The sequence below is a fragment of the Psammomys obesus genome, unplaced genomic scaffold (assembly GCF_907164565.1).
Source record: "Psammomys obesus unplaced genomic scaffold, mPsaObe1.curated_primary_1811, whole genome shotgun sequence".
Lineage (NCBI taxonomy): Eukaryota > Metazoa > Chordata > Mammalia > Rodentia > Muridae > Psammomys > Psammomys obesus.
This window is the reverse complement of record NW_026595470.1, coordinates 1-64,138: the sequence shown is the minus strand read 5'-3', so window position 1 is coordinate 64,138 and position 64,138 is coordinate 1. Positions and strand designations below refer to the sequence as shown.

The following is a 64,138-nucleotide window of genomic DNA, read 5'->3' as shown; positions in this document are numbered from 1 at the left end:
TGACTAAGCCAGGGCAAAAAAAGTGGCTTATGGAATTTTTTTTTTTTGAATCCTAAGAAAGAAACCTTTTTTAATGAGCTTGATAGCTATCAGTATGCTGTTGAAATGCTCTGTCTAGCACAAAGCCCACCCACAAAGAGGTCCTGTCCTGTTAGAGCCAGGCTTCTTGCCTTGTTTATGCTCCTGTGAGCTGGAGAACATTGATTTGTTTTCTCAGACAACTGTCCTGAGTCCAGATACCTACGTTATATGTAAGGAGACCATGAACTCATTTTGTCATGGTATGCTTCTGACCATATGACCCCCCCCCATCACGCTTGAGATTTGTAGAGAGTGTACTAAATGTGATAGTGGTCATTGAACATTAAAAGCCAAAATGTAAGCTAGGATGAGGATCATTAAGTCCCTTCTTAAAGGATATTATGGTTCTGATATTGTTGTTTCTATAGGCTCCAGGTGCTTGAGAGGTAGACACATTAGGAGGAAGGACTTAGTTGGAAGATTAAGTCATCTGGGACCTGAAGCATGTATCGAGACCCTGGCCTGTTCTCTCTATTCCTCTCAATTCCTGGCCCCATAAAATAAACCGTTTGCCTCCTACATGCTCCCCATCATGTTTCTTTCTTGCTAGAGTCCCAAAGTGGTGGTCCAAGCAGCCATGGTCTGAAACCAGTAAAGCTGTAAACTAATAGCATTTTTTTTCATTATAAGTTCATGTCTCTGGTATTTTGCCATAGCAACAGAAAACTAAACCAAGTGGTGGCGACCCATTAATGCTGCTCTGACCTTACACACTAAAGAAAAGCATGCATGGCCTGTATTCTATCTAGGATACTGTCTGACCCCTTCAGAGAGGAAGCAGTAGTTCAAAGCTTTCCTGACAGTCCTTCAGTGCTCACAGTGCATAACTTAGCAAAATACTTTTAAATGTCCAATGTTATTTACTTTGAAATGAACATCTTCAGTTCCATTCCCTCCTCAATCAGTTGGTAATCAGGAGAAAAAGAAGTTAGTTGAGAAAGCAGCCTCCAGTCCTTGCTGTCCAGTTGGAAGCGCACATTTTGTGAGCACGTTTTTCCAGGTAACTGTGATATAGGTTAGTATGTCTCATCTCATAATCCTGGAGCTAGCCCTGTGAGGTGCTGGCTATGTCACCTAGCATTCTGTACATGCCTGCTGCATGCCAGGCACTGTTTCCAGTGCTCAAAGATGCTCATTTTGCCCTTCCTTGCTATGATGAGGGTTCCATAATTACAAACCAGCAGACAAGGAACTTCAAATCATAGCCATCCAGCATAGAGACTGTTCACTTAACCGCTGTATAATATAGTGCTGTTAGAGCAGACAAAGGCCACAGCATAAAGACAAATGACCCGCCTGCTTCCAAACGTGTTCTGGGTTGGCGCCCTCACCAGTGAAGGCGGAAACTGAAATCAGCGTCTTTTGCTTTCGACACTACTCTAAAAAACGCTGTAGCTGTTTTTCACTCCCCACAAAGCAAGGAGACCTCCTGAACCTCCCGCACAACAGGGTTTCAGAAATGGAAGCCGCCCGGGGATACGCAATTAGGAAACCTAACCCTCGGATTGTGTGCGTGGCTTCTGGGATGAATTTGGGGCTGTGTTTAATCAGAGCAGACCACAGAGGAAAGGGGTTGAGAGCTAAATCAGCCGCGCGCTGGGTTCCCAGAAGCCCTCATCATTGTTTACAGACCCCCCCTACTTGTTTCAGGAGGGTAGGAAAAGGGGCTGGAAAGCCCGCTTTGGGTATGGTCTAGCGTTGAGGGAGGTTTTGTTTGTTTGTTTCTCCTCCAAAGAAGCCTCAGTGGCAGACAGTGATGTGTACTTCACACAGTACCCAGGCTTTCGTGCTGGGTTCAGTCATGTCCCCAAAGGACATGTTAGCTTATAGTAAGGTTCTGTGTTTTATTCAGTAAGACAAGAGCCTTTCTATCTGAATCAAACAGGACACAAGAATTGGAGGTACTAGAGAAATGGCTTGGTGGGTCACTTGCTGCTCCTCAAGAGGACCGAGGTTTGACTCCAGACATCTATACCCAGTGATTCACTACCGCCTATTATAACTCCAACTCCAGGGGATCTGACACCCTCTGGCCCCTGGATGTGGGGCACATAAACTTACTCAGGTATATTATACAAACAAATAAAAATAATATAAACAATAAAAAAAAAACACAGAGAATGGTAAGCGTGTGTGTTTTCCCTAGTTTGTGTGGTCTAGGTGTGTCAAGCCTGCAGGCCTCATGTAGCCCAATCTAAGATCATAAACTTAATTAAAACATGAGATTTAAATATATATATATATATATATATGTGTGTGTGTATATATATATATATATATATATATATATATATATATATATATATATATCTTGATTTTCTGTTTCTTGATCAGGAATATTACAGATGATGAAATCATGTTGCCATGTCAGAAGGTTGGGCACACTTGGAAGCCAAAGTAGCTACACCTTTCTAGTCTGGTGGTGATCTCTACAAACCCCAGAATATGTGGGCGGGACAGTCACCGGCACTTCTACACTTTCCTTTGAACAAGTCATTTCAAAGCTGTTACAGCCTCATGACTTACAGCAGCACCTTGCTTAGAATTCACTTCCTGGTTGAATCTCCAGCTTTCCTGAGGTCAACTTTGTTTTCTATTAGTTTCTTTAAAATAAAATTCAATTTATCTTTTAAACATCTTTAAAAAAGTGTGTGTATGAAAACCATGTGCATTCCTAGTGCCCATAGAGGCCAGAAAACTTATCATTTCCCCTGAAACTAGAGTTTTAAATGGTATGGTATTTTGGTTGTTTTTTTTTTTTTTTTTGTGATTCCTGTACTCTTTTATATCATAGAAGATCCTTCAGAATTTTTACAGTCCAAGAGTCTTCTGTTGTATGTATATGCCATCATTTTTCTAGCTGTTCGCCCACTGCTGCGTGTACTTGGGTTGACCCCATACCCTGGCTTTGTGAATAAAGTATCAGCAACCCCAGGGACCCACCTGCTCCTTCGATACCTTGATTGCATTTCCTTTTGGTATACACCCAGTAGTTACACCTGGTGTTTGAACTGTTTGATCGTGATCAAGTTGTAGCTTGAATTCTTGTAAGAAGTTTCATGCTGATCTATGACGGCTCTGCCACCTTTCATGCCCACCAGCGGTGGACAAGGGCTCCCTGTACTGTGCATATTCACCAATACCTGTCCTCCTTTTTTCAAGTATGCATAGTAGCTGCCCTAACAGGTGTGTGGTGACTGCTCAAGTGTGGTTTTGATTTTCATGTAGATTCTAATTAGCAAGGTTGAGCTTTCTTTCATATATCCATTGGGCATTTGTATATCTTCTTTTGAGAAATGTATTTCCAGCTCCCAATTATTTTTGAGTCGAGTTCCTTATATACTGTTTCTATACAGTGAGATATATCTCACTGTATAGATATCTAATACAGTAAATCTAGTGTGTTTGGTTGTTTCTTTTGCTATACATAAGCTGTTTAGTTTGGTAAAATTCCCATGAGGGAATTTGAAACTGTGAACTGTCCCAGGCACATGACAGACAGAGACCAATAGAAGAGCAGGAGTGGAAATTCAGTGATCATTAAGACTGATACGCTTTGCAGAGTTCAATGCAGAAAATGTTGGTCTCAAGGGCCATGATGCTGACCATCACTAACTTGCCATATGCCCAGTGGAGAAATGGTGGAAGGAAGATTACAAAGTTTCAAATACTCCCAGCTACTGACATTTCCTTCAGAATTAATGGAAAAAAAAATAGCATCCTCCTTTACTCTTGCATAACTTTGTTGGGTTATGCTTGTGAGTAATAGAGTCTTCCTACAGAGGTCAAGGTGAAATGAGAAGCCATGGAGGAACTGGAATCTGAGCTACAAGATACCACTGTGTGATGTGATGGATGCATTCCCCTTACCTCCCCCCCCCCAAAAAAAAATACCTCCACATTGTAAATCTTGATCTAGACCTGCTTTACGTCAACATTCTGATACAAATCCACTCTAGCTATTCCTCCATTTCTCTAGCCATGATTCCCAGGGCTCCTCTTGCTCCCTTTACCTCCCTTTCCCTTCCCACGCCCATTTCCCCTTACATATATGTAGACATGCCTTTCAAGCTCACCTCCATTAAACCCCAGTCTTTCTTTGTTCTAGTGTCTGAGGTCAGTCTGCAGGAGCCTGATGATTTGGCGCCCTCCGGGGGCACCTTGTCAGCCCCATCCTGCTCAGTGGTTAAAGGGAAATAAATACTCTCCTTGAAAAGGCTTTCCAATGTGACCTTAGATGGTATTTATTTCTTTTTCTTCAGTTGTTTTCTTCCCTTTCCTCCCTCCAGATCCCCTGTCCGGTCCCCCTCATACTACTCTCAAGTTGATAACCTCTTCTTTGATAATTACTGTTACATACACTTATGTGTATACACAGATACACTTAAAAATGACCCACTGAATCTGTTTTTGTTGCTTGTGTATGTATGATTTCAGGACTGACCATTCTTCATTGAACAATAAATTAGGCCACTCGTCCCTAGGAGAGGATAACTCTTGTTTGCCCAGTAGTCATTAGTTGCCTGTAGTTCTTTGTCTAGGGGTGGACCTCATGAAATTTCCCCTTCCCATGTTATTATGTTCGATAATATTGTCTTGTTCATGAGCCATTTCTAGGAGAGACTGTTTCTCAGAAGACTTCTTTGTACTCTGCCTCTTACAAACTTCCCACCTCCTCTTTTGCATAGTTCCCCGAGCATAGATATAGGAGCTGTGTCTCAGTTAGGTTTTCCATCACTGTGAAGAAACACAGCAATGACCATGGCTACTCTTAAAGAAGGAAGGCATTTAACTGGGGATAGCTTACCATTCACGGAGTTAGCCCATTATCATCACAGTGGGAAGCATAGTGGCGTACAGGCAAACATGCTGCTAGAGAGGTAGCAGAGAGTTCTACATCCGGATTGGCAGGCAGCAGGGCCTGGCTGGAGCATCTGAAACCTCAAAGCCCACTCCCAGTGACACACTTCCTCCAACAAGGACACACCTCCTAATAGAGCCACTCCTTATGGGTCTATGGGGTGGGGGAGCATTTTTATTCAAACCATTTCAAGCTTCAATGTGGATGTATCCATTGGGGATAAGTTTCACAAAATCTGTTTATCTTCGCATTACATCCAAATGTGGTTTTCTGTAATAGTTTCCATTTTCTATAAAGAGGGGCTTCTTTGATGAGGGCTGGTGCCTGGACTTACTTGTGCTGCTTTCTTATCATCATAAAGGGCCTGGGGAAGGAAAGGTGAGGCCACTGGTAGCTCATGGTATAACTGACAACATGAGGCTTGGACTCCTGAGATATGAGTAAAATCTAATTCTGTCTTTCCATAATTTTTTTTATATCAGAGAAGGGGCTTAGTTTTTTTTCCCACCTGAAAAAATTAGGTTGATAATCTATAATTTGAACACTTGCTATAGAATGAAACTGGATAATGATTCAGAGATTACTGTCAAAATGGTTCAGAGGAATTCATATTCTTAGTTCCCAAACCTTGAGGGTCAGTGCCTTTCGGAGGTACATGTGCTTGCTATTTTGGGAAGTGAGGAGAGTGAAGAAGAAGACATTCCCACTCCTAGGAAGTCATTCCTTATCTTGAGAGTTGAAGCTGATCCAGACAGATTGGTATGCCTCAGCACAGGGAGAATGTAGATGCCTGGGGCTGTCTGGAGGTCTGTGTATGAAGCTGGGGACCTCTGTGGTCTAGTGGTCCCCAGTGCAAGATGCAGACTGGCCAGCTTGTTCTCTAGAGAGAAGATCATTTTTCTTGTTCCTTCAGCCTGTATGGTCCAGTCAGATAAGGATGAAAGGCTCTTGCTTGACTTTTCCCTGTGGCTTTAATCATTACAAAGTCACTGCCTTGGCAAAACCCTTAGACTTTATCACTGTTCTATTCCTGCAAATAAGGTCATCTTGTTTCCAAAGACAGTTTCCTAAATGGAGAGGTTCGTGGAGGGAAAGTTTCCCAAGTTTCCAGCGTTCTTACAGTGACGTTATCAGTCGTCCATATCAGCAGTCCTAGAGAACGGTTTGTCAGCCTCCCACTCTGGCTATTTGTAGTGTGTCTTGTGGAAGAGCATGGAGGGCTGAGCTAGAACTGACCTGTGTAATGAAGAGCCCAAACAGAGCTTCAGAGCTGTTAAGCCTCCTTGGGAGAAATTAAATCATCACCAGGACTTGAGCCATCTGCAGAAAGATGAGCTGTCTGCTCTTAGGCATTGGTGTTTTCCATCACAAAAATTGCAGACTATTAGAGCTAAAAGGAAACCCAGGGCCTTTGTCAGCCCAGCCCCTTCACATGACACAGGTGAAAACTCAGTACCTGACAAGTAGTGAGTTTCTGGTCATCACGAGGAATTGAAAGCATTAGAACTTGAGGAATTGAAAGCATTAGAACTTGAACCCGTGACCTCTGACTCCCATGCACAAAACTGTTGTCTGTTTAGCTTTATGGGATGAAGACAGAACAATGGCCCCACCCATATTTGCATGCACACAGAGGGCCTGAGCTAGGAAAGGTGAGGAGGAGATGAGGTGGGGGGGGGAGTGGAGGTCCCTTTACCATCCAGGAAAGGTATTTTAGTCCTCCAGGAAACCTTTCTGAGGTTGGGGTGTCCTGGGAGGAATAGAAAAGACTGGCTCTGGAACAAGTATGGGCATGTGTAGGTGAGTGAGCATAAGCCATGAAAGTGTGTGTGTGTGTGTGTGTGTGTGTGTGTGTGTGTGTGTGTGTGTAAGAGTGTTAGGGGTGAGCGTTTGTCCCCTTCGCTCCTGTGGCCTCAGTGCCAGGCACACTTATTCATGTCCACATGATGGTGTCCTACAGTATTAGAAGGGGATGTGCTGCATTTTGGGGAGAAACTTCCTGTTCTGTTTCACGTGTGTAGAAGGGATCTCTCTGTTTTGTAACTGCCAGGCTGGCCTCTCTCTTCTGCTCCCATGCCTTCCCTGTCACAGCAGACTGGATCTCCTCTGGGACTGCAAGAGAACTCCTTCTCCTCTGAGTTGCTTATGGTCCCAGTGTTTTGTCACATTACCAGAAGAGTAACTAATACAGAGTGAAGTACTCACTGGCATCTCAGGGAGGAAGGAAGTTCTGTGTGGAGAGGGACCATAGCAAGTGAGAAACCAGAGCAATGTGGGTCAGAAAAGATCTTAGTGACTAAGAGACACGGTAGATGAGCAAAAGCAGTAGAAGTGGGCAGAACATAACTTCAGGAGTTGGCCCTGGCAATCGTGGCTAGCCACTGCAATGCTTTCAGTACGGCAACAGACCTTGCCTTCAAGATGATCTTTCTCGCTTCCGTCTGGGAGATGAATTAGGGTTGAGGGTGTAAGGTGAAAGTCAGAGTAGGGGAGAACTATTAAGAGGCTCGTGGATTATAGATTAGGGTATTGGGAGCTAAGAAGGTAAAATGATTTCAAGGGAAGAAAACCAAGAAGTAAATAGTAATATTTTAGGATTTAGTGCTGGAGCACGAAGGAGAGAAAGAAAGACTCGTGTTGATCCCTGGCAAGGATGACGTGGAGCTGACATGAACAGATGTGTATCACGTGTGGTTGTTGAAATTGGTGAGGGTCCCTGGCCTATGCTGCTCTATCCCCTTGGGTATCAATAACTTCTCTGTGGTTGTCATCAAATGCCTTAGAGAAATGTTAGGGGAGGATTGTTTATTTTGGCTCCTGGTTTCAGAGGTGTCAGTCCATCTTCAAAGGATGGAGTGGCAGAGAAAAACAGCTGTTCATGGTGGCTAGGAAGTAGAGAAAGAGAATGCAAGGAGAAGCCTGGGCAAGATATCACTTCCGAGGACACAGCCCAGTGATCTGCTCCTACTGCAGGCCCTCCCCTCCAGGAATGGCAGAATACCATGAATCCATCAAGGAATTAAACATTTGACAAGGTGGAACCCCGGCGACCTAATCTTCACTGGAGCCATCACCCCAGACATACCCAGAGGTATGTGTTATTATCCTGGTCGTTTCTCTTCTAAACAGGTTGACAGCCAAGACTAACTCCCATATGAAAGAATGCTTTCAATCTGGGAACATAGTTCCTAAATTTATTTAACAACTCATCCTAACTTCTTTAGGGAATTGCTTTCAGTCTGGATAATTCTGTCAGACAGATCAATAGGTAGAGTTTTTAGTAAGAGCCTAAACTCATATTAAATTAGAATACAAGGTTTCAGAGCAAACTGTTTTATTTCTTTTTCTGTCAGATGCTCTTAACGCTCACATTTATATCATGAACAAAACACTGCGGCTAATGGAATTCTTGGAAGGAGATGAGTATGTAAAGTGAACTTTTCTGAGGTTTCACTGGGAAAAGAATGTTGGAAAAAGGTAAAATGGGGGACCACAAGCCAGTAAGGATGTGGAGAAAGGATTGTGATGAGGGCAAACGGCCTAGTGTAGTGGCTGAGGGGTGTGGCTGGTGTAACCTCAATGTCCCCAACTTCTGCAGCACTTGGGGATTCTGCTTCCCTTTACATGCCCAATTGCCTGAATCTGGAGCCTCCTCTTACCCTTGACTTCTTATATAAAGTATTTCTGGAACATACTTCATTCTACTTGTACAATATGTCCTACCCACCTAGCATCTCGAAGCCTGTGTCCCCTTTCAGGGTTGATGCTCCAAGTTCATATTCACAGGCCTAACAGCTGCCAACCCTGCTTCAATATGTGAGGACAGTGGTCACTGCTGGAGTATAAGCAACCCACAGCTGTGGCTATATGCAGCCCCCATCCTCCTAGACCTAGATACTGGCTCAATCTGAGAAGAGTGAATTGTACAATATTAAAAAAAAAAAATTAGTGGCAGCTTAGAAATAGTAGTGAAATCACAAGTATAAAGAGCTACTTGAAATTAGATACAGGATGCACTGTGTCCCAGATCTCACCATAGGACTAAGCTTCTGCCTACCTAGAGCTGGGCAGACTGCCATGCAGAGGCTACCCCACATCCTCTCAAGAATAGACCCATCCTTACACCTCTTCCAAGCAGGGTCCAAGCCTTTGAGATCGGCAGGGAGGAGTGCCAACAAAAAAAAGGGATTTCCAGCTTCTCATCTAGCATATAAGGAACTCGTAAGATACCACTCTGTGCTAACCACAAGCAAAAAGTTGAGCAAACAAATAACAACTCTTCTTATATCTGCCTTAGAGGTGAGGACTGCTTCCTTTAGAACGGAAAAGAAAAGCCAAGAGGAAAGGACAGAGAGTCACAAAATAAAGGTTGAAGGGCAATGAGCAGAGACCCTCATGGGAACCAGGGTTGAGACAGGAAAACCTAAAGGAAAATTCACCAGAGTCAAAGGCTCAGGGTAGACAAAGCAAGTTTTAAGGTCCCCAGGGGTACCCAGTCATAATGAGAGTCAGACTAGTTTTATGAGTTTTACCCCAGCTGCTCACTCACAGTGAGTATCAGATAAAACCCTCTCATTCAGGAGAAAAAAAAAATTTAAATATGCTACAGCAATCGATGATTCTTAAAAAGACCAGATCAAAAAACAAAGGGGTTCTAGAGTGTAAAATGCTATTTTAGAACTTACCAGACCTACGAGAGAGAGAGAAATAAAACAATCAAACAATAACAATTCCAGCCCAAAACAGCCACCTCGACTGATCTCCAAAGAGAAAGGAGACAAACCCTGCTAAAGTTCACTTGGAGGTGAAAGTTCAAGGACAGAATCAGGCCCACTCACAGACCATCAATGCTACAAGATAGTTCCACTCCCACACCTTACCACCACGCCACTAATGGCCTTTTGGCCATGGTCCACTTCACCCAGTACATATCTATCTGTTAGGAAAAAATTACAAGGCATATTAATAAGCAAAAGGAAAAAAAAAACAGTTCTATCAGAGAAAGTGTCAGGGTTAGGGATGTGGAAATGTTGGGACTGTCAGACTTGGAGGTGAGAACAACTGTGTTTAATCTGTGAAGGATTCTAATGGAGAATCAAAGGAAGGATTCAAAGAAGGATTCAAAGGAGACAGTGGGTGGAAACAGATGGACATGTAAACAGCCGGAAACTATGAATTGAAAGGAAATGCTAGAAATAAAAAGCACGCACAGAGATGAGGACTGTCTTTGACCAGCAGGGTGTGGCTGGGGCTTTGCAGCATAGAGATAGCTCAGTAGACACTGGCAAAGCTGAAACAGGAGGGGAAAACAACAGAAAAACAGATATCCACGACGTTCAAGAACTGTAAAGCAGTAACAAGCAAACTTTCACAGTTGGGAATATCAGAAGGAAATGAAAGAGGGAAAGGACAGAAGCAGTTAGGGGAGCCCACAGTGACAGAAGCCCGAAATATAACATCAGACACCAGAGTCCCTCCCGAACACGTATTAGCTTCAAAAGGTACACATTAAAATTTTCAAACCTTAAAAAGAGCCCAAGGACAAAGAGGCCCCATACAGGAACAAAGATAAAAACTATATACAGCTTCTCCTCCGAAACCGTGTAAACAAAGAGAGGTAGGGTACCAACTGAAAATTCTGAACAAGTTGCTATGGCTTATATTGATTCGTTATGGGCTTCCATGAGTTCCTGTGCTGGAGATGCGGTCTTTCGTGTGACAAGGCTAAGGGACAGTGGGATGAAATAGGAAGTCTGTAGGTCACTGGAGACACTGTCCTGTAATGATTGAAACTGTTCTCAAGAAATGCTGAGTTCACTCAGAAGAGCCAGGGAGCCCCAGCCACTCTGGCTTCCATGGTCCTTCCCTCTCCTGCACACTCTTAGTTTCAGTGTCATAGGCCATGAGATCCAAGACACTACTACAGCCATGGCCTCTGAAGCTAAGAACTGTGAGCAAAACGAGCCTCTTCTATTTGTAAAGTAGTCATTCTTGGTATTTCATTGTAAAACAAAACAAACATATAAAACAGGACAGGCTAACAAAATAATGTATCTGTTAAATTAACCTTCAAAAAGACTTCCTCAAATGAACGAAAATCAAAAATTTGTTCCTGGCATACCTATCTTATAAGAAATGGTGTGGGTTTGTTTTGCTGTTGTTGTCTTGCTTTGTTTTGTTTCTTAAAGTCCCTTGAGAGAAGAAAAATTAAATAAGGCAGATACTCAGGTCTACATTAAGAGGAGGATGCTAGGATTATGTCTGTGCACCTCTCTGAGCTTTTTTTTTTTTCTTTTTCTTAGTACTAGGGTTTGAACCTAGGACCTTACACATGTAGGAAAGTATTCTACCACTGAGCTATATCTTGAGCCCTCTTTTTTTTTTATTGTTTTCATATACAAAACTTTGTTTAAAATTATAACAGCAACGTACTCTATTGTTTATGAGTATACTTATGCATCTATGGATACTCTTGTATGTGCCTGCAGAACTTAATGATGATGACACAGAAACAAAAGGTAAAGTTGCAGTATTTGATCCTTACAAGCCACACTACCTATGAAGTGGAATAGTATTATCTGAATGTGATACTGAACTTAATAGCCATGCATGTGTTGCAGCCTCGAGGACAAAAACCCAAAAAACCTAAAAAATATATAAAATTTAAAGTGAAGAAATAATACAGTAAGACAAGAGGAAAACAGCTGTTTAAATGCTTAGTGATAACTACCAGAAAGGGAAAAAAAGTGGAAGATAAGAACCTAGAGCAAGTCAGTTGATAGAAAACATTATCAAATATATACATAACCATCAAACTCTACCAGTAAAAGTCGTTAGTGGCGAAGGTCTAGTTATAATAATTAAAAGAAATTCTTGCATGAGATCAAAAATTAATACCCAATTATATTTTGTCTAAAAGAAATCCCCTTAGAGAGGAAGCTGAGGATGGATCAGGCACCAATGAGCAGAGATCGATTTGGCTATCCTCGCGATAAAAGGCAAAGCAGACTTCAGAGAAAGAAGCTTTATCAGAGACAAGGATGGACAGCATGTCAAGATGGAAAGGTCCATTTTTCAAGAAAATATAATCTATCATGGATGCACATGTAATAAGACAGTCAAATTATACAAAGCAAGAGCTGATTAGACAGATAGATCTACCCATGCTGTCAGGAATTTCAATGCTCTATATCAGGAGAGGATGCACCCATGTGGCAGAAAATCAGTAAGGCCAGAGCTGAGTTCTACAACACCATCCATCAACTACTGAAACACTTCTTCCAACACAACAGAGAACATATTACTTCAACTTCTTAAGGAGCAGTCATCCAGACAGACCATATTCTGGGCCATCAAACACATTTTAGCAAATTTGAAAGACACTTAATCCTCATTCAGAAGGGCAAACATTATAGACATCAGAAGCAGGAGAAGACAGGGAACAGGGCAGGAACCTACCATGGAGAGCCTCTGAAAGAATTTACCCAGCAGGGTATCAAAGCAGATGCTGAGACTAATAGCCAAACCTTGAGCAGAGTGTAGGAAACTCTATGCAAGAAGGGGGAGATAGAAAGACCTGGAGCAGATAGGAGCTCCACAAGGAGACCAACAGAACCAAAAAATCTGGACCCAGGGGGTCCTGCAGAGACTGATGCTCCAACCAAGGACTATGCATGGAGAGGACTTAGACCCCCTGCTCAGATGTAGCCCATGGGCAGCTTAGTCTCAATGTGCATTTCCTAGTAAGGGGATGAGGGGCAGTCTCTGACTTGGACTCAGTGGCTGGCTCTCTGATCACCAATCCCTGGGGTGGGGGGGCAGCCTTGCCAAGCCACAGAGAAAGACAATGCAGACAGTCTTGATGAGACCTGATAGGCTAGGGTCAGATAGTAGGGGAGGAGGTCCTCCCCTATCAGTGGACTTGGAGAGGGGCATGGGAGGAGATGAGGGAGGGAGGGTGAGACTGGGAGGAGATGAGGGAGGGGGCTACAGCCAGAATACAAAGTGAATTCATTGTAATAAATAATAAATAAAAAGAAAAAAAAAGAAGAAAAAAGGCTAACCATACAGTGTTTCCTCTCAGACCTCAGTGCAATTAAACCAGAAACCAATCAGCAAAAACAAGGGAAGAGAATATCATGATATTTGGACACTAAACCTAGTTTTAAATGACCTAAACATGAAAGACTTTATCTCAAGATAAATTTAAAAAATTTGAAACTAACAGGAAATAAAAACATAATTTATTAAAATTGGCCCAATGCACTGAAAACAGTGTATAGTTTTGAACATGTTTATTAGAAAATGAGAGAGTTAGAATTTGTAGTCAACCTCTGCTGTGGGCAGCTAGAAAAGATGAGCAAATTACATCCAAAACAAGTGTGGGAAAATAAAAATCCATAAAACAAGTGTGGGAAAATAGGAAATCCGTAAAAAAAAAAAAAAGCAAAATTATTTGAAAAAAAAATCAGTGAAATCAGATGGTGGTTGATCTTGATTATCAAGTTGATTGGCTTAAGAGATTACCTGGAGAGATAGCTTACTTCTGGTTGTGTCTATAAAGGAGTTTTTGGAAATTATTAATTAAGAAAGGGTAAAGAATTATTTTAGAAATGATCAGTAGAGGAAAAAAGAAGAGAGCCTGTAAGAATGTTTTTTTTTTTCTGTTTCTTTCTGTCTCTCTGTTTCTCTGTCTCTGTCTGTCTCTGTCTCTCTCTCCTTCCCTCTCTGCTTCCCGGCTACCATGATATGAAATGCTTGGCTCCAACATATTCTCTTTGCTATGGTGCACCAAACCCTCTGAAACCATGAATCAAAATAAATATTTATTAAAGCAAAGAAAAATTAGACAACTTTGAAAAGATCGCTGAGAAATATGCTGAATAAGTGATAAACTAAAAGAAATCAGCCAATTCCCTAAAAGACCCAATCAACTACCCCTCTCCTACAGGAAGATATGAATGACTTGGGAAAAAAAAAAAAAAAAAAAAGAACTTTCCAAACCAGAAAAAAAAAAATTATGCTCAGTATGGCTCACTAGTAAACTCTCCCACAGACTGAAGGAAAAAAAAAATCAATTCTATACAATTTCTTTCAAAAGAGAGAAGGGAAGGCAATGCTTCCTGAATAATTCCATGGAATAGCATATTCTGAATCCCTGTACTAAGGATAAATAAAGGTTGAACATCCCTGATCCAAAAATCCCAAATGTTCTGAAATCAGAAATATTTTTGAGCACTGACATTCCCCTCAAAAAGTGTGAAATTGTGGATTATTCTTAATTTGGGAGTTTGGGTTAAGAATGTTTTAATTAAATCCATGTAAATATTCTACAATGTGGCATACTCCACAAGCCAAAAACCTAATTGTTCAAAGCATTTATGACAAAGAACAGCCAGTCTATATTGCAAAAGAGAATGACCTCAGAGGTCTTCCAAAACAAATGCAAGCGGCGCCACATAAATGTATGTGGTGACTGACAGCTTTATGCCAGAGTTTAACATTTGAAACTCAGTGCCACACAATCATACAAATGCACACAGAAGAAAGTGAAAACATCTGACACTAATTCATGATGTTTTCAAACTTGGTGTATTAGGAATATAGGGGGAACATTTTCAACATAAAAAAGGAAATTTTTAAAAACCAGAAACAGATCCATAGCAAACATCATATTAATAGTTACACCCTCAAAGCTTCCTCACTAAGACAACAGAAAGACAATATAAGGCAAGTATGTCCTCCCCTTCTCCAACTGTCAGGAAGACCTAAATAATACAGTGAAAGAAATGGAAGAATCCAGACCAGAAAGGAAGAAAGGAAACTGTGCTCATAGTTGATGTGATTGTCTATATAGAAAACCTGAAATGACAAAAATATCCTGGCAAGTGATGGGACCACCTGAGTAGGGTATATGATTAATAGCAAAAGCTGCCATTCTCATACATAGCAAAAATAAACAAACAGAATTTGAGAGCAACAGAAAATACTATTTACATTGACACTCCTCAAAGTGTACTATCAAGGAGTAAATCTAAGAAAATATGTACACAATCTACATGCAGAAAATTCAAAACTCACAATACTAAAGGCCAAAACAAACGGAGAGAAAAGAATCTCTTTTCTTTTAAGGGATAAGACCTGAAATTAATTTATGCTCAGTTCTTCACTTGTTCAATATAGTGTATTCCCAATCAAGAGCGAGCAAATTCTTCTGTAGCTATAAATACAAATTATGTCATTTTTATACAGAGAAGAAAAGACTCAGGAGAGACAAGACAGAAGAACAAAGCTAGAAAACAGATACTATATAATGTCAAGACTTAGTATATAGCTGATGTAATGAAGGCTGTGTGGTACTAGGGAAGAAAAGGGAAATCAATTGATGGAACAGAACAGAAAGGTCAGAAATGCTCCCCATAGATACCATTTGCTGCAAAGAAGCAAAAGCAATATAATGCAGACTCATCCCCATAAAGTTACTGGGACAACTGCACAGCTACACCCACAATACCACATACCACAAACACACATGGCAATGATGCACAGACACACCACACACAAATATAACACATGTACTCCAACTATACATCACAAACACACACAAGTATGTAAGTACACACCACCACATATAAAACCATACAAACACACATTACATACATAGACATAATACACAAATATACACAACAAACAATATGCAAACCCACACACCATACACCACATCTTACACACAAACAAACACTACTTGAATAGATATGACATACGGAAACCCACACAACAAACAATATACAGACACACCACATACAAGGCATACCCATATACATGCAAACACATACACACATCACGTATAGATATAACACACAAACATACACGACATACTCAACTACACAAGTGTGGGCCCTGATAACCATACAATTTGGTGAGCTGGCCTGGACCAAGAGTGAGGTCATAGCGTGTCCAAACCCCAAAAATCTCATCTTGAGACTGGCAGGAGTGGTACTGTTCCCTCCCAGCCTTGCACCTCATGTCTCAGTGTACATAGCCTTAAAGCCCCCCATCTCTGTCTTCCTTGAGGTGGTCACTAGCCTGGCAGCCAGGTTACAGGTTAAACGTCCTCTCTCCTTATAAGGTCATGTCCAGCAAGCACCTGGAATCCCCCTTTATGCAAATAAGACATTCCCAGCACCTTGGCCCCGGCCAGTGATGTACACTCACCCAGAAAGCCTCTACCCACTCCCCAAATGTTTAAATAGCCTTTGTTACCCCCATTAAATGAGCTTTCTCACTGAAGCTGTCTCCCGAGAAGAATTCTGTTTCTTGCACACTCCCCTCTGCCTGAGCTCTCAATCACCTGGCTGTTCCTGTCTCCCTCCCCCTCTCAGGATCCACCAGTTGTGATCACACTGTTAAGGGTGGGGAAGCTGGACATGAAAGGCACACAAACACAAAAGGTACTATATACATAGACACACAGCACGCACAGACACACCACATACACAGAAACAAGCACCACCAAACAAATGACATAAAACATACATCACACACTCACACCACACACAAACACAGATATACGCCATACACACAAACAGACACATGCTATCCACATACACACACTAGAGGGAAGAACCTAGGAAAAAGATCCTCCACTCTTCACCAAATGTGAGGAGTAAAAAATACATACCTGTCCCCAAAGAAATATCTGCATAAGCCTCAGTAACCTTGGGTCTAGTAGTGATTTTCTAGATGCAACCACGGCACAGTTCTCAAAAGAAATAACAGTAAAGGTAGCTTTCACTAAAGGAAAATATCTGCTCTGTAAAAGATACTGTCAAGTGGGAGAGAAGACATCATCGACAGAGGAAATATTTGTGAAGATATGTCTGGAAAGGACTGCTGAAAAACAAAACAAACAAACAAACAAACAAAAACAACACACAGAAAAACCAAGTGCAATAGTAAGAAAACAATCTAGTTTAAAAATGGATCAAAGACTTGAAAGGGATAAATCAGACCACGCAGAGATGGCACATAAGGAAAATACTCTCTATCTGCTAGGACCAGGAAAATGTACATTGAAACGGAGCTGCTACTACTCTTGGCCCAGTCCAGAACACTGCCACCAACAGCTGGGGAGGGCCTGCGGAAGCAGGAAGCCTCCTCCTTTGTGGGTGGACATGAGAAAGGGTGTGGCTGCTTTAAAAGACAGCGTGCAAACACCGGGGAGTCCAGCAAGGGTGCTGCTGGCTCCTTACCAGGGGAGCTGTAAACATGTCAGCCAGGCATGACGGCCCTTGCTTAGCACTTCAGAACATCTTAGTTTGATTTCTATTTTGCAAGAAAAACTCTGATCAAAACCAAATTTGGGTAGAAAGTTTGATTTGACTTTCATTCCCCTCTCATATTCTTTCACGGAGGGAAATCAGGGCAGGAACCTGGAAGCAGAAACTGAAGCAGAGATCATGGAAGAATGTTACTTTCTGGCTTGCTTTTCGTGGTGTGCTCAGCTACTTTTCTTATGGGACCTAGGACTAGTTGTCCAGAGCGACAGTAGTGCCATACAATGAGATGGACCCTTTCACACCAATGAGGAAAATGCCAATCTGATGGAGGTATTTTCTCAAAGTAGGTTTCCTCTTTCCAGAAGAAAAGTTGTGCCAAGTTGATAAAAACAAACAAACAAACAACAACAAAAATTAGCACATTAAGTTTGAGGCCAGTCTCAACTCTGAGGAAAAAAGGATAAGGAAGGAGAGAAGGAAGGAAGGAGAAAGACCTACATACAGAAGCCTGCATGTGGATTTTACAGAAGCTTTATTTATAACTTCCAAAACTTAGAAGGAGCCAACCAAGATGTCCTTTTGCAGATAAATAGAAAAACTATAGTACTGACAATGGAATATTACTCAGTGCCGAAAAAGGAACAGTTGAGCCATAGGCAGACATGGAGGAAAACAAATGCGTATTACTATGGAAGAGAAGCTAGTCTGAAAAGGCTGTAGCCTGTCACTCACTGGACATTCAGGGAAAGACCTAAGTATGGCAGGAATAGAACACCAGGAGAGAAGGAGCACTTTCAGGGTAGTGAAATTATTCTGCGAGTTACTGTAATAGTAGATGCAGGTATATTGGTTAGAATGAAAAGCTGTACACAATGAAGAATGAGCCTGAATGCAAACTGTAGGTTTGGGGTAACAATGAAATAGTGGGATGTAGGCTAATAATTTGGAACAGACACGCCCTCCGGGGGGGCTGTTGACAAGGGGAGGGAATTCAGGTGTGGAGGCAGCGTGAGCCTGAGTGTTTCTGAGCCTCCCTTTCAATTTAGCAGCAAGCCTAAAACTGCTCTGAAAATTTCCCACCTTTCAAATACTGCCATAGAAGCATATTGCAGAGTTGTAGCTCTGCCCACAGACAAGAATGTTCTATTGTGATGCCAGAGAACAGTTATTCTTGCCAGGCTCATACTGTGCGCTAAGAGTTCTCGCCTTTTAAGACTGAAAGGCCCTGAACAATGTGCCCAGCCCCTTCCATTCTCCCTCCAAAGTCACCACAGACCCACAGAGGTGAACCCCAAACAGTTTTCAGGCAAGAAAATAGCATCCCTGAAGTTTAAAAAGGTTTGTTTTTTTTTTTTCCTCACCCACATCTCCCTCCAGGCCATTAGAAAGCCATCAGGGTACCAACGTAGTTAGGGTGCCTTCTTCCCCAGCTCATGGACTAAGATAACAGAGCTTGTGGTTGAGCGGAACAAAGTAGCACTAAGCCCCTGCCTCCAGAATCCTCACGGGGTCTCTTCAGTTCTTCGCTGTCTGGGGATGCTCCCTGCAGATAATGATTTAACAGAGCAGCTGCGTGAGTCTGAGGACTGTCGTCAGTTCAGTAGTTCCATGCTCAGCTAGACCTTTGAAACTAGGGTTTCCACATCTTGATCATTGCTTTAGTTCATGCCTGACTCCCCTAGAATGCAGAGCAAGGAGGTGGGTATCCAACGACTTATTTGCCCTTGGCATAATGGAAGCTAGCAGGATCCGAAGAGCTCCCTTGGTACACAGAGAAGAAACGAGATACCTAACATTCCCCAGGCAATCAGAGGGGAAGTCTATTCACAAACTACCCACCCAGAAGTGTTCGCCACACATCACCCAGCACAAACTACTGCACTCTGTGACACTCCTTAGCTCGCAGACGCTTGGAGATTCTACCTATGTGAACGAGAAGTAAAATATAAATGTTACAGAAGACTCCCAATTGAGCCTTTTTTTTTTTTTCATTTTCTGCTAAATTAGAAGGCTTGCATTTGTCATCCCTCATTCCGTCAACACACACATCATTTTACTGTCTGTTCAGAGTCCAGGCCAGATCTTAGGTCAGAGTGACAGGGAGTATAAACAAGGTCTGGAAGCCTAAAGGCTAGAGAAGGTAACCCTGAACATTTAGACGCTGAAGGATTCTTTTTGTGTGTGTGAAGAATCTCTTGACCAAGGGACAGCAGGGGGAAATTTCTTCCTGGGCCACTGAATGGTAGATTGTCTCAGGTCCTGTCACTTTCTGAAAATAGAAAGAATAACCCAAGGTCAGGGGCGATGGACCTTCAGCTCTTTCTACTCTGACTGGTAGTTCCTTGCCTTCGGAATTGTATCACCATCTTGGAATGTGTCATTATTCTGTAACGTGTAGTGTCTGTCGGTTTAATTGTTGGGTTCACATGCTTCACATAGCAGTGTTGGCTGCAGAGTACATAAATTATTAGTGTTCTGGCTCTTTCAGTCTGCTCCATTTTCAGTGGAGGAAAATAAACTTTTTTCTCATTGGCTTTGGTCCCCCTCGCTTTTTTTTTTTTTTTATTGTAAACATGAAGAGACTTTGTCAAATGTCTGGTCATTTCTACCCAGTGCTGCCGTGTCATTACTTGTACACTCAGGAGATGGATGGCCTATGTCACTATCCTAATTCATGATACGCTACTGTCACTAGCCTGTAAATAACAAGAGGGGACTTTTCCAGAGAAGAAAACCCTTCTGTTCATTAGATTTAAGCCCTCTTTCAGATCCCTTCATATAACCTTTTATTGAAATTTTTACAACGTAGAATCAACTTTTGGTCAGGCAATAAAATGGCACTAATTCAAATAGTAGGGGCTCGAGAGTAGGGAGGCCAGTTAGAATAACTGAAAAATAATGTTTATCAGAGGGAGATGTATCTCTGCCAAGAGTTACTATGAATCTAAACTCTACAACTAAAATCTCTTCTGGTGAACTTTCTCTAGTTAAGAGGCTGCTGAGCTACCAAGTGGGACCCACGCCAGCCTGTGTTGGGGAACATACATAGGTCAACAGAGGTTCTTGTTGTCCTGCCTGCGAAACCTCAGCATTTACTGATGTGTGTGTGCTGAGAGCTTCATAATAAAGCCCACCCTAGTGTCATCTCTAAGTCTACATTGAGCAGATGTGTAGAAAGCTAACAGTCCTTTCAGTGGAGCCTCTGGAAGATGGAGCTGATGGATAATTACCATGGTCCATTGGGTATTTTACCATCTCTGCAGGTTCCCAGGAAGAGCGTTCTCCAGCTTCCCGCAGCCATGACCATCCCACATCATGTTGGTTCCCTTTCCTTTTTTCAATTCAATTTCTAATGCTTATTGGCACCATCTTCTAAATCGAACTGTACGAACACTATTGTCTCAGATTTACCTCTGGCAAAACCCACTAGATGACTCGAAATGGGAGACCACAAGAGATGATCTTACTGAGTATCTATGTGAACCAGAGGAAAGCAGGGGTTCGTGCACGCAGGATGCTTTGTAGCCCCAGCCGTGCAAAGCTCAGAGAACTTAGGCTCCAGGCAAATCAACAGCCACTAAAGCCATCCCAAGCCAGTGGCTTCTGGGTCCTCTGTCTCGTGAACTTGAAGAATACATTTTATTGACAATAGAAGGGCGATTTTAGAAAGGGGCTTATTGCAGGAATGTGAGCCGGAGTTCATGAGGAAAAAGACAGAGCTCCTACGTAACAGAATTGGGTCCCCAGGACTGGGTCACCACTGAGACACTGGGCCTTTGATAGAACTTGTGGTAGAAACTGGGCTGAGGCATGAGGGCCAGGGCTGGAAAGTCTTGTCGGCCCACATGGGAAGTGTCCTCTCCATGCCTCTCAGTTCTGGTTATTTCCCCACATACAGCTTCCAGGAGGCAGGGCTCAGTTAAGGCTTATAAAAGGAAGAAAAAAAAAAAAAAAAACAAAACGGAACAAGAGGCACTCTTTTGGCACTTCTGGGCCCTTTCTAGGACAGAATTTTTCCAGCCAAGGACAAGAATCTAAGTCCCTGTCTCTAAACCGCCCAACCAGCTTCAGCTTCCTGTTCTCTTCTTAAGGATGAGTATCAGGTAGATAATGAAGTCAAAGAATCTGTGGTAAGGTGACACTCTACATTGTCATCAGTGAGGAAAGCAGAAAGTGTCAACCTGCTGATAGGCTTACAGCATTTTATTTGTAAGTACTGGAACTTGTCCTAGAGGCAAGCCTGTTAAAGTTGCTGACCTGTGCCTTTAAGATCTGCCCTCCCCTCTGAGCACAAAGTTTGCCCTTCCTCTGCCTGAGCATCTCCAGAGAATCTCCAGGGCCACTGTCCCTGCCAATCATGAGGTGATGAGGTGATGTGAGGATGATCCCTTGGGGAAGTGCCCATCACTCATGACTAAGTCTTATTTTAGATCCCAATTCCCAGTCTGTTTATTTCCTCAAACAAGTTACACGGAAATGCGGATTAGAAGATTAAGACTTCTTAAGTGTCTCCAAAATAACCTTCCTCGTTCCTGTACTTTTCCAAGGGCATCTATCTGCTCATTTTTCTTACTTTACCGCCTCTGCTTTATTACTTCTTCTTGCTGTTCCGCCAGCCATTTGTCCTAACACAGTTAGACCTAAACATGTTTCATATGCCTTTAACTGCAAAGGGAATGAGAGTTACTTCAGCTGAGCTTGTGTCTTAATCAAACTGGCTGTAGTAAGAAGGACGATCATCCCTCCAGTATGGGTGGGAGATGTGGAGGTAAAGGTCCAAGTTGAGAGAGACAGGTTTAACATTTATGTAGAATTCTATGTAGCAAATCTAGAAATCATAATATTTATTAACTAGAGTATGTGTTCCTGTGAGTAAAGAGCAATTCTAAATTGACTAAGGTCAATTGAAGACTATTGTTTTTAATGCAAGAGCCTCTCTCTTCAATTTCTTCATTGGTAAATATGTCCTGAACTGGGCCCAAAATAATATCAAATCAGTAGTAGTTAATTATCCTTTCTTTACCATATCCCCCAAAATGATTTTCAGACATGTCTCTGGTTTGGGAACATTTCTTCTTCATTTTTATGCCCTACATGTTGCTAAGAGTGAAACTTAAGACACAATACAAATGACAGAGTTCATCCAAACACAGAATGAGTCATAAGTGCGGCATCCGGGTAAGCCATGCTGAAGGGAGAGCTAGCATGTTCAGTCAAAAGCAGATAAAAGGCCTAAACCAACAGACATCACTATCTAGAAGGCACAGACTGTCTTTTTGTTTTTTTAAATATGCTTGCATATTTCAAAGAAAATAATTTTTAAACTTGTAGAGAAGACACCACCCAGGAGACACTCAGAGGATTCTGCCCAGCAGTGTGAGCTGAGGAGTCGAATCCCCTGATTGGCTGCAGCTGTATTTGTGCCTAATGTGGACATGTTTTGATGAGTTAGCTGCTTGTGATTGGCTGAAGTTCAGCTGTTTGGGACTGGTTGCAAACAGGCTGTTTTTCACACACACACACACACACACACACACACACACACAATCACACTGTTAAGTTAGGTTTTTGTTTGTTTATTTACTGGCTCAGGTTACAGTTTGTAACAGAAATTCAAACACAGGATGATCTTGGGCTGGTGGTCTCCTGCCTACTGAAATGAAAGTGACTCTAGCTTGCTGTTTCTCCTGAAGCTTCGTAGTAGAAACCTGAAGAATAAGAAACTAGTATGTACAAACAGTTCTTCCCAAGTGTGTGCACACTGTTATGGAAGCTCATTCTAAAACAGTTCAGTGAAAGTGGAAAATATTGGCTGGGCATGGTAGCTCATGCTTTTCATTCCAGCACTCAGGAGGTAGAGGCAGGTACATTTCTGTGAGTTGGAAGCCAGCTTCGTCTACACAGCTAATTCCAGGCCAACTTGGGCTACATAGTGACATAGTAAGACCCGGCCTCAAAAGAAAAAGGAAAGTATTGCTTGTGAGGTTTACCACTGACACTGGCAGATTGGGATGAGGCTGGAAGAGGAGAAAGCTAATATCCACCGAGTGCCATCTAGATACCAATGACTTCCCATACATGACTCGCTTATTCTGTTCATGGGGGCCTCAGCCCAGAGCTCTGTGGTTGCATCATGCCACTTCACTCTCCTGAGTAAAATTAACTCCTTGTTGATATTTAGCCAGTGAGCTAATGTAAGAAGCCCGGGTGTGAGTCTGTTGTCTTCAACCATGGTGATATGGGATGTGGGTTCCTATTTTTCACATGTTTGAATTTTTGTTTGTTTGTTTTTGAGACACTGTCTACTGTGTAAACTAGACTATCCTTGAACCCAGAGAAATCTGCCTGCCTCTGCCTCCCAAGACCTAGGATTATGGGTGTGAGCCATTGCACTAGACTAAGCAAGTACTCTATTACTCTATTACAGTCACTAGAATGTTTTTGGTTTGTTTGTTTGTTTGTTTTTCTGCTGAAACTACTAGGCCTCTCTAAATTTCAGGAACTGTACTTGTGGGATTCTCCTGTCTCAGCATCTTGTATGGCTAGGATTATGGGTATAACAGGTATGTTTTTCTAGGCCTAGCTACTTTCCTTTCTATATATATGAACTCACTAAATTCAGCTTCAGTGTACCCAAGCCTTTCAGCATCCCAGCTTTCCCTCCCTCATATCCCTGTGCTTTTCCTGCTGTAAAGGCCTTGTGAAGGGCTGAATAAGAATGACCCCCATAGACTCATATATTTGAATGCTTAGTCATCGAGAGTGGCACTATGTAAGAAGGATTAAAAGATAAAGATGTGGCTTTGTAGGAGGAAGTGTGGCCTTGTTGGAGGAAGTATGTCACTTTGAGATTTCAAAAGCCCGAGCTAGGCCCAGTGTCACTCTCTCTTCTTGCTGTGTGTGGATCTCAGCTACTTCTCCAGCACAGTGTCTCACTGTGTGCTGCAATGTTTCCTGCCATGACAATAATGGACTGGATCTCTGAAACTATAAGAAAGCCCCACTTAAATGCTTTCTTTTAGAAGAGTCGCTGTGGTCAAGGTGTCTCTTCAAAGCAATACTGATTAAGACAGGCCTTATACTCTGGAATTGCTGGAATTGCCCAAATGCTAAGGTTATTGTAAAACAATCCAGTGTCTGAGGTTTCATGAACTCAGACTCGGAGTTTGCCCTGGGCACTATGCTTTCTTTTGTCTTTGATTTCTTTACATTCCATGAACCAGAAAGATTATATTTTATTATAGTATTCTACTGTTTGGGATTCTTTCCTTTGTACTCAAATTTCAGTGAAACAACTGACTTTTAAACTCTACCAGTTTAATTTGGAGTTCTTATACCTGTAGGCTTGTTGCTTGGAGAGCTCTCCTCAGTCCGGGTAGGGACTTTGTCTTTGCCTGTGTTTATTGCTGAGCATTAGCTACTCTAAATGCCAATAGGGCACTAAGAAGTGGAGTTGTGTAGGAGTATTCCTGTGGGTAGATATCTCCTAACCACTCCTGGCCTATTTGATTCCATTTGTTTGTGCACGGTTTACATATAAACATTATCACCGGTGATGAGTAGGTGTGAAATAAACAAGGAAGTATGCAAATTATGGTCATGCTCATTACAAATGGCTTTCCCTGAAATATACTAAATGCCACTCCTTAGGATCTAATACATTTAACAAAATTTATCAGCATGTTCTCCTTCCCCCAGCCCTTACCTATTAAGGACTAATGAAATGCCATTTATTTAATGACACATGCACTGGCTATTTCCACTGCATTTGGGAACTTACTCATGCAATCATCTTTCTTTAATTATCTGACTCCAAAGAATATTTCAAAGTCTTTCCAAGACCTTCTGAAGTTATTATTTCACTTTTGAATAAGATTTACTCTTCCCCTCTAGACACATAATCTCTAATCATTTTCCTCAGAAGAAGGCTGACACTTCATTTGTCTCCTAAGCAATAAGACACGACCACCTCTGTGCATAATGAAGGACTCCAAAGCCTGAATTTATTGTGAAGCACATAGCAAAACTAATTGCATGAACCAAAGAAGTCTAATCAGTATAAAAATTAGAATATAGACAATCATTTGAATGATAATACCAGAAAGGACTTGAGAGATCATTTGTGATCAGCTCAGCTTACAGATAAGAAGAGTCAGGTCTAGAAAAATGAAGAAACCTCAGAAGGTCACAGCCTAGCTCCTGGCAAAAACTGCCTCCCAAATTCTGCTGCACAGGGACTTCACACTGTGCTCATGTTTTGAAAGCTGGGTTACCTCCTCAAACATTTCCCATTTTAAACAAGATTGTCAAGGCCCTTTTATCAATGTACTTGAAAAGAATTTCTAATTTCTTGTAAGGACACTCATATTTTAAATTTTGTTGCACGAGCAGATCAAATGCCATCAGGCAACACCTAGAAAGGATTTGTGTTTCCTCTGAATTCTAATGTGGCCTCTTTACCTGCCACATGGGCAGGTGTGTCTTCCTACCTTACATCGCACTCACTTCGGTCCATATCTTCTCTTAGGTCAATCAGCTCCCGAGGGTCTTCAGTAAGGTCTGTGTCAATGTGAACATGGGATCGCCTTCTTTTTATCACTCTCCTCACACATACTTTAAAACTTCTCATATCACATTTCTGACAGACTCCATTGCGGGAAACCAGCTGTCTTTTTGATTTAACCAATAGAATGATAGTTACAGATGATCACCTAGATTACGTGGAGCTGGATAATGCCACTGTATGAACCTTGTTTGCTGGGATTTCAGGAAATTCAAGCCGAGTACAATAAACCTTGAGCTGCAGCACGTGCGAGTGGGGTGTTTTAAATAATTAAGGAGTTTAAATTTATTTCTCTTCCTAAATGGCAGTGTTAAGGGAAATTTAATTAAAATTCACAATTTTTTATTATTGTTGCTTCTGAAATTGGGAATAAAATGTAAGATTCCACTGCAGTCACCTGAGGGAAAAAGCAAAGATTGTATAATATGATTTATTACTATTCTAGCTGTCCTCTGTCTTCATCCACTCATTTGGTCAGGAGACAATTCAGTGGGGACCTCATGGCTTTGATGGGGAAGCTCAGAGCCACTGTGAGAGCACACAGGGAATGTTTACCCTCCGCCACGGGGACAGCAGACCAAGATCATGCTAGACTGGCATCGCAGCTGAAGGCAGAGGGACAAGTTAAAGGCAGGCTGCAGTAGAGCGACGGTTAGAGGTTCCAGATAACAAAGCAAGCGAGAACTTGATGTAGCTATCAAGAAGGTTCCATGAGGGCCAGGGCCCAGAATGGCAGCTGATTTCAACGAGAGCATCCATATTGTAGATAAATCTTGGTCTTTCAAGAAACAGAAAAGTTGGTTTCTGCTATGTAGCAGTGCCAGGCAGACTTACAGCCCCAGTTTTTCAGCAGAAGCTTCGAGTCTAGATTTTTTTTTTAAGGAGAAATTTCCATTTTTAAATGTTGAAATGTAACTACAGTCTACTAGTTTAAGAGGTCTAGTCAGGAGCAGTCCTTCAAGGTGTGGCTTGCAGGCCAACATAAGATCAGTGCTGACATCTTACAGAGGGGAATTCTCAGGCCTGGCTTTTTGCCTTAAAAAGCAAAATCTCTGTGGCTGATGGAGCTTAGGGATCTGATTTCACAAGCCCTTGAGGTGATTTGGATGCGGCTGATACTTGCTTCTTGGAAGACATTTTTCATTGATTACTCGAAACTTAAAGCATGCTCTTGCCATTTTGTCAGTGGCATTTGGAAGAAAAAAAAAAGTTTTCAAGGTCCAAGCAGACTAAGATGCCAACAGTGTTTCACTTGCCTTGTGTCTTCCTCTCCCTTCATCCTTAAATCATGTTTTATAGTCTCTATATAACAGCCAACTTCCTCTCACCCAGCCTCCAAGAAACCCTCTGAGGCACCGCACGCACCACAGCACATGCCTGTCACCCTACTCATACCATCCTTTGTTATCAGCTGTGATAAACACATACGGAATTGATTTGGTAACTTCCCAGTGATGCAATGAAATAGTGGCCGACTGGAAAGGATGGCACAGCTCTTTATTGGCTGATGGCATTTCTCTCCAGGATGTGTGTGCTACCATCTATATAATGACTTGAAGAAAAAAAAAAATATGCTTTATGGTCTCTACAGCACCATCAATAGAGTTCCTATTTGATTACTAAGGGGGGGAAAAAAACTCTTACTAAGAGAAATTATGGCATCATAGATAGGAAGAAGTTAATGTCTTCTAAAGATGTAAGAGAATCCTATAGGTTTATCATATACTAAATCCCTTTCCCTACATACGTATGCAGGAGGTATCTTGTTATTGTCACTTCCCAGAACCTCTGAGGACTGAGCTGCTCTGACCCAGTGGGCCTCTCACTCTGGACCACATAACTTCGGACATCACTCTTGCTTGCACAGCCTGCTTGCTGGTTTGGAAATAAAACAACCTTGAAGTAAAGCCAAGCTGTGATTCTCATCCACTATTGAACCCAGGCCAGATCCTGGGCTTAGCCCTCTTCCAGCGTTGTGAGCAATGAATGCAGCACCAGCTGGATGACAAGCAACACCACAGGACTATCTGGGTGGCTACCACATCGGATCATCCATTGAGAAGGCTTCTTCATCCAGGATGAGGTAAAAAATAGTGGACCGTGCGATAAAGGATTTCCTTGTAACTTCAGGAGACAAACACATGAGTGCTGGGACTTGGTGTGTTTTAAACAAAGACCATCAAAAGAGAGTTACAAAGTGCAAAAACACTTTGGGAAAGTGGAAAGGGCACTTGGAAGCAATGGAGCTGCTGCCTGACTCTGAGGAGACTCTCCTTATCTGCATTGTTTATTAAGGACTTTGACTTCCATACTTGTTCCCAGATAATTTGGAAAGCTGCCTGGGCTGACTTAAATGCCATGGATGAATAGTGGGGGAGAACCAGACACTCTGAGCACACTGAGCCTTAAGGAACCATGCAGTCCCTTCCTGACACTATTTCCAAACAACATGTCTTATGACATTTAGTGTGGATAGAGTTTTTTTGGAGGCAACATTTCTGTACACACAGCAGACACATGCTTGATTCTGTGCAGTACTGGGTAAGTTTGGAGTCTTATTTCTCCAATTTGATCTCCGTAACACAGTTCGTTTATAAGTTAAGAAACCTCTAGAAGTCCTTAATGTGAATTATAGTCATAGGCTTCCTTCTCTAGGAGGACTTCTCCCTGAGGTCACACTCTCTGCAAATACTACACATTTTAAGCCCACCAAAAGGAGAGATAGTGGCATTTCTACCAAACCACAGCAAACAACAAACTTAGAATCTCGCCACAAAGGAGCTGCTGTTATCTTTGAGGGCCAGCCTCCCCAAGAGCTGCTATTGTGAGAAAGTTTCTTGAGAAGACGAAGGGAAGAGAGAGGAAGCCTGCTCTGAGTCCTGTCAGCTGCAGGGGCACAAGAACTACACGGTAAATCCCTGCTATTCCCTGCCCATGCCTTCATTCTGGAGTAGCCTTAACCACATGACAAAGTTCATGGTGGGACAAATGCAGGCAGGCTCTCTGAAGAAACCTTCTCTGTGCACAGTTTATAAATATGTTACAGGCTGTGTGGTTTGCTTTGCTATTTTCATAACTAACATTGTCATCCATTTTAATTTGGAGGAAATCTATTTTGTCATTGTGTTCTCTTACGGCTCCTGATTTTTGTTCCTTGCTACAAAAATAGTTGTCTAATACTCTCCTCTTATGCACTGTCTTAAAGATGTAATATTTTATACATTAAATTTAAGGTCCAGTTATCTGATGTGAATTTTCGTTTGTGAAATGAAATATCAGATGGAATATATTTCTCCCCAACTAACATCCCTTTGTTCCTGTGTTTGCCATATGATGTAGCGATCTTATTCTTCAGTACACACCTACTGGAACAAAGCATGGCCACACAAAAGCCTCCATGGCATTGGTAGAGCAGCCTTAGCTAGTCAGCCATCAACTGGTGAGCAGATACACAGGTTGAGGACTATTCGCTATGAAATACTTCTTGGCAAAAACAAGGCACGAAAACAGTACAATATGAAGGAATCTCAAAAACATTAATGGAAAAAACCCTCAGGGGACTTTACAATGTATAATTCTTTTTATAGGGGAAGCCAGAAAAGGTAAAATAAAGGTGAGAAATTAAAAAAAGTGGTGAGTAGCTGTTTGGCTGATGGTCAGAAGGTAGAGGCTGATGACAAATGATGCTGAGACAGCTTTTGTGAGTGAGAAAAATGCTCGAAACAGCTTCTGTTGTCCTGCTTTGTGAGACAGGACCTCCTGCAGCCCCAGCTGGCCTCGAGCTGGGTAGCAGAGCCTTGAACAGCTGATCTTTATCTTCCTGCCTCCCCTGAAATTACAGGCAGGTGTTGTCATGTCCAGCTTTAATACCCTGATTCTTGAAGTGTTCACACCACAGTATGAAAACCTTTCTGTTAAAATGGGCAAATGTACTGTAGGTTTATAAACTAGTAAATCTGGGAGAAAGGTGCATGAACAGCAGTATACAGAAGGTAAATTCGAATTTAAATCACAATTTTCTTTTCCTTCACTAGGCCTCAATCCTCTTTATCCCGGGGGGTTTTCTTCTGATATTAAATTGATGCCTGCCGGGAAGTCACCCTCCCCTTTCAAACGTCTTCATGTTTGAAATGAGTTTCTTGTGGATGGCGTTGTTTCTTGGCTCACTGAGTCTCTGCCATTTCATTTGGTATATATATCTAGAACATTGCCATTCAAAGTGAGGGTAGTCATACTTGAAATTAATAATTAATACTGTTTTATAGCCTTGTCTTTTCTTTATTGTCTTCTACACTTCCTGACCCCTGAATGTTAAGTCTTTTTATATGATTTCATTTTTTTTTTTTTATTCCTTATCAAACCAATTACACTTCGATTTCAGCATCCGGACCATCAACTCCAGGGCTTTACATGTGTTACTCAGGCACCCTGCCACTCAGCTCCTTCTCGTCCCTTAGACTTCTAAAAGCTTATTTAGTAATTATCCTAGGGATGGCAATACTCAGATCCAGCAGAAGGCAGGTCTCCTTTGCAACAGTACCGCGCAGCACTGCAAGGGAAGGGCCGGTGCATGCAGCGAGGTCTTCCCAGCTTGCTCTTCCAGACCTTGGAACAATTTGTCCTGCATCCCATTTGTCCACGCACTATGATCGTCAGATATGCCGATATTCCTCTTTTGCAAAAGCTGTCTTGGTAGATTAATTAGGGATAAGAGAAGTCAAATTTTTCATCCTCCTCTAAGGCTGCTCTTCGGTGTTCTTTGAATTTCTTTTGAGAGGCATATAACAATCACACATATTTGAGGGGGTAAAATGTGATGTTTTGATATGTTCTGATATGTGTTGTGTATTGAAGATCCAGGACAGCATGACCACACCTCATTTTTAAGATGAGAACATTTAGTCTATTTTAGCCATCCACTCTTCACTGTTAACTACCGATACCCTGGCTGTGTAATAGAACTGATAGAATAGAAAGTTCAATCATCACCTCTCCTCCCCTTCCTTCTTTACTCTCTGCTACTACTTTATTCTCAACTTGTGCTGTCAATTTATTTATTTATTTATTTATTTATTTATTTATTTATTTATTTATTTATTTATTTATTTATTTATACATACCTGCATGGCTGCGTTCAGTGAATACAATGCTCACCAAGCTTAACACTGTTACATTTTATGCCTTAATTATAGATACAGAATGGGTGGATTACTTCATGAGCAATGAAGTAGGTTTAGATATTGATGTTCATAAGCAGTGCAGGTGTCTCTCTGTACACTGATATCATTTCCTTTGGCTACACACATATATTCGGTACTTATTTGAACTCTTGGGAGACCCTGGCACCGTCTTTTCATAATGGCTGTACTAACTTGGACTCTGGCAAGACTATGTAAGTGCTGTTTAGAACAGCTGTCTCAGCTGGTGAAAGGCAGTAGCTCACTGAGGTTTTGTCTTTCTCTGATTGCTTAAGTGATGTCGGACACTTCTTAGCGCCGTTAGCCATTTCCTTTCCGGATCTTCTGAGAGATTATCTGTGTAGACCTCAAGCCTGTTTCAAATCAGATGGGGTGGGCAGGTTACTGAGTATATTATGTATTTTAGATAGTAATCCTTTTTCAGACACGTACTTTACAAACACAATTCTGTCCTCTAGGCTCCCTCTGAGCTCTTTTATCTTATTCTGCAGAAACCTTCCAGTTTGCAGCATACAGTCCCATTTGTCCTGTTTGCCTTTGTTTTCTACATTATGAGGATTAAACTTACTTTTTGTCTAGTTCAAGGTTATGAAACTCCTCTCGGCTGTCTTTGAGTCAGTTCCAACTCATCTTTGTTTATGTGAGAGAGAGGCCTATTCCATTCCTCTGCATGTGGAAAATGCCATTTATTTCTTTTTTTTAAACTATAAACTTTAAATTAGCTTACGAAGCAACGGGTTTCCACCCATACTTCATTTGGCTTGATCCCTTCCTGTCCTCTCCCTTCCCTGCCTTTTCTTTCCTACTCTGTCCTTTAGCCCCCACTGCTCTCTCTTCCTCGCTGTTCTCCTGTCTTCTCTGCCCTCCCTTAGAGTCTTTCTTCTAGTTTTTGACCTTTGCCTCTCTCTTTTCCTACCAGGCTACAGACTTACCGGAGGCTAAGATCTGTGTATGAGAGAGAACATATGGTCTGAGCCTGGGTTACCTCACTTAATGTTTTCCAAATTCATACATTTTTTTCCTGTAAATTTCATTTTTTTCTGTATAAATAAATAAAATCCCATTGTATCTATGTGACACATTTTCATTTTCTATTCTTCAGTTGATGGCTATCTAAGCTGGCTTCATTTCTTGCCACTGTGAAAAGAACGGTGAAGACCATAAGCGTGTCCACGTCATAGGATGTGGGCATATGCCCAGGAGTGCCATTAAAGAGACTTTCTCCCACTGCATGTTTTTGTCACTTTTGTCATGTATCTATTGACAGAAAGGAGTATGGAGATTTTTTTAAGACTTTCAGTTTGATAGATCATGTATTGTTTTTATGCCAGTACCATGATTTTTGCTTTTTATAGCATTTTGGTGTATTTTGAAGCTAGGAAGTTCTGTCTCCAGTTTGTTTGTTTTGGCTACTCTTTTGTGGCTTCATATGAATCTGAAGATTTATTTTTCTATGTTCTGTAAAAATGTCATTGGTATTTGGTAGGGACTGGATCCAACACATCTTTGGGAATCTTTCTTCATACAGATCAGTCTCTCTCTGCCTTTTATTTTCTTTTTTCCTAAAAGATCTTTAACAATTCTTGCAAGATGGGCCCACTCACGATAAAAACAAACTCTCTCAATTTTATGAGAAGCTATAGAAAACCAAAGATAAAAACAATCTAAGAAACTAGAAATATAGCTAAGAGTGAGTATACTTTATTTCTCCCCTTCTCCCATTTTGAGACAGTGTCTCACTATGTAGCCCAGGCTGGCCTTTAACTCAAACTTCTTCTGTTTTGGCTTCCAAATGTTCCTTCACTTTTGCAGAATAGTCTTGTATAGGTTTAGAATACTATGCTGATAGGGGCTTTGTGTGTGTGTGTGTGTGTGTGTGTGTGTGTGTGTGTGTGTGTGTGTATGTCTGAAATAGTCTCACCATAGGCCCAGACTGTCAGACTGTGGTGGCAATTCTTCTGCCTCTACGTCCCTAATGCTGAGCCTGACACACTAGGCCTGTATATTCAAACAAGCACTTTAGCTCGATGCAGCGCTAGCAAATTTCAAAGAAACAGATTGGTTCTTTCCTCCAAGTTATCTGTGTAGCAAGAATGACTGTTCACATAAAATTCTTGTGGGGAAAAAAAAGACTGTACCTGCAAACGGAGTCTCTGTCAATATGTTTCCGCTAAGTAAACCAAAGATATTTCCCCTAAGTATCAGACCATATTGGTCTGAATGAGGCTGAACTTTGGCACAAATGAAGACTGCTGCCTGTCACAGACATGACAGGAAAGCTAGTGAGAGAGGAAAACCTTCAGCCTGTTCATCCATTCTCACCTACACTGACTTTCTTTTCACTGGAATGGTAGTGTGCTGGGTGTTCACACAGGAGACAGGTGTAGAAATCGAGATGAATGTGGCCACACTCAGCTCCCCACAAATGAATTCACAGAAACTTGCCTGCAATCTGATAGATTTAGATTCGTGGTTTTAACCTGCCAGGGAAGGCATGTTGGATTCCAGGGCTCATCGAGATGTTCTGCTTGAGTGGGTCTCAGATGAGCCTGAGCCTCAAGTGATGCTGGTTATGTCCATCCAGGAAACAACACTTTGTGAAACAGTTCTTTTCAAACCATGGATGCTTGATGAGCCTTGACAACAGTGGATCTCAACCTTGTGGGTCATCATCTCTTTGGGGTCACATATCAGATATCCTCTCTATCAGATGCTATAATTCATAATAATAGCAAAATTATAGGGTCACAGCATTAGGAAGGTTGAGAACCACTGCTTTACAAACTACTTAATTCTATAATCCTTCTGGTATTCTTTAATGACACAAGTTATTTTTTTCCTAAATAGTGGAAACCTTTAATAAAAAAGCTGAATATGAACTACAAGATTAGAATTATAGACAACTCACTCCCTATTTTGCAGATGATACCAAAACTCAAGTATGTATGGGGCAAAGCCAGGAACAATCCACACATTTGATTGTAAGTCCGGATGGATTATGATCTCGGTTTCTTTTTTCTTTTTAATTTTTCTTTTCTTTTTATTAATTACACTTTATTCACTTTGTATCCCAGCTGTAGCCTCCTTCCCTAATCCCCTCCCAATCCCATCCCCCTCTCTCCCTCCTCTTTTCCTATATCCCTCCCCAAGTCCAATGATAGGGAAGATACTCCTCCCCTTACCTCTGATCCTAGTGTATCAGGTCTCATCAGGACTGGCTTCATTGTCTTCCTCTGTGGACTGGTAAGGCTGCTCCCCCCTCGGGTGGAGGTGATCAAAGATCCAGCCAATGAGTTCATGTCAGAGATGGTCCTTGCTCCTATTACTGGGGAAACCTCTTGTACACTGAGTTGCCATGGCTACATCTATGCAGGGGTTCTAGGTTATCTCCATGCATGGTCCATGTTTGGAGTATCAGTCTCACAAAAGACCCCTATGTCCAGATTTTTGGTTCTGTTGCTCTCCTTATAAAGCTCCTGTCCCCTCCAGGTCTTTCTATCTCTCCCTTCTTTCATAAGATTTCCTGCACTCTGCCCGAAGTTTGGCTATGAGTCTCAGCGTATGTTTTGGTACACTGCTGGGTAAAACATAGTTAAGAAAAAGTTTTCAAACAGGATGCCTTAAAAACCCTCCTAGCCATACCTACTACAATGCACACACTGCTTAATTTTCTACATACAATAGTGGTCCCATTGAAGGAGCCGGCAATATTGTTGCCATCTGTTTTCATAAGCATAATCTATAATATTCACATAGCGAGGATCATGTGACAGTGTTTCTCTAAAAACATTGTGCTGTTGAAGGATATATGGCCATATCTGGCGCAGTTTTTATATATACCAGCATATCTATTTCATTCTAAAAGGCAGACCTATGAAAATCACCTCATTTGGGACCATGCAATTCATGCTCTAAGCTCAGGTCTTACTTAATTCAGGTTGAGACGGCCGAGGTATGTTGCCAAGCCAGGAGCACAGAGGATACTGAAACCCTCTCTGCGGGACTTAGCTAAGAGGTCAAGCTGTGGCAAGGCTCTCAGAATGTGCCCCTGGAAGGGTAGCTCCTTGGTTTCCATGAGGGAAGTGCCGAAGCATGTCTTCTACACAATGTACACCTGGAGAGCCTATAGTAGCCCTTCTTTCCCACAGGAACACATCCTGAGTCCCCCTGAAACCATCATTAGTACTGATGTTGACACAAAGGGTCCACTCTGTAAGGGCATATAGAGCACAGTTTATAAAGCAGGCAGAGGAAGGCTTAACAGTAACTAGTAGGAAATAGTACAGTGAGAACATTATTTCAATGTAGTTTGGATTTGAATATCCTCCAAAGGCTCATGTCTTAAAAGCTTCCATTTCTTCAGGAGGATCTTTTATTTTGGGGGGAGGGGACAGGTTAGCCATAGCTTGAGCAGGTGGCAGCTAGCATGAAGTCTTGAGGTCACTGGTGACATGATTCTGAAGGAAACTGTGGCCCTGGTCCCTTCTCTTGCTCTCAGGCATTTCCCTGTGCTGTGCAGCCTTGGTCAGAACAATGGGGTGAACAATGGAAGTTCCAGAAGTGTGAACTGACAAAACTTTTCCTCTTTCTTTTGTGAGTTAGTTATCTCATGTATTTGCTACTTTCAAAAAACCAAAAACCCACACCATACTTAGCACTTTAGTTAGATCACGTGATGACATGGTGCCTAGGAAAGCAGCTCAAGTGAGCGATGTGGAATTAGAGCACTGTTGATCTTTTTAACTGGGATTACAACAGTGCTGTGAGTTGATCTGCTGACTAGCGGATGGGTAGTACATACAGCATGGAGACGGTGGACAAAGGGATGCTTCATGTACTAGGCAGGCCAAGTGTGATGGCTTGGGGAGAACAGGCCAGCAGCAAATGCAGCAGCAGCAGGAGTGAAGCATACCCTTCACACAGAGAAGGCTTGAACCATAAAAACAATGGTTTGGATAGCTTTTACCAGCAAGGCCTCTGAAGCCAAGAAAAGCACAGAAAATACAGAAATGAAAGCAGAGGGGAAAGGCACTGTTTTCTTTGAACGGATACTAAATGGTCTCATGAAACTTAATATGGCTCCTCTTTGAAGTCTCCAGTCCTACTGCAGAAAGAAAATCCTACGAGCAAACCAAGAGAAGAAATATAATACTCCAGGGTGCTCAGAGTAACTGGAAAAGCAGACCAGAGTTGACAGGAAGATGAAGCTTTTTCAGGCTGTGCTCTGATTCGGCGCTGGAAATCCGAGTGAGCGCAATCTCAGGAGCCACAACTGATCCCTAGGAAAAATGTTCACCCTCTTGTTAGTGGTACAGGGAACTTCCATTTTCAACTCTGCCAGCAGGTCCTTAGAAAAGGGTACACCGATCTCCAGGCTGGCTTTTTCAGGACCTCCGTTAACTACTAGAAAATGGACGTCCATCCCTTTCGCTGTGTCAGTCGGACTGTGGTCATCTGCTCTTAGATTAGTGCTAAGTGTGTGACACTATGACTTACATTCCTGTGGCTTACTAAGACGGGGGGAGCACGCACACACACACACATACACACACACACACACACACACACACACAACTGTTAAATCTCAGTGAGAAGCATATATGGGTATTCACTGAGCCAGTCCTTTACAAACCTACCTTTATAGATTGCCTGACTAATGGACAACATTTAAGCCATGAGACAAAGCTGATTAGGGACACGGTGGTCTCTTCTGCCTTTCACATCACAGCTGCATCATTTCTGGAGCTGTGCCCCCTGCCATGTGATGTGTATAACCGGACTCTCCCCCGTCTACAGTCCGCTGCCCCATCAAGCCCAATGGTTCGGTGCCCTAACACCCACCAAAGAAGAGGCAACAGCATCCAGGGAAGTTATCGGTTTATTAGGAAAGTACCAACACCACATTCTTGGAAATTACTGGAATTTTATTTGCCTCAGGCGTATGACTTGCAACCAAAGACATTGTGCAAAGAAAGCAAAGATTAAGTACACTTCAGGGAGAAGGAGACCGCACACATGGGTAACAGGTGGACAAAAGAAGCCAGCCAGGACACTCTAGACACGGTAATATTCAATAGCATTGTTGATAAAACGAGAACAAAAAAAAATTCAGCAATGTTTACAGTAGACAGAAATCTCATACAAGTCAAAAAGCTTTTTTTTTTTTTGTTCTTCAGATCATAGAGCATAAAATGGAAAAATGTATATGTAGGTGGTATCTACTGTACATTTGTCACCTAGTAAAGTTGCTTATATGTACCACAGTGTTTAAAAAAAAAAAACAATACTGAACAAATGAAAGTCTTGAAAATTGCCTGATGAAAAATAAAATAGCCAGTGGCTTTTACCGGCTCCTCCTGGTCATCGGCGCTGTGGAAGATAGAAACCTTCTCATCAGGACGGATGACGGAACCAAGCACATCAAACTGCTACCAAATTCGACCCACCTGTAGAAATATACTCTCCACCCACATCTTTTCCATCAAAAGCTTTTGCTTGTTTTTAATCTTTGAATCTTTGAGGCCCATTTGGTCACAATATGTTACAAATATTCTTGGGTGTGTGTGTGTGTGTGTGTGCGTGCACGCGCGCACACACACGAGTGCGTGCACGCACTTTTTTTTTTTTTTTTTTTTTACACCATGATATCATATGTTTGTCTGGCACTATCCTAAAGCTACTTCTAGATGACAATGAGGACGGAGAAATAACCCAGTGCCCAAGTGGCAAGTGAACTCACTGGGGAAGAGAGGAGGGAGGGGAAGAGACTGTCCAGCTCTGCCACGGGGAGCTCAGCTCCGTGCCGCTCACTCGTCGTCGGTGCCACTCGCTTCTGACTGCTCCTGAAGGAGAAGAGGTGGGGAGAGTGAGGGAAAGACAGACTCTGCTGCAGAGGCACGGGCGCCCTCAGTGCCCGAGTGGGGAATGTAGAAAGGGCAACCTCAAGGCAATGCCTGCCAGCCACGTTTGCTGTCTGCCGCGGTGATTTCCCAAGTTTATGGCTAACCCATTCTATTTTTAGCCGAGACAAGAAAAAGATGAGGCATGGAACGTCTGCTCGCTGGTAAATCATCTCAAGAAATGATGGTGTTTTCAGTGTAACCCAAATACACGGAGCCTAACTCTAGAACATTCCAATCATGCTGGGGTAGCAAAGTGTTGAAGGGAAATCAAACTCACATATACACTGAAATGGAAAATTGTCTTTCCAGAATTTAAACGGTGTAGAGGGTGGTTGTGTCAGGGAAGCTGAGCTGCTCTGGGAAACGAGTTAAAGGATGGGGGACTGGCCAAGTTTCTGTTGTTCTCCCAGGCCTTCAGGGACAACAGTGCAGGACTGAAGCTCCTGGTGTCTGAATTTAGGCCCCCCATCAGTCCTTCAGGACCTGCGGAGTAACCAGGACCCAAGTGATGTCCTCGTGACTGTGCTAATTTCAACATTAAATAACTCCTCAGATCAGAAGGTGCCTGGGTTGATAAAATGTTCCTTAACATTTTTCCTGATAAGAATAAAGCCTCTAGATATTTAATCTCAGGGCACCACAGCCAAAAACTCTGACACCACAACACCTGGCCCCCTCAATCACCATTATTTCATCTGAGCTGCTGTATACTCACAGCAAGCTCAGTGCAAGAGATATAAAATATTAATCAGCCATGAAGAAAACTGTATTTGCACATACGTGCACTAAAAGCTTGAGAGGGGGAATAGAAACCTATTGAGGAGCTTTTCATTTCTCTGGTGACCACACAGAGCTTTAGACTTTTTGTTCTGAATTTTGCAGCTCTGTTATCCTCAGCAAGACCACCACACCAGGCCGCCCTCCCCTCAGTCTAAGGGAAGAGGAGTGTGAACCCCCAGATGGCCTCTGCTGGGGCCTGAACACTCACGTTCTCATCCTGTTCCTCATCGCTGTCAAAATCACTCACAACAGGTTTGGCTTTGCCTCGATTTGGCCTTTTCTTGCCTTTCCCTGTGTCCCGGCCTTTCTCTTCTTTTTTATTGAGCTTGATTTTCACCTTCACAGATTTTGCTAGAGCAGAAACAGAGAGAGACCCCAGTGAGGATTCAAAGTCAGTAAAATTATTATCCTGCCCCGTGGATAAGCAACCCAACCTCCCCAGGGCTGGGGAGCCTCAATGGCACTCTTCAGCCTGCCGGCCTAGTTAATCGCCCTTCCAAGTGCCAGCATGTCTCTGCTCAGAACGAGAGTGACACAGTCACAGGGGCTGAAGACCTCAGAGTAGGGGCCGGATCGTTTTCTTGGCTCCTGATGGCTGAGCAGGGCAGTTGTCACATAAAAAAAAAAAAAAAATTTTTTTTTTACATTAACTATTAACAAATCTTATACAGGATTTAAAAAAAAGGATGATTTCACTGTGTACTCTAGTTAACTTAAAAATTCAAGAAATTTGAGTGTTTTTTTTTTTTTAATGTAGAAGAAAAACACAAAATGGAAAGCAAAAGTGACAGCATGCTTCTTTTACCCCATTTCATGGCTCTCTGGTGATTATTTTGAGGAAAAAAAAAAAAAAAGAATGGTTTATACCTGTAAATAAATTCTACAGACTGTCATACCAAGGATTCAAATATGTACAGACATATGTACACAAGGAGATATTTGAAGTTTTATTTAGTGTGTACATGGACCTTCTGGCACATCCATGTTTTGCTTTCTACTTACATGTGGAAAACAGCCCTATGTATCATCTCACATGTGTAGCTTAATTCTTTTCAACCCTTGAAAAGTTCCCACACACAATCTACTCCATAATTGCTTTAACCAGTCCCCCAGTGATGGGTGTGTCAACAAAGAAGGCTACCTCCAAGCATGGCAGACAGTGGTAGCAAACACATGGGACATTCTAATGCTATCTGTCAAATACACTGCCAGGAAGAGTCCCGCCATTTCTGCTCTTGCTCAGAAGAGTGCCAAGTGCTACACCCTCTAAGGAACTTCTGAAATAGGTAGCCCATAGCCACCACTCCAAGTATTTGAGGGTGAGATCAGGAGAAGGTGGTTCTACCACACACACCAATTTCCCCAGCATTTGTAGATCTCAAGACTGTAGATATTTCAGTAGAGGAGGGGGTTTAACCACTGCAGAAACAATATGTGAGATGAGACTGTCAATCTCTTGGGGAAATGTAGGAAAGTATGCTCCTTGGGACAGTAAAATTAAGACATCTGATATTTTGTTAATGTTTTTAGATGTTAAGTGTGGAAACAGCAACAAGATAGCATAAAACTGGAACACACTTCTCAAAGTATTATAGATTATATGGTTATACCATTTCTTTTTTACCTACCCTAAGCAAAAGTAATGAGCAATAAACCAAATGATGTTTGTGAAAGCATATCTCTATGCAGACCAAAATAAGTAGGCGTTCTATGACAGTATCAGTTTGACCATTATTATGGAAAATCAGTGACTGTCTAAGTGTGGCCTGGGCCTGGCAGCACCTTGTGGGAACTTGTGAAACATCAGGGACAGGGCCTGGCCTCACTGATGAGGAGACACTGGGTTGGAGCGTAGCAATCTGTGCTCTTCATGCCCTGCAGATGCCAGGCTACAGTGCTAAGGAGTGGCAGGTGGCTTGCAACCCAGCGTTATCCCAACATCCAAAGGCAGCATGGGCAGAATGTTCTCAATGAGCTTGGCAGCCCTGAGCTCTGTGGCTGGTGCCCTCAAATTTCAACAGCTGGGAAAACTGGATATGAGCAGGGCAGGTATATGGCATTTAGTATCTGTGGAAACAGCCCTAAAGGGAGGAAGGGCCAGATGCAAGGGGCTTACCCTCTGACTCTGACTCTTCTTCATCATCTTCCTCCTCCTCTTCATTACTTTCTTCCTCGCTCTCTTCTTCTTTGGCAATTTTCTGCCGAGCACTCTTAAACACTGACTGTAGGACAATGGAGTCTTCGTAGATCTAAATGGCCAAAGCATCGACTGTTAAAAACCATACACTGAGGCCTGCAGACCCACAATAGCTGTGTGTACCTCCTCAGACAACACACACACACACACACACACACACACACACACACACACACACGCTTTCTTTTAAGAGATGCCACACTATGGGCTTTCTTCCCCCAAGTGTGTGGCCATGTATGTGGACGACAGGAATCTTCCTCAATCACATGTTAGTCACTGAGGTAAGACTTCTATTAGAGTTATAGGCTAGCTCCTAAACCCACTCAGACTTGCATGGCAAACACTTTAAACACTGAGCCAGCTCACCAGGCTACCATTGACTCTTGTGAAAACGCAGAGGCAAAAGAGTGAATCCAAATACAGACACATAGATACTCAAAGGAAGACCAAACACATTGAACTGAAGTTAAAAGAACGTGTCAGAGCAGATGGGTGCAGAAGGCAGTCTCGTCTTTGACAACGACGAAAGCATTTTTGGTTGTTTGTTTATTGTTGTTTTATTCTCTCTGTAACAGCCCTGGCTGTCCTGAATCTCACTATGTAGACCAGGCTGGCCCCAAACTCAAGAGATCTGCCTGCCTCTGCCTCCTAAGTGCTGGGATCAAAGGAGTGTGCCACCACCACCACCACCAAGGGGCCAAAAAACAATATTTTAAACCACAGTTATTTAAATACTATTCTTACTTAAATTCTGTTCTCTTTAGTACTGTGGCAATACCGGCAAAGGAGCCTTTCACAAGGTTGTTTCCCATCGGTGAGGTTCAGCGCAGCATTTCCCCTACCTGTACACAGTCCCTTGCGGTACTGAGAGAAACAGGAGGTCCAGACTCAGACCTTCCCCTCAGGAAATTAAAACAGAACCAACTACATATACACAATCCAGCAATCTCACTTTTAGATATGTACCAAAATAATTAGAAGCAGAGTCTTGAGGAAATAAATATCCTCTACACGTCCATGTTCCTTAGAGGCAACCTTAGCCAAAAGCTAGGGAACCCAAAGGTCTGTAGACAGATGAGCAGCTGAAGAAAGCATGGCAGATGCGGTGACGAGGATTCAGCCTTTGGGAGGAAGGACCTCCCATCACCCGCTACAATACAGAAGAACCCTAGGAAGCCACTTGTCAAAAGACAGACATAAACTGATCCCAGTTATGTAGTCAACCCACACAAGTTCGAGGGTTGTTAGAGGAACCGGGGTAAGCTCAAGGGTTGTTACAGGTGTAGGGTGTCATCGTTTGCCAGAGACCTGTTAAATACCTATATGAACATCCTTGACACTACTGAACTGCATCCTTAAAAATAGCCATGGGTGACACTGAAGTTGTCTTTGTGCCACAGCTCAAAAGCAGTGTATAAACGAATGGTCTTTGCGCTCTGGAATTTGAAATTTTTGTTGTAAAGATGGCCCACACAGCCAATCCCAGCACCCGGGAAGCAGAGGCTGGCAGACCTCTGTGATTTCAAGACCAGCTTGGTCTGTGGACTGATTTCTAGGACAGCCAGTGCTACACAGAGAAACCTGTCAAAAAAAATGGCCCATACATTCAAATACATTCATGGTATGAGGCCAGCGGGGAAAATGAAGGATAATACTGTGGGATAGGAAACTGGGACAACATCTGTCAGAGGTCTGAGTTGACAAGTCAGGGTGAGGATGAGCTGGCCAGGGGTGAGACATGAGTGAGAAAGAGAAAGGCAGGAGGCCCAGGTGCAGAAATGCGTTGGAGGCCTCACTGTCATTCCTGGCTGTGGAAGTGGACTCTGCTAGGCTACATGCTACACGCAGGATCTCTGTGTAACCTGACCTGTCCTGTTTCTTCTTTTTTTTGCCAGATATGGGAACACCAGGCCAGAAAGATGAGAAAGAAAAAAAAAATCAGTTACCACCAAGAGTAAGTAGAACTGAGCTGTAATTAAGGTGGAAGTGTCCTCCTTATGCTTGTAAGTTCCATGTTACTTACAGTGACTTCCTATGGAGAAGGGGACTTAAAGAATTTTTTTAAACCAGTACTTTGAGGCTCCTTCCTATTCCATTTCAAGTCATTGTGCTTAGAACTGCTGGCAGAAGGTAGTGATCATCAGAGATGGTACCCAGCCTTTCAGCATTACCTTCAACAGCTTGCTTGAGTTTCTCCTCTAATGGGAAGCCAAGCCTTGAAGGAACTGTGAGTAGAAGGCTACCCAGCTATGGCACAAACCCTCCCTTTATTCACACAGGCAGCAGAAAACATGCCTTCTGGGTTTTCAGTCTCTTGCTGGGGAGGAAGCAATGATTCAGAGAGCAGAAATGAAATGCTTCACTTGCAAGAACCTAAGCATGGTTCAGGTTAGTTGCGTCTCAGACAACGTGACACATACCTGGGACCCCTCCAGGTTGAACGTCTGTGCATTGTGACAGAGAAGCATGACATCTTTCTCCAGATCACCCAGGCTCCGGTACTTATGATTTCGGATTCTTTCCTGGTGGGAATTTTGAACACAATAGAAGAGGAATATGTAACTGTCCTTACTTGTTCAAGAAAGCCCAGATTTCCCCTTGTCTTCACAGCATTCAGCCTTGTTGAGTGGGGGGGAGTGCACAACCCCAAGGGGGTGTCACTGACCAAGACCCCCCTCCCACCTGTGTTCTTTAGGGTGGGGAGGAAGTGCACAGAATGGGAAATGAGTGGCAATGGAGGGGAGGAAGGTCCTCAACAACATGCAATGTATACAGTCTGAGCTTTCAATGATCAAATAACATGCATGGAAAGGATCAATGGTACCCCATCCCCACCTTTCCTGGTCAAGCCTTGGGTAGGTGAGGGGTTAGCAACGGGAGGCCACTACTCCAGCCCCGCCTAGAATCACTCCAGAGCATCCATGCATCTCCTTTGTGTACTCGAAGAAGAACAGTGAACGGGTATCTACCTTTATCTTTTTGAAATCCACTGGCTTCCTAATTAATTCATAGTATTCTGGTAACTCTTTCCTGGAAGGTAACTGAATGAAGACTTCACTGAGCTGTCGCCCTGAACTGCAGGATGAGGGAGACAAACAGAAACAAAGCAGATGAAGCACTCCTCAGGGAGAGGGTCATTTCAGAGACTGTCAACAGAACAAAAGAGGTCCCACGCATCCAGGCATGGGGCTCTATACGAGCAGGAAAAGCCCACCATGGCTCTGGGGGCTGGTGCCCCGTGTACCGGCTTCAATCACATGAAAGCACAATTACGTCCCCGTTTCTGTCACACGCACACAATGTGGCAAGTACCCTGTGGATTCCCCTGTCAGGAGCTAATCTCTTTTCATCATGACAGAAATATTTAAAATAACGAATTGAGCCCCAAGTCCCATTTTAAATGAATAACAGGGCTGGCTGAAAGAAAGCACATAGACATGACTCCCATGTTCCTTTTGTCTTCAGATCCACTGTATATTTAGAAAATATGTTAAAATATACAGAGTGATGCAAATGTGAAGCTGTTTTATGCTCCCCACAATCCTTTCTGTCTCATTCCTTTCAGGGTTCTTCTATATGCCGCAAGCCCCTTCTGTGATCCTTTGCCCGAGGAGCCCCTTCACGTCCCCCAAATGCACTTATGTGTGTGGAGCAATTTGGGCAAAAAAAAAAAGAACAACTGCTAATGTCACATGTTTCTAGACTCTGAGCTGTGCCCTCCCCAAGTGCATGGTGGGTTTATTGAAAGCAGGTTTAGTAGAGAAATGCTTTAGCGTTTTGTTTTTTTTTGTTTTTTTTCACTCAGAAGAACAGGCTGCAGAGCAACAAGCTTTTCACGTCACTTAATGCTGGAAGCAGTCACGGTTAGAGGAACAAAGGAGGATAATTGAGGTTCAAGATCGCAATACCTGATTTGGCCTTCCTTCCTAAGTCAATAACAGCTTGTGATATATGGTCTAGTCGTTTTCCACAAAAACCCTACTGCCCTTATGATGCCATTTTCAGTTCCTTTGTGAAGCCAGAAACGTCAAAAGATCATGATAAATCCCTGGCATGTAAATTTTGGAAGGTGACTGCAACAGTGTTTGGGAATGCTCAGAGGCAGTGGCAAGGCATGAGTGACAATATGCTGTTTTAATCCACAGTCCCAGTTGTATAATTAAAAAATAATCATAATGACAGTTATCATAAAAGAGACATGCGCAGTAACTCAAGTGGTTGCCTAGCAACCAGTGGGGGAAAAGCTGAAGTGCAAAGGGGCCTGCATAAATTAACCAACAATCCTCAGTCAAAGGATAGGCAAGTTTTTCGGCTATCACGGGTCACTGTTTTGTTTTATTTTTAATGCTTAGAGGAGCCTTGTGAATACTAAAATTGGGCACAAACAAAAGAGGTTCAAAGACAAGACTATGGAATGCCAGGGAATTAGATTCTTGGATTACTGTGGCAAGAATCAAGGTGTTCTCTGACTCCTCCACCCCCTGCAGGCTGAGATATGTTTGTACGTCCATAATTTGCGTCGAAGAGTATATGCCACATTTTCTTGCTTACCATCAATCCCGACACAGGGCCACAATTGCTGGTGCATTTTTCTAACGTTTTGAAATTTATAAACTCATCTTACTTTTTTATTTTTTTAAAGAACATTTTAATGGCACCAAAAAGAAATCTATGTCCATAAACTGACATCAATCCACATGGCAAACCATACTGTAGATGTCATGGCTTTAATACCTGACTCTCAGTGACATCATCAGTGTCATCAGTGTCTATACTCCCAACAGATGGTGTCGTTTTTTTCTATCGACACATTACAAACACGTCTTTGCTCTCTGCACCTGTGATGGAGAGACTCTGGACTTCACCTGTGCCCCTAGTGAGGTAAGAATTCAACCCTAGGGACTAGACCCCAAAACACACTAGGATGCCAAGACAGTGCAAAGCCACAAAGGTCGCCTGTGCCTGCCTTCTCTAGCCTCTCAAACCTGTAGCCCCTAGGTCCACTGAAGAGACAAGTCCCGAGTCACCCATACTCAAAAGAGAGCTGAATGTGTCCAGACTTGGTGTCAGTACTGTAAAAGGAGAACAAATACACCTTATTCTACAAAAAAAAAAAAAAAAAAAAAGAAGGCTCACTAGACTAAACACTCATTCTTGCTTTCCCTCCCCCTACTCCATCCCAAAGAGAATGAAACACTAGGTGACCTGGAAGCCATCTAAGGAAGGTGCTTCCACTTTTCTGTACACCCCTTAGTCTGGCCACCAAGCCCTCTAGAGTGCACCCATATGTTCCATTTGTTCTGCTGGCATCTTCTCAGCTCAGCCAAATAGCATCTTACTCATGTAAGATGAGAATCAAAGCATTCTCATGTGTATGACTGCACATTTCTTATATTTGGTGCTGGAGGTGGCGAGATAGGGTCTACTCTATAAACCAAGTATGGCCAAACCCGTGGCAATCCTCCTGCCTCAGCATCCCAAGGGCTAGGATTACAGGTGTAACTAGCCCTGGCTGAAATGCACCCCACTTCAAATGCTTCATGATTCTACCACAATCAAGACCCATTCTCCTTATAAATGGAGGACAGTCTCCTTAATATTAGTTGCATTTAAGTTTCTGCACCTCACTTCTCAGAATTTTCTCTTCTTCCCACTGGATGCCAAGATTTTCTACAGTCAGATCTTACCCATAATCCTTTCCAGGGCAATTGCTATCATGGCAGCTGAGGGAGGAAAGATCAAGGTCTTAACCAGTTAAGCATTATCTGGGTCAGCCCCTGCTGACCCAGATAATGCTTAACTGGTAAGGACCTATAGAATGCATCAGGGTGCCAGAACACTTCCTGAAGGATGAAATAGCTAACCCCACGCCCATAAAGATACAGGTTTAAACAAACAAACAAACAAACAAACAAACAAAATGAAGTCATTGAACAATGGACTAACTACAGAATGGTTTGGAGAAGGTGGTCTGGCTCTACTGAAAGCTTTATCCTCCCCTAGGTATTTTCATTATGTCATTTTATACAATTTAAGACCTAAGTATAAATTATTAAAGTGCACTGCTTCCTGTGGCAAAAGCGACACCCTCCCCAGACAGCTTTTACACCTATTTTGCACAGTGATCTACCTCATACTAGGATGTGTGACTGCAAAGATACAGGGCTGGTGGGGGATGAGGAGAATCTCCCTGAGCTCAGCACTTACAGGGGCAGGCAGCAAGCACCTTCCTGTCTACCAAGGTGAATGGACACAGGGGCTTGATGGCTGTGCCCTGTGAATGAAGAGAAGCACTATGCCCCAGCTATTGATGAGGACTTCGAACCCAGCCTGCCAGGTGCATGTGTACACACTGCTGAGATTTAGTGTATTATGCTTCATCTGGAAACCAGTTTATCCCCATTGCCTCTACAGTCCACAAGGCAAGGTTTCCCCATCTAACTCTAGATGGAGGCTGTACACAACATATACCCTACAGAAATAACAGCCTCACTTTGACTTGGTACTGCAGGAAACATGCTTTACATTAACTTGCTTAGGAATACCTTCCTTTAAAACAGTGGCTGCTGTGTCTTCCAAGGATTCCTTCTATGTCCAAAGCAGTAAGTCTGATACTAAATAAAGCAGGGCTTGTTTCCTTTATAATCCCCACCATTGCTGCCCCCCTCTTCTTGAGACAGTCTCATATATCCCAAACTGACCCAGTTTACTATGTAGTTGAGGCTGACCTTGAACTTTCTATCTTGTGAAGTTCAAGGATTATGCACAGGCATGGTTCATGCAGTACTAGGGACCAAGCTTAGGCAATGAGCATGCAAAGGAAATACCCTACCAACTATATATATATATATATAAAATTAATCAGCCAATAAATTTGCTCAGCTGATTATAACAGTTATGAAAAAGAGGTAACTACCTGAAGCCAAAATAAGTCTTGTTTACATTAAGCAACTATGGCTTACATCCTAAGAAATTGAAGTTATGATTTAGAATAGTCACTTGGGGTTGGAGGGATGAGTAAGGAAAATTACTGCAGTCCTGAAGGTATCCTACAGGACTTCCTACAGGAAGTAATTTGAGAAGAAAACCTAGGAACTAGAATGGCATAGCATGGCAGGAGATGAGAAAATGCTGCTTTCCCCCCAGGTCAGGTTCCTCAGGAAGCTTCATACACAATACTGATGAACTCTCTCAAGCTCATGCCCACTCCCCAATTATCTAAGGAACCCTGAAATCCTGAGACAGGTATGAAACAGGAGCCATGAGCATGCCAGTCACGAGTGAGAGCTTTTGTCGGAGCCTCACACTCACTGAGCAGTGACTGATACCCAAATCTGACCTCCCAGGTTCTAATGGCATAAGTGTGGGGTATCATTTTGTATCTGGTAGTCGGGCAGGTAGCCGTCAAAACTATCCCACATATCAAGAAAGAACACAGACATCTATACCACGTTCCTCAGTTATCAAGAAACAGAAGGCTGTATGCCCTCACTCGGCACGGCCACCTGACCTCACCCCATCTCAAAACACTGACGCTCTGATGCACTGTTCTAATTATTATTGTCTTCTCTGGGTCAAAACAAAGAGAAAGATGAGAGGGCTGGCAAAGAGATGGCACAACACTAAGGGCACATACGACCAAGCCTGATGACCTAGGTTTCATATCTAGAACCCGTAGAGTAGAAGGAAAGAACCATTTCTCAGAAGTTGCCCTCTGACTTCCTCCTGTATACCTGGACACACAAAATATCTATAAACGTAAAAGAGAAAAAAAAAAGATGTATGAAGATAGTCATCATAGGATAACTTCAGGATGTTTGCCATCACAGAAAAGGCCAGTGGTAGGATGCTAAGGAGTCTAAAGCTGTGTAGTTTAAAAGAATGAAGAATGGGGAGGGGTGCTGTTATGGAATTAATACACACACACACACACACACACAAACACACAGAGGATATAAAACTCTAAATGTGACCCATCTCAAAAGTTTTGAAATAAGCATAGACGAAAGAGTTGAGAGGCGATATGGGACAACTTCACATTGACAGGAACACATTCAGCAACAAGATTTATGAACCAAGGCAACTGTGAACCAGGTCATCTGCAAAGTGGGTCTCAACACTTTGATCCAGCTTTCTTGTTTGAAAATGTGCTATAGGTTAAGAATCACATCTTATTTGAGACCTAGCCAGCCCACAGAGGAAGAGGATACAGGCAGTCCTTATGGGACCTGATAGGCTAGGGTCAGACAGTAAGGAAGGAGGACCTCCCCTATTGATAGATTAGGGGAGGGCTATGGGGAAAGAGGGAGCAAGGGTGGGGCCAGGAGGAGATAAGGGAGGGGGCTATAGCTGGGATACAAAGTGAATAAGTTGTAACAAATAATAAAATGTTTAAAAGAACCCACATGTCAGGTGGTCAGCTTTGATTTCTATCAGATGAGTAGCAGGTTTCATTACTGACCCCTCTAAAGTTTTCTTCGCATTATATTTTCTATGGCCCTCAGCTCCCAATCCTCTTGCATCAGCCTCCCAGATACCGGAATTACAGACACAGACCACCATGTCTGGCTCTTTCTTTTTCTTGACAGGCATCTTGAAGATTTTTAGTAGATTTACTACCTAGCACTCAACTTTTGGAAATATCGACAGAGGCCATTTAGTTCCCTACACTTTTTTCCCCCTCACTTGACATTTCATAATAGCAAGAAAAGGTATGAATTCTCACCTACCTCTGTCAGGCGTGACAGCTAAATGGCCTGCCAGCTCCTGTGCTTCACCACTTCCTCCTGGAGACCTGAGATGCTGTCCTTTCAAAATGTATGGATGGCCTGACCCTCCCCTTCTGAGTATTCTGTCCTTTGATCCTGGACAGTGTCTTGTCTTCTGTGTGGTGAAAAAGCTCCAAGGCTTTTTGGTTGATTTGTCACACAAACCTTCTAGAAGCAAACAGAGCCCAATGTTTCTCTACCTGAGGAGCCCAAGGGCCAGATGTGGTTTTGGTTTAATTGTGGGTGGGTCACGGCAGGTCCCTGAGGGCCTTTCCCTGCAATGGGCATTTTGCTAAGTTCTGGAGTGAGGCCAATTCTTCTCATGAATGTAAAAATCTATATATCTGCTCTCTTCAATATTGCTTCCCCCCCCCCAAAATGTTCATGGAACAGAGTTTGAAGATAGTGTCATCCCTATAAAAGGATACAATTTGCTACTTACAGTGGGGGTTCCTTCCTCTTTCTGAGGGCTCATTCATGTAGGTGCTAGCTTGGGAGTTGGGGAAGAAGGGAAGGGAGATAGGGCCAGAGTAACACTGGAAGCTAGGGGAGGCTGTCTGTCTTGGTTTACTTTCTATTGCTGTGACAGACAGAACACCACGGTCAAAAGCAACTTGGGAAGGAAGGGAAGGGTTTATTTCATCTTACACCTCTCCGGTCTCCGTGAGGGCAGCCAGGGCAGGAACTGAAGCACAGGCCATGGAGAAATACTACTTACTGGCTTGCTCAGCCTGCTATTGTATACACTCCTGAGTCACTTGCCCAGAGGTTGAGCTACCCACAGCCGCCTGGACCTCCCCACATCAATCACTAACCAATGTCCTCCAAGCTTGCCTGCAAGCCACATTCCAAGTCTCAGAAAGCAGGTGGACTAAGTGTGTTTGCCCACCTACCTTCCGTAGGTGGGGATAAGTGGCTGAGTACCATAAGTGCCAAGCCACCAGGAGTCACAGCAACCTGCCCCAGCGACACTTACATCAGAGGGTGAAGACAGACACTAGAACACACATCTACCTGTACACATTCTGAAGGCAGTACCAGATCTCTAACTCAGCATTCCTCAGAGAGTGTGACACAGCACACCAACCTATGGGGCTACAAACGACAGTGTTTCCTGGAAAGAGGGTTCACTAAATAAATGCGTTCTGGGGAACACTGGGCTGGGGAGACTACACAGCAATGATCCCCCCCCCCCCCACACACACACATATACAATTCTCCAGCTAGACTGGCTATCTCTAAGAGGGCCTTTAGAAGACTGTAGGAGGTACTTTCTCTGACACAAAAACCTCATCAGCCTGCTATTCCACAAGACAAACTTGGCAGCGCTGTGTGAGATCCAGAGCAGGAGACAGAGAATGAGAACTAGAACATGAATGCTGTCTAAATGCATCCACCAAGCCGCAACACTGTTCCAAGGTAATTCTTCTGGAATCTGACTGAAGCCACTAAATGCAAAGCTGCCTGGGCATGAGAGCCATTCTGGCAGCATTCCTTCTCCATTTAAAGAAATATAATGCCTGATCCCATGGATGCTAAAAATAGGTTTTGTCTAAAACAACTTGTTTGCTGGTTCTGAAAGAGCAGTCAATACTAATGACATAATCACGACATCAACAGCTGTTAACAGTTATGGAGAGAACTTAAGTTTCCTGATGTGGAGTCTGTGGAAATGTGTATGCAAGCTGCCCCTTGCTTACCCCACTTCCCTTCTACCTGCATTCCTATACACAGCACAGAACCTTCACTCACCGCTCAGGAAAGCAGATTCGTCTGCCCATGTCCATCAGGTATTCTGAGCATGTGTTCCACCATTTTCCTCCCCACTGCCACTTCCCTATCAGAACGATGTCTCGGACTTCACCTAGCAAAACCCCTTTACCTCATTCTAACTCAACACCCCTCTACCACGCCTCATTCACTCCCAACATGAACACGTGGCATGGCTTATAGTCCTCGTTTGGCTCTTCTTTCCTCCTAGCACAGCCGGCTCCCTCTGCGGGCAGCATCCATTCCCATAGCGGACGCCACACGCTGGTCACTGCACCCTCTCAGCAAAAACCCAGCTGTGTCCTCAGCACTGGACACCCTCGGGAGAGACAGTCAACTGTGAGGACACACAAACGCTGTCTTAGAGATGTGAGTTCTTGAAGACCGCATGGCAGCTCTTCACCTTGGCGATCACAGCTCTCCGGATCTGCTCGGCTGCTTCACCCGGTGGGCTGGCTCCACTTTCTTTGGACAGGGTAGGCTAGCTGTACAGGGACACGTGGCCTCTGGATGCAGTCCGTTTACTCATGCTTCCGTCCATAGGTGCTCAGGACCACACTATTGCATACTCTGGGTTTATACACCCTAACCGGCCACACTCACCCCGACCCAATCCCTGTGACCCCCACCCAATCCCGTGTCACCCACAAGCCAACTGAGACTTTCCTGTTTGGGCCCTCCCTCCACCTTGCTCACCAGGTGCCTGCACTACCTGCTTATATAACTCCATCCAACAGCGGACAAGGCAATCTCTTTTACTTTTTTTTTTCTCTCTCTCTCTTTTTCTACTTTCAATACTTACACAGAGACTGACACAGAAAATGCTGGGCTTTTGAACAGCAGGAAAGGATTTTTGAGCAATTGCTCTGAAGGAGAGGTTAACTTATCACCATACAGCTCTGAACATCACACAGCTCAGGCTTAGAGGAAAAAGAAGCGGGGGTGGGGGTGGGGGGAGGCAATACAAGAATACACCAGCTCCAAAGAGCCCACAGGGAAGCAAGTGCCAAACTTTCTCTAACCTCCGCAAATGACCATTTAAACTGTACTTAGAGGAAATGGATTTACCTAGGTCCTAACTGCATTCGGTGATATTCTCTACCCTCAGAAAGCCCAAGCATGACATGAGGGGTTTGCAGTAACCTTTAAAGTCATTAATCCACTTTTTCATGGCCAAGTGCTTGCTTTGATGGAGGAGACGGGGAGGAGCAGAGGGAAAGGGAACTCAGACCCAAGCCTGCTTTAGGAGGCAGGTGTTTCGGCCCCACTCTGCCATTTAGACCATCAGGCTCCTTTTCAGTCCACACAAGTCACTCTATTATGTAAACAGTCTGATCTTACAGAGTCAGTGTTGTTTCAAGTCTGCCTGAATCCTTTCTCCTGATGATAGAAACGGTGCATAATTGGCAGCGCTCAGCAGGCACTGTGGTGTGTGTGCTTCCTAGGATTGGACACTGCTTACTGAGAACAGCCAATCTTGCCCAAGTTTTATTTCTACAGACATGTATTTAAGGCCTTATGTTAAAAAAAAAAAAAAAAAAAAGGCTACAGGTTGAGATCTGTTCATTCTGAAATTCAGAGTACAACCTCAGTTCTCTTCCTTCTGGCCCTAGATTAGATCCTGCATTGCTTGGGTTAGGGCTAGGGGGTAGACAACATTACTGGATCATTTGACAAAACTGGGAGACGGGAGGCAAAAGCACTCCAGTGATCGTTTCAACAACGCAGCTTGATCGCAGTAGAGGGAAAGCATGCTCCGTGTACAGGTAATGCTTATCTTGGCATTGCACCCATCCATCTCCCATCAGGCAACACCATGCCAGTCTAGCATCTCGAGGAGAGGACTGCTTCCGGTTTTCCCCCAGCTGGGGCAGAGGTACATGAACGTTAGACAGATTGCTGGGGGGAGCGTAGGACTCACCGTGACAGAGGGCACACCCTGAAATCCAGCCCAGCACACACTCAGGAGTAAACACAAGAAGCAGCTCCCCCACCCCCGCCAACTGCAGCCAACTCCAGGATGAACAGGCACCCAACGTGATGTCATACACATCGGGGTTCCTCCTCCATTGCTTGGCATCAAGCTTCAACACCTGGGCAGCACACAGTTACAAGGTCCACAGGACACATAGCAGGATGAGGGTCAGGAGGGGGCAGAGGCGGCAGAGACCTACCTCTGAGGTGCTGCAGGCTGGGCAGGCTTCCAGGTGTCTCCTGCCACCTTTGTTAAGACACGTATGCACAGGCGGGCTCTTCCAGGTGAGCACACCGCACAGACAACCTCAAAAGCATGGCAGGGGGCTTAAGGGTGTGTGTAACCTGCAACCCCATTCCAAGGAGAGGCAACTGGGGACAGGGGAGTGGTGACTAGATAAATTTGTTTCCAAAGACCAAGTCTACGCATCGGCTTGCTCCGTGTACCAAAGGATACCTGTATTTAGAGACATGGGAATACAAGGCAGATCCTGACCTGTTTCCTTCTATATCCAACTGAGAATTACAGGGCACCTTCTCCACGTTACACCTGTGGTAGAGTAGAGAGAACACTAGAGTCAGAAGACCTGTGTCCTCCTCCCAGCCCAGCTCCTGTTTCTCAGGCTGGGTGACCTGGAGCAATTAATGTCACTCTCTGAGAGTCAGCCTGGCTGAGAAGATCATTCTACAGTGACGCACATTTCTGCAAAATGCTGGTGGGGGTCACAGCTTCCTAACCATCTTTGGGCCCTACCTGTAGTCTCCCAGCTAGCTCCCCTGCCCCATTTCCCTCCACACATGTCCCATTTATGGTTTCAAAAGCGGTGGAGAATGAGAAGCCATGTTAAGGGCATGTACGGTCTTCAGAAGGAAGGTGACTTTAATCTTATCTGGCCCCTCATTTGTACACTGGGGATACTTACCAAGACAGCTCCTGACTATGAACCAGGCAAGCTGTTTTTGTCACAGCACCCACCATATATGAACAGATCCTGTGCAGCAACCTGTTTCATTTCTGGTCACCAACAAAACTCTCCTTCCCAGACATACTGTTTTCAGCAGATCACTGGTAAGCGCCCTTGACCGGGAATGAATTTGAGCCACTATCTGAGGGTTATGTGACAATTTTGGACACCGACACATAGGCGACCTTTTGTGTCAAGGCAGAGGAAGGGCAATCAGGTTAACCATCCAGGTTATGCTCTACCCTAAACCAGCAATCTGTCTCTCCTGCGGCAAACCCGGTCTAGCCACTTCTGGGCCTCTGCATGGTCACTGCCTGCTTGGCCCAGAGGAGAAGCAGCAGATACCATACAGTGGAGGTATGAAAGTGCATGCAAAAATCCAGATATACAGCATTAACCAGAATGACTAAACACCAAGGGAGAGTGGGAAGGGCCAGGCTAGAAAACAAGACTGTAAAGTTGCTAGGTTCAGAACATGGAAACCTACTTTTCCTAAGCCAGAGGTCTGGAAGCTCTTGAGGAACAGGAAGATAAGATCAGATATTTGCCTAAGCAAGAAGGTAAGACAGGAAGGGACGAGCAGCTGGACTCCCACCCAAGCAGTCACTGTTCCGGGGCAGGGGTTCCAGGGTCTCATGGAGACTATGTGATGATGCAGGAGGATTGCCTTGGAGACCTGTGGGGGCGGCCAGGGGACTTTAGAAGTGAGGTGTGGAAGGCAGAGACTTCTACTGTTTTATATTTGGGGCCTCTGGCTGATGATGTTGATACAGACACCAAAGCAGACCAGGTCCGCTCAGAAGGACTAGCAGTGGCAGAAGAGGAGTCTGGGACGGATGAACACAACCTTGGGCATTTTGTAAAATACACTGTAACTAATTCAGAGAAAAGATAGGCCCAGTTCTATGACCTGAGGCCAACACAGGCTGCAATCTAACAGAGGTGCAGGTGCTAAGCAAAGGAGATTCTAACAGAAAAAATTCCAGTCGTTCTGATACGGGTCAGGAACCTGACTGGCTTGGGGAAAAATATAAAAGCCTAGACTACAATGGATGCTTATGTATGCCAAAGATTTGGGTTTGGAGGTGTACTTTATAGGCCTGTTTCAAAAGGCAGTAGGTATGACACTGTGAGCCATCCTCTGGATAGAAGCCTTGAGGGTGGTGAACAGCAGTCTCTGACCCAGGAGATACCATAGTGAATTTTTAAGAGCTCTGGGAAGGAAAACCTTGGAAGAAAACAACACCCTTCTGGAGAACAGACTGGTTAAATGTGGGTCTTCAAATAGTGGCTCGGCCCAGCCTGAAATAAGGAATGCTACCAATTACTTTCTAGTGCATGTAGGGATTAAACAAGGACAATTGTGATTGGATTTAAAACATGCCACATCCTTTAAAAAAAAAAAAAGTGCTGTAACATAAAGAAATACCGACCCCCCCCCCCAAAAAAAAGAAGCATTGTACTGACATTTCTTCAAAAACAAAACAAAACAAAACAAAACAAAACAAAACCAAATATCAGTGTATTCCGGTATAGTAAAGCTCTCACGATCCCGCTTTCCCCAACTTTCCTATTCTGTGTTGGCAGCAGGGTTCTGCCCCCTTCCTGCATGGCGCAGAGCAGAGGAGGCGGGAGAGCGACCAGGACTGAGGACCCTATGGCTAGATTTAGTGGTGCATCGCTGGAACTGAAAACAGCAGAGGGAATATTTCCAGGATGGGTAAATGATTTCCCCAATGCCAACAGCACTAAATTCAGATCAAGTGGAAGCCTGTGCCATCCTTCAAGGCATCACACTAAGGGCTTATTAAAATTGGAAGGGTGGGCGCAATGCAGTCCAGGGAGACAGGGGATCCAGCTGCCGCTCCTGCCATGCCTTCTGCCCTGAACAGTAGCACTGTAGCCACTAGTCAGACTAGCCAAACAGAAGCTCCTGCCTTCCCCACTGCTTCTTGTCATCCTCAGAGCTAGACCCTGTGCAGACAGACGGTCTCGTCGGATGTACCTTCCAGTCGTCCATCTTCAAATCACAGATACAGCGAACAAGAGAGGTTTAAAGATATCAATGTATAAGTGCATATTCTGCTTCCAGATTCTTGGGAGTTTTCTTTTGCTTTGATTTTTTGTTGTCATTGTTGTTTGTTTTTTGGAGATAGGGTCTCATTATGCTGCCCAGCCTGTCTCAAACTGGACATCTTCGTGCCTCAGCTGCCCAGAGCTGGCTCAGATGTGTACACGCCATACAGCACTGCTTCCAAATTCTTCAGGAATGAGAGCACAAATTTTAAAAGTAAGGTATAATAAACAAAGAAGCAGAAGCTCCTGATGGGAGTTGATTTTTTTTTTTAAAGTACATATCAAGGTGCTTCAAATGAGTTCAAGTGACCAGCTGTAGACTAATTATATTCTGAAAGAGTGTAGATTGCTTCTGCCAACAATGCCTAGGAAATCACAGACATTGGAAATGGAGGCAGAGGCTGAAGAGCGGTAAATATCCCTGTTTTGAGATGAGAAATGAAACCTGATAGTGGCAGGCTTCCTGTTGACCCTTGTTGAGGACTTAGACTAAATTACCCAGAGGCCAGGGGGCTACTTAGCAAAGATAAATAACATCATTAAGTACTAGCAGGGGGTGTCTCTGAAAAAGCCATGGCAGGCAGGCTAACCTCATTTCACTTTTTCAGCAGAATTTCTAGGTTGATAGATGGGAAAGGGCTACAAACATAATGTATTTGGTTTTAGTCTTTCTTGATAACCTTGAGAAGGGACAGGTAAATTTGGGTAACGTGATAGCTTGGCCACATGAGTTCAATGACACTTAACCAACTTCAAGGATTACTGGTCAATATATTCATGTCAATCCACACTGACGGCCAGGGCATGTCACAGAGCCCTGTACTGGTTCCTTTACAAACTACTTCTGAAATAGTTTATGACACATCTTAGGCTTTGTAAAACCTCAGGAAGCAAATACCTGTTTAAAGATTAAGGAATGAGGATGGTCAGTGATGAGAACAAATGCTGCAATCCAGAGCTGTACTGAGCTACGGAACTTCGGTATATGATGGCTGAACAGAGGGAATGCTTACTTAGCTCATGGCTAAACTTGGCAGCTTTCAAGAAAGGACATGTATGGTGTATGTCATGTATCCAACATCAGCTGGCTCTGTGTCAAGGATGCTGGAGAATGCTTAGTGACGCTGGAGCCACACGCACAGAACTCTGGTGTCCAGAATAAGCAAGCAAATGAGCCCTTATCCTCAGAGGGCAGTGGGAAGTCTTGGGAGGATGTTTCAAAAGGGCAGTGCAAGAGTAGATTGTGCCCAAGTGTCACTCAGAGAACAAAGGTGGACGCTTCTACCCAAAGAAGGTGGCCCTGGGCTGGATATGCCAGCTTATAGCTATTTTTAAAGGACATTTCCTGAAATGAGACTGGATTCATTCTCTGACAGGTTTGTAGAATAAATAGGTAAAACTTGGTGGGCAGGATTTTAACGTGAGATAAGAGAACAACCATGTTGAAGGCAATCCTGCAGCATCAAGACATTCTTCTTGAAACCATGCCCTGATGTGGGATCTGAATCCGCAGGTGGGAGGACTTCCTGTCACTAGTGCTGGTGCAACCCGAGTCACAGGACACCAGACCAGGCAGAGCCAAAGCCCAGAGGTTCTGGCTTTAAGGACATCTCTAGGAACCCTTCACCCTGTTAACTGGAGGCCGCTTCCTGAGACCTGGAAGAGCACCCCTCCATCTCCTGATGATTTAAAAAGGTACAGGTACAACAGAGGAGGAATAGGGTGTCTCAGGTTAAATATTCTAGAAGGTGAGACCATAGATGAAAGCCTTCAAAAACAAGCAGAAGACAAATCATGTTGTTCACTAAGTCAAAATAAAGGATGACTTGAGATAAAGTTTTCTATCGGGAGAAACAACATGATAGGCACTAGCAGCTACAGCCCCCCACTACCAAACAGCCTTCCATTCCTGAATCACATGAAGTCACATCTTTAAACTGTCATAGAAAAGAAGCCAATAAATACATGTTTAAATTATCTTGTCTTTACAGAAATATCAAGCCACATCTGTCCCAGAATGATGCAAGGACTTTTGAGCAACTGCCCCTGAGAGCTAACTCTTCTTAGATATCTATTAAATATAGATGGAGGTCTCATTAATAAACTGCCCAGCTACGTGGCCATTGGAACCCTAACACTGAATGGGTGTATTAGCACAGGTGACATTTCTTTGGGTAGGCTGAGTTACTGTATCAATAACTGACTATAATGCTGGAGAAACCTCAACACAGCAAGATGTACATTTTTCCAGTAGTGTTTTTCCAAAACGAACCAAAAATAAGACACAGTATCTAATTAAGGACCTCCTAATTTGAGTGCCTCCTACTTGAGAACCAAGTTTGGTAAGAGAAATACAAAACAGAAATAGAGTGCACTGCTTTTTCTGGAGGATCACTAACATGAAATATACACGAAACATGCAGGGGTGGGAAATTTAGCACATCATCTCCAGAAAGTACCTAAAAATGCAGGAATGAACAAAATGAGTCTTAGGAGGGTGCTTTTTAAGTACTCAATAAGCAAATAAATAAAGCCAGGAAATGAGGAAGGACCATTCAATATCCGCATGCTGAAATATTTAAATATCTTTTGCCTACAGTATGACTAATGACATGCTCAATAGTCAGTTCCGGTGAAACTGCATTTTTTGTTTCTGGATCTAAAACCATGGAAACCAAGGACACTTTCTTCATAGTGCTCAGAGGTCTCTTCACCTGCTTGATTAACTGCCAACAGTCTCAAAGTTTGATTATTAATCATTAAACTATTCAAAGAATCTGGGGTTATATTAACTACCCAGGACAACAATGCCACAGTCTGAGGCAGGTGCAGGGGGGGGGGGGGGGCAGAGAAGTTAAGAGTCCCCCGGCTAAGTGAACACCAGAGTCAAGATTCAAGGAGCTGAGGCTGGGATGGGAAGGAGCTTGTGCTGTGAGCCCCTGGGCTCTGCTTCCCCAGGCAAGGCATAAAGGAGTTCAGTTCAAACAGCTCCGTATTTGGGAATGGGCTCTAAGGAAGTCCACTGTAGTATGTACACCAGGATGACACAAACGCAGCCAGCAGACAATGTAAATAAGCTAGGCAAAGCCTGTCACCAAGGGCACAACTCATATTCCATACTGGTGGTAGAGATGGAATAGTGACAGACAGCTGGGACCACCTGTGAGTGACAGGTGAAGAGACTAGCCATTTCTTCCCTCCTGCTGAGCAACCCTTGGGAGAAAGTCTGACAGAATGCTGCCAGGTTTTTAAGTTTTTCCAAAGTGGGAGTCAAGAAACAGAAACATTATAAATCTGACCCCCACAAAGATATAAAGCCAGATAAAACAATGTAGTCGCAACTTGAGACCCACTGGGTGCTGACCCGGACAGCTGATTAAGGAAGAAGAAATAACAGCCACTCTCCAAAGGCCCAGCTTTTAATCTCCACAGACTCTCTCAGAGCCCTCTTCAGACTCCTGCCGACCCAGACTGAATCAGCCAGCGACGCGATCATCAAAGGCCTGCCAAAGACCAGGACACACCTGGCCAGGGAAACAAACGCTACACTCTCCTGACTCAAAGAAAAACAAAACAAAAACAACAACCAAAAAACCCCAAAACACAGGCAGAGGTGCTTGCAGAGTGACACTATCTACCTCGCTGCAATTTCCTCACACCAGCGGCTGATCCCAGGTGTAATTACCCAGCCTCCTGCCCACAACAGGTGGAGCTGGGGTAAAGAGAAACTTCAGAGTCACTAATTCTTGGTATTCACACAAGAAACGTTTCCGGGTTTACCCCAGGCCAAGCCAAGAGTGGAACACCGGGGGGTCAAGTTTCCCTCTCTGGAGTGTCAAGCTCAGGGGAAGGAGCGGCCGCCCTTTGTGGCCACTTTAAAACATTGAAAAGGATTTTCTTTTTGTGTGTGTCATCTTCCTTCAAAAAGAAAATACTACAACTAGTGAGCATGGGAGTGATGGGGCTTGATGGGTCAAGAGAGACAGGAAATCCTGAGCCCTCAATGAACCTTTCTCTCTGCCTGTCCCCATCACTGTTTTTGGAAAACGCCACATGGGTTAGAAAAGCTTAAGAGCAAAATTCCCAGTGGAAAGTTTTTGCTTTTTATGGTACTTAATCTTTCGAGCAATTTCTTTCCTGCCTGATATGTAATACATCAAAGCTATGAGGAAAAACCCAAGTCACAATTTAGCTGTTCATGTTCAATTCAGCTGCTGTCCAGAAACACAGGAGTTCCTGGTGAAAGATCATGGTCTCTAACGACTGACTTCTATGATCGTGCAATTTAGAGAGTAGAAATATCTGCTTCCTATCTGCTTTCCATGGAAACAAGAGATGGCTTTCAAAGGAAAATATCATTGCATCGAGTGAAGATATTATTGCATCAAACGGAAATCAAAGCAAGTAACCAAAATCAACGAACTCTAATGCAGTCTACTAGTTAACTAGTATAGATTTATCTGATATAAGTGCCTTTGCCTCAGTTTCCAAATAATCATTCATTCGTTTAATGAATGATTAAGGTACTGGTCTTATCTGTCCAGCACCTCCTCCTTATTGGTCACACCCCAAAAGTCCATGAACAAGGGGTGAATTTTCTGAACTGTGCACATACAGTAGTAACTCGAGACCAAAGCTCGTAGGAATGCTCAAAAAATCCAAGCTTTAGAAGGAGGAAAGCAAAAATAATTTTGAGCAAATGTCTGGTTCTAAATGGTCTTTAACATAAAAGATTAACCTTAAATATACCTGCAATCCTTTTTATCTAATGAGTCAACCTCAAAAAATTAATTTCATCCCATCATCCTAATGTCTCTATCACCAGAGCCCCTGAAGAACCCTTCTCTGGTTTAAAGTTCTTTAAAAACTTGTCTAATCTCATTTTCCATCAATTTAAACAATACACAGAGAATGATCACACAAGATCGTAGTAGTGGCCATTTTACAAGGATATAAGGCAGCTCTCACCTTCCAAAACAAAGCCATAAAATGAAAATTAGAAATAGCCCTATAGTCCAAGTGCATAACTTAAGTCCTACCACTCCAGGGCTTGGAGGAAAGGAGGCAGCCACACTCACCTATCTTTGTAGTTTATCACAGTATCAATGATGGCATTCATCTGCTTGGTTAACTTTGGAGGATTTGGTGACAGTTTCTCAGCTGGAGGGCGGCCTCTTCTTTTCTTTGCTTTTTCCACATCTTCCTTTACAGGATCTTTATCTACATTTCTTCGTCTTTTTCTTTTCTTAAGCCGTACTTCCTCTTCCATTTCTTCCAAATTGCCGTCTTCGATGGCCTATAAACCAGAAACAAAGGAAAAAAATTCAAGTAAGGAAAATAACCAAGACAAACATATCTGAGCCTTTATAATAAATGATATATATAAACATGTATCTTGAATAACTAGGATAAAGAGAAGCAAAGTAAAACTAAAAGTCAACAGTCATCAATGAAAAAAGAAGAAAAAGCCACCATATTGGATTAAATCCATCTTTAACCTAAGTCTATATTGTAAGGCCTAAAACACTGATAATAGTGACAGATGTTAAAGCATCTATACTTTTAAGTGCATAAAAAAAATGACTGAATCCACATAAAATTTATCTCAATATAAGCAAACTGCTCTAAAGGTCTCATTACTATAAGGATGGTAACGATAAACAAAAAGCAGGGGCGAGTGAAGGAAACAGAATAATCCCCTAAAACCACATCTATGCAGTCACACAGACTCTGGCCTTTCCTTAAAGGTTTTACATCAATGTATTCATGATTCACGACATAGATCAACAATTCCATCCAGATTTTTGCTCTAACGTAGAAATCGGCAAACAAGGAACAGGAGGGGAAGTATGAAGCCACATTCCTTGGGAGACGAAATGAAATCACCCCAGAGAGAGAGAGAACACACACACTCACAAACAGCAAAACACTTTTTTTTTTCCAATTACCTGAAAACGCTTGCTTTAAACCAGAGCCAGCAGCACTAATGCAGAGAGATAATAAAGTAGCTATAAAAACAGCCAGGTATGAAGGAGACCTGTTCAGAAAAGGCTACAAGATCCATGTGATAGGACCCACAAGTTCAAACTTTTCTTTTTCTTTTTTTTTTCCAGGTAGGTCTCTAAACTTATACAAAAAATTAAGAGGGGAACAAAAAAGAAAAAAGAAAGAACAGAAAAGAAAAAAACCAAACAGACAAAAGAAAATCTGTCCATGGAAAAGAAATTTTCTTCAACAACAACAACAAAAATCTTAAAATTACATTTTTGAGATTGCTTTCTCACACAAATAAGTGGTGCTGCTATTTGTTCCACGGTCTCTCAATATTGCCTCCAGTATGTAAATGCTAATCAATCCTCCCCTTGCTGAAAGAGCTCTAATCATAAGGCAATTACCTTCATTTCTCCACAGCACCAAACATGGCTAATATTTATGATCATGTGAGTATAACAATCAATATAAAGAGTGATTACAGCTCAGACATAATTTCTTTCACTTATGTACAATGCTCCCTGAAAAAGAAAGGGTTTGTGAAGAAAACCTGGTACAGAACACAAAACGACCTGGCATGCTAAAAATGCCAGTGGGATTTAAAAAAAAAAAAAATGTTTCCAATGCACTTTCCAATGTGCTAATCCATAGAAGCAACATGCACACAGACAGAATCCTCAGGGACAGCCTGAGCCCAGGCCTTAATAATCAAAAGACAATTTCCATCACGATCCTACAGTGTTCAGATAACCACTATGAAGGAGGCGAGACCTGATGAGTTATGAAGAAAAAGGAGAAAGGAAAAAAAAAGCTCCCCATTATTTCATTAATATTCATTTGCCTAAAAGCAGGGCACCCACTACACAGCTAAACACACTGCAGCTAAGCAAAGATAAGAGAAAGAAATTGTCCCGCACATCTTGGAGGCTGAACATGCTAATCATAAATACAGCATGCAAGGCTGTCAACAGTTAATGGTAACTGCTCTCTCCTCCAGCACCCAGTTGCACACAGAAATACGGAGAACAGCGGCTTCTGATGTGTTACACACCTACACATGCCTGGGATGTAGTTCTACTGAATCTTCAAGACGGCAACGAAAAAGGATATTTACCTTACCACTATCAGCAGGCCGGCTATCGGAAATCACAGTTAGTGGGGATAAAATTAACAAGCCAGCAAAGCAGCGAGCTGCTAGTCTCTTCATCAGCTGATCAGGAAAAAAAAGAGAGCTGGGAAAGGCTATGTTTTCATATACAAGTAATTTTATTTTACTGAAAATTTAATACTGGAAGGATTGTGGATACTCAAATCTGCTGTTTCATTCTACCTACGACCAGGCCCCAAGCCTTCCTCCTCCAGCCTGTTTTAATATTGACAACTACTTATCATATTGTTCCCCCCTTGTTATTCCAGGCAGCAGAATTAGAGATTTTTAGCTCAGGTGGTTTCTCATTCTTGCTTGCATTTTAACAATTAAGCCAATAAGAAAACAAATGAATATTCAAATGAATTTTAAAAGATTAAAGCAAGATATGGTTTTTGTTTTTGTTTTTGTTTTTTTTTTTTTGCTTTCATCTTAGTCGTTTTTAAGAAAAGATATGCTGCATGGTTTTGGAGCAGTCTAAAACGATTTTTAACACAGAAGAATCACCACCCCCTCCCAAACACACACACACACATACATACACACACACACACACACACACACACACACACACACACACACACACA

The 64,138-nt window shown here is 43.0% G+C and overlaps 1 protein-coding gene across 3 annotated transcripts; it reads right to left on the bottom strand.

Moving 5' to 3' along the window:
• Nucleotides 1-36,841: 36,841 nt before the first annotated feature.
• LOC129685761 (probable global transcription activator SNF2L2) lies at nucleotides 36,842-63,678 on the bottom strand. 3 transcript variants are annotated; one of them, XM_055619261.1, is made up of 8 exons: nucleotides 63,519-63,678; nucleotides 61,492-61,709; nucleotides 53,869-53,922; nucleotides 43,830-43,935; nucleotides 43,281-43,382; nucleotides 40,780-40,912; nucleotides 38,872-39,014; nucleotides 36,842-37,823 (listed from the first exon to the last, which is right to left on the bottom strand). In XM_055619261.1, the coding sequence occupies exons 1-8, from the start codon at nucleotides 63,609-63,611 to the stop codon at nucleotides 37,788-37,790; spliced, it is 885 nt and encodes a 294-aa protein (XP_055475236.1). In that variant the 5' UTR covers nucleotides 63,612-63,678; the 3' UTR covers nucleotides 36,842-37,787. The 3 variants fall into 3 exon arrangements, with proteins under 3 accessions (XP_055475236.1, XP_055475238.1, XP_055475237.1); XM_055619263.1 differs by lacking the exon at nucleotides 63,519-63,678 and adding an exon at nucleotides 62,362-62,384; XM_055619262.1 differs by lacking the exon at nucleotides 53,869-53,922 and having other exon boundaries at nucleotides 63,519-63,674.
• Between the last annotated feature and the right edge of the window lie 460 nt (nucleotides 63,679-64,138).

Bases quoted from the DNA above. Each gene is read 5' to 3' on its own strand.
- LOC129685761 (XM_055619261.1), bottom strand. From the start codon at position 63,611: ATGAAGAGACTAGCAGCTCGCTGCTTTGCTGGCTTGTTAATTTTATCC. The intron at 43,936-53,868 runs GTCAGGATCTGC...CTCATCCTGCAG, and splicing joins TTGGATATAGAAGGAAACAG to TTCAGGGCGACAGCTCAGTG. The intron at 37,824-38,871 runs GTGAGTGTTCAG...CTTCTCCTTCAG, and splicing joins ATGAGGAACAGGATGAGAAC to GAGCAGTCAGAAGCGAGTGG.